The sequence below is a fragment of the Perognathus longimembris genome, chromosome 4, assembly GCF_023159225.1.
Source record: "Perognathus longimembris pacificus isolate PPM17 chromosome 4, ASM2315922v1, whole genome shotgun sequence".
Lineage (NCBI taxonomy): Eukaryota > Metazoa > Chordata > Mammalia > Rodentia > Heteromyidae > Perognathus > Perognathus longimembris.
The window spans coordinates 93,258,746-93,330,834 of record NC_063164.1 but is presented as its reverse complement, the minus strand read 5'-3'; the positions used below and the strand labels follow the sequence as shown (position 1 = coordinate 93,330,834).

General features: G+C 39.4%; 1 protein-coding gene and 1 pseudogene across 2 annotated transcripts; one reads left to right on the top strand and one right to left on the bottom strand.

Moving 5' to 3' along the window:
* Window positions 1–17,081: 17,081 nt before the first annotated feature.
* On the top strand, window positions 17,082–57,390 carry Plekhb2 (pleckstrin homology domain containing B2). 2 transcript variants are annotated; one of them, XM_048345684.1, is made up of 8 exons: window positions 17,082–17,185; window positions 25,838–25,882; window positions 30,515–30,667; window positions 31,768–31,870; window positions 35,409–35,448; window positions 36,690–36,779; window positions 41,818–41,923; window positions 55,578–57,390. In XM_048345684.1, exons 2-8 carry the CDS (start codon window positions 25,846–25,848, stop codon window positions 55,712–55,714), a joined length of 666 nt encoding a protein of 221 aa, XP_048201641.1. In that variant the 5' UTR covers window positions 17,082–17,185; window positions 25,838–25,845; the 3' UTR covers window positions 55,715–57,390. The 2 variants fall into 2 exon arrangements, with proteins under 2 accessions (XP_048201641.1, XP_048201640.1); XM_048345683.1 differs by having other exon boundaries at window positions 41,815–41,923.
* LOC125350080 lies at window positions 45,931–47,834 on the bottom strand (annotated as a pseudogene).
* Window positions 57,391–72,089: the final 14,699 nt, after the last annotated feature.

Sequence of the window (72,089 nt, the reverse complement as noted above, 5' to 3'; positions counted from 1 at the left end):
CTTGTATACTAACATATTGTGAGTCTTTTTAAACAGAGCTGATTTTATTATTAACCTCTTAGCTTTAAGGACATGTCCGGTGAAAAGATACTACTTTCTCAATCAGAAAGAAAAACCTCTGTGATCGCCTGGCCCTGAGCTCAATTCCCAGTACTAGCATAAAAATAATTAAAATAAATCAAGGCCTCTGAAGTACTACACTGTCACTAAATCACTCCAGCCTCCATCTTGTTTGTTGAGATAGAATCTCACTAACTTTTGGCTTGGGCTAGATTTGACTCTTGATTCTCGCATCTTTGCCTCTCTGGAAGGAGTTGTAATACTTTTGTGCCTCCTAAATGTGTCTGGAGTAAAGTCAGTGTATCTATAGTATCAGGAATGACATATTATTTCAGGATTTAATGCTGCTCCCAATACAATATTTTCTTTACTAGTATAAGAGACCAATGATGCAGTGTTTTGGTTAGGAAAGATAGGAAAAGTTGTAAGCACATAGCTGACACAAGCAAATCCAAAAGAGGGAATGATCCATAAAGACTGTCCAAAGCCTTATTTTCCTAACATGAAAGATGAAATTATTGGCCATAACAGAAAAAGAGCTACTGAAATGAGTAATTATTTAACTCTGTCACCAACAGATATGTAGTTGAGGAATGGCAGACTGTGACCTGTTATGGCTCTGATAGACTGTGAGGCCATTAGTAAGGTGATGGATGCCTTTTCCGTTTCCATAAGCCTGGGCAACAATTATGACCTATCCATTTTCGATTAGTCACTAAGAGAGCTAGTAAACATGTCTTTCCATGCCTTCACTTGTATCTGTCGGTATATCCTGGAAATGCTACAATAACACCAAGCCTCAAATCTCTACTCTCACACAGTCCAAGCGTATTTTCACTTAAACAGATTCAAAGAGGTGGGGATCCTTTAACATTTTATGTAAACAATAAGAAAACCAGGTATGTAAAAATAAAAAGAATCAATAGATATGATTCTGAATATATACTTGTGTTGGGGTCTGGACGACCCCTTTCTCCCCCCACGGGGAGAATGGTAACCACAAACTCTATGAAAGAGCACTCAGCCTGGCCCTCCGCCAGTGGAAGGCCAAAGGCGTGCTCACATGGGCAAGTGCTAAGTTGAGGAAAGGTTGCTGAAGCCTCCCCTCCCCCCAGTCCCCTCACATGTTACCAAGGGCGGAGGCGAAAAGGAAGGCATCAGGGACACGCTGCGGTGGTGGGAAGCGTCTCAAAGACTTTAATATGGAAAGGCACTTATATAGAAGTAATGGCGGGAAAGAAAAGGGGGCTGGCCAAAGGGCCAGTCATAGGCTAGGGATCACGTTCATCAAGTGACATCACGAAACTTCCCTTTGTGGGCGGGACAACCCCATCATGGTGGCACGCACGTGTTCACCTCCCAAGGGGTGGAGGCCAGAAGGTGGGAGGGACTTCCATTGTCCCAAAGCTGGCGGAAGGGCAGCCTTCCCAAGGCCATAATAATCCCCAACATACTTGGAAGATATGGAAGAGATGATCTATTTTGTATAGGATAATTTACAAGAAAAGTAAATAAATAGAACATTTCATATTTTTGGTGCCAATAATAGGGCTTGAACTCAAGACCTGAGTACTTATCCCTTAGCCTATTTTCATTTGCTCAAGGCTAACACTCTACCACTTGAGCCACAGATCCACTTGTACAATTCAACCTTGTCTGTGTTTTTAAAAATGCAAGTGAAAACTTTAAGGCAGCATTTTCACCAATCTCTAACAAGCACCTAAAAAATTGACAGGGCCCACTCTTAGTGAGGATAGAAGAAAATTAACACGGGGTTCCTAGATTGGAGACAGGACCATCTGATGAAAGTATCAAGATAAATGCACACAAAATGACGCAAAAGTTATCTTTCTGAAAGTTTGTATCTGCGTATATTTTTAGATATATAAATAAAATAAATTCAAGCTGATTCATTACAACATTGTTTATTATAGTAAAATACTGGAAAGCACCCATTATTAGGGAAATGAATGAATAAACTTCAGGTCCTCTTTACAATGAAAAACTGTTATTACTCAAAATAAGTAAATACATACATAAGTAAAAACAAGGAGCCTTTCTATGTACCTCAATGGTAATATCTTCAAGGTAGACCATACAATGGGGGAAATAACAAAGGATAAGGTGGCATTAAAGAACTTTGTGTAAATTGAGCACTGGTGTCTTACACTTGTAATCCTAGGTACTAAGGAGGTTGAGATCTGAAGATTAAGGTTAGAAGCCAATTTGGGCAGGCAAATCTGAGAAACTCTTATCTCCAACTACCCAGAGCCTCAATGGATAGAGCACCAGCCTTAAGCAAGAGCAGGAGGCCTGATTTCAGGCTTCAGTACCAGCAAGAAGGAAAAATATTGTGACACTGTATAAAAGGTAACATTTGTAAATATGATGTTTATTTGTCCTTAAAGAGTGTTATGATATATACAGAAGTACTGAAAACTATCCCCAAACTAGCAACAATGTTTCCCACTGGGGAGTTTGAAATGGAATTGAGCATGGGTAATTCCAAAAGAGGGATGAGAAAGATGATGTTTGAATGTGTTTACATTTTTAAACCCTATGAAACTATAATCTATTCTAAAATTAAATTCAAAATAAACTCTTACATTTCTGGGCAGGACCTGAAAGCACTGTGGAACTGCATTCTGTTGTGGTTTGTTTAATTTTGAGATTGAGGGCCTAAGTTCAGATAAGTTAATGAAACTTCCACAGCCTCCTACTTCATAAAAGGAGGTGAACTGCGGGGGACACAGTTTGGAAACACTGATAACAGCATGCAGAGATGTTATCTCTCAGTTCTCCTAACAACCACAGTGCAGGTATTCAAAGCTCTTTTTGCTCCCTCACCCACTTCCTGACAGCTGAAATGCCTTGTTGTTCCTGGAACTCAAAGTGAGGAGGTCTATGTGGAGCAAGTGGGGTCATACCAGCTACCAGAATTGAAAATTAGGCAAGCTATGGCCTCCATTACACAAAAGAGACACTGCTACAGGCAGAACAGCCCAGAGTGGACAACAGACTCTCTCACACAAGACTTCACCTTGATCTGGGCAGTGCTAAGGATCAGACTGAGTGCCTTGAGTACAGGGAGCATGATTGGCTACTGAACCATACTTTTGCAATTCATTGGTGAGAAATTGTACAGAACAGGACTCCTATGTTGTCCTGCCTGAGCACTGAAAATATTTCACCTGAAAGATTATGAGTAATTGAATTTTCTAAAGTGTAATTGGGCATCACATGTATAAATTTCAATGTAGACACAGAAGTAGCATTAAAAAAAACCAAGACAATGTCTCACCCAAAGTCAGAAATTCCACAATAAAAGACTTTAGTAATCATAAATAGGATAAAATTTTAAACAGTCAACTCAAAAGAACAATGAAAATGACCAAAAATTAAAGAAGACATGTATAAACACCTTAATGAATTCAAAGAGGACATAAATAAAAGAGCTAAATTAACTCACAAACATTTCAAATAGCTGAATAAACTCAAGGAGAATTTATATCAACAGATGAAGGATATGAAACAGGGATTCAATAATAATAAAAAAAATCCTGAAAAAAAATCAAATAGAAACATGGGAAGTGAAAGAAGCTTAGTACCCAAATAAAAAATTCAGACTAAACATTTTACTAAGAGAATAGAAGAAGTTGAAACAAGAGTATCAAGGATGGAAGACAACAGAGAGGAATTAGGTATAACATTAAGGACATCTGCAATATCATCAAAAGGCCAAATCTATGAATCATACATAGAAGAAGAAAAGATGTAATCTAAAGGACCAGAAAATATATTAAACAAAACAGTAGCAGAAAATTTCCCCAATCTTGAAGAAGAAAGGATCATTCAGGTACAGGAGGCTTTCAGAACATGTAGCAGGCAAGATCAGAAAAGAAATACCCCTAGAAAGACAATACTGAAAACACTAAATATATGGAATCAAGAAAATACTGAAACCTTCAATAGAGAAGAGAAAAGATAAGTAAAAAGTTATACAAAAGAACAATTTCCTAAACCATTAGGATAACAGCAGACTTTCTTATATGGATTCTAAAAGCAAAGAGAGCATGGAATGCTATTCTATAAGGCCAGAGTCAACTGTTACTCTAGAATAATATATCCAGTAAAGCTATCCTTTATAATTGAAAGAGAAATAAAAACCATCCACAGTCAACCAAAGCTAAAGCAGTTCATGAGCCTGAAACAGGCATTGCAGAAGATGCTCAATGGAATCATAAGATAGAGGAGGAAGATGGATATCTCACAAGATGGAAAGCATTTAATACTTTAAAGAAAACCCAACAAAATGGCAGCAATTACTACATGCTTTTTAATATTAGCACTCATTGTTAATGGTCTCATTAGAAAGGTGAGTTCGATTAAAATAACTGTCTATAAGAAACCAATCTTACTCTAAACACAGTCATTGCCTTCGTGTGAAAGGGTAAAATAAGCTCTTCCAAGCAAATGTATCCCTAAAGCAGGCAGAAATGACTATCCTCATATCTGATAAAGTACATTTCAAACAAAAATCAATCAGAAGATATAAAGAAAGGCATTTCTATTGTAAAATGGGAACAAATCTATCAAAAGGAAATCATAATCATTAACATGTATGGGCCAAAGTTTGGCACATGCAACTACATTAAACAAATGCTACTAAATTCAAAAGTTTAGAAAGACTGTAATATACATACAATATATAATAGTGCAGTGATATAACAGAATAAAATGTTAGTGAGAGATTTCAATCACTCTTCCTGATACATCATCCAGACCAAAAATCAATACACAAACCTTAGAATTAATTGACACCATAGATCAAATGGACTTAACAAACAGAATATTTTACCCAGAAGTTGTAAAATACACAGCCTTCTTAGCAGCCTGAAGGACTTTCTGTAAAAGTGATCATATTTAATGACACAAAGCAAATCTTAGCAAATAAAAGAAAATTGAAATAATGCCCTGTGTTCTATCAGCTCATCATGACAAAAACTTAAAACTCAACAGCAAAAGAAAAACAGAATATTCAAATATGTGGAGACTGAACAATACTTTGTTGAATGACAAGTGAGTCACTGAAGGAATAAGGAAGGAAATTACAAAGTTTCTAAAATGTAATGAAAACTAAAATACAAAATAAGGAGTTTTGGGGATACAGAATAGGCAATATTACAATAAAAGTTTATAGCTAAAAGTGCTTACATTAAAAAAAGAAGATCTTAAATTAACACTTTGATGATGTTCTTTAAGCTCTTAGAAAAGCAGGAACAAGCTTAATTCCAAATTAGCAGTTGAAAGAAAGAAAAAGACAGAAATCAATGAAACTGAGACCAAAACAACTATACAAAGAATCAATTAAAGTGGATTTTTGTTGTTGTTTGGTTGTTTTGCTTTTGTGCTGATTCTTTTTTTAAAATTTATTTACGAATTAAATTTTTTTGACAAGGTGTTGTACAAACGGGGTACAGTTACATAATAGGGCAGTGTGTACATTTCCTGTAATATCTTACACCCTGTTTTTCTTTCCCTTCCCTAGATCAGGTAGACATATATACAATACACAGTGTACCAAAAACATATACAGTAGTCATGTGGCATTTGCCAAAGGAAATTCACCTAGGACTTTAAATAGAACGTCAACAATAGAGTTTGCTTATCCTTGTCTTATATAATCATACTTTGTGCTGATTCTTGTGTAGGGTGTGTGTGTGTGTGTGTGTGTGTGTGTGTGTGTGTGTGTGTGTGTGTGTGTGCTGATCCTGGAACCTGAACTCAGGGCATGGGCACTGTTCTGAGCTTTTTTTTTTTTGAGCTTTTTTTTTGTTTCTCGAGACTAGATTCTACAACTTGAGGCACAGCTCTAATTCTAGCTTTTTGATGGTTAATTGAAGATAAGAGTCTCATGGACTTTCCTGCCTGGGCTGGCTTTGATCTACAATCCTCAGATCTCAGCCATTTAGGATTATAGGCATGAGCCACCGGTGCTTAGCAGATTGTTGTTGAAAAGATAAGTATTATCAATAAGCATTTAGCCATTCAAACTAAAATAAGGAGAGAAAATTCCCAAATTAAGAAAAGATATACAAAAAAGATGCTATCATAACCAATATCAATAAAATCTGGAGGAACCTGAGGGAATACTTTCACAAACCGTATCTTCAAATAAAGTGAAAAATCTATAAGATATGGATCAAGTCTAGGTGCTATTGACCTACTCAAATTAAACCAAGAAGATTTAGACCATTTAAATAGATCTATAACAAGTGATAAGATTTAAAGAGTAATAGTTTCTTAACAAGGGAAAGCCCAGGACCTCATGAAGTCTCTGCCAAATTCTCCTTGACTTCTAAAGAATGAGCGCTAACACACCTCAGACTTTTCCATGAAATAGAAAGGGAAAGAACATAACTAGCTTTATTCTTTGAAGCCAGCATAAGACTCATTCTAAAACCAGAAAAGGACACAGCTATAAAAGAGAATTCTAGACCATTTTCATCAATGAACCTAGAAATCGTTGAATGTAAACTTGTTCAGACAATTTGGAAAGAACTTTAGAGATTCCTCAAAAAAAAAAAAAACAACAACTAACTATAGAACTATCCTTTAATGCAGCAAGTAATGATACAATAAAGCCACCTGCACAATCATGTTTATCTTTGTACTGTTCACACTGCCAAGGAATGTTCATTGCCACACTATTCATAATAGCCAAGATATGGAAACGACCCAGATGCCCCACAATAGATGAGTGGATCCATATGGGTGCCTATATACAATGAAATTTTACACAGCCATTAGGAAGAGTAAAATAATGTCATTTTCCAGGAGATGGATGGAACTAGGACAAGTCATATTAAGTGAAGTAAGCCAAAATCAGAGACAAAATGGCAACGTTCTTCCTGATATGCAGAAGTTAGATCTAAAATGCACTGGAATATGACCAATTACACAGAATTTGAGATACTCACAATACAGTGAGACCAAATGAGGAGTCTTAGGAGAAAAATCACAAACATGTAATACCCAAGTGCCACTTCTGATGTATATAAAATGAGGTACACACTGAAATGAACTCCAAAGATATTGAAACAAAGAACCTTTTTCTTAAATCGTTTTTTTCTTTTTCTGATGACTCTTATTCTTTTTTTTTCCTTTTTCCAGTCTTGAACTCAGGGCCTGAGCACTGCCCCTGAGCTTCTTTTGCTCAAGGCTAGTATTCAAGTTACAGTGCCACTTTCGGCTTTTTCTGTTTGTATGGTACTAAGGAATCAAACCCAGGGTTTCATGCATGTTTGGAAAGCACTCTACCACTAATCTACATTCCCATCCAGACTCTGCATTCTTTACCTTATATAAAATATATTCATGTGCACATTTGTGAGAAGGTGAGGGGAGGGCACATAATTAGAGGAAAAAGGGTGGAAAAATATAGCAGTGGAGTAGACTGGACATCAATGCAAGAGAATTATACAACTCATGGGTGGAGATGCGGAAGGTAGGGAATGGGAGAGAATGAGGAAACAGATGATAGGATATGAAAGGAAATTACTTACTTCTTGACATATGTAAAGGTAACCCTTGAATATCATCTCCAAAACAACAATAAAGCAAATTAGAAAAAAACCCTAAATATTATAAACACTTTGGGCAATGTAACATGATATAAGCTCAAAATCAAACTAGGTCCTGGCAGCTAAGCAAAATGAGCAATGCTAAAGGCATCACAATAGCAGACTTCTAATTAAAGTGTGGAGCTGTAGTAATAAAACAAGCATAGTATACACACACACACACACACACACACACACACACACACACACACCCCGACACAAAGATCAATAGAAGAGCTAAGATAAATCCACACAAATACAGCCATCTGGTTTTTGACAAAGGAGACCAAAATGTAAGCTGGAGAAAAGCTTCCTTTGCAAGTGGTGCTGGGAAAACTGGTTATCTACATGTAAGAGACAAACTAGAGACATAGCTCTCATCATATTCAAAAATAAATTCAAAGTGTATTACACATCTTCATGGATGACCTGAAACCATGACGCTACTATTAAAAAATAGGAAAGCACTCAAACATATTTACATAAGCAATTGTTTTCTGTATAGGACTTCATTTGATTAGGTGATAAGAGCAAGAACTGATTAATGAATTGGAATTTAAAGGTTTCTATATGCCAAAAGGAAACAATTACCACAACCAAAAGACAACCCAGAGAATGAAAGAAAAGCTTTGCCAACTATTCACTGGATAATGGATTAATATCCAGAGTGTACAAAGTTCAAAAAATTAAACTGCAGAAATAACATTCAATTAGCAAATAGTCAAATGAAATAAGAGAACAATAAATTCTAATGGTTACAGACACATGAAGAAATGTTGAACATGGTTAGTCATAAAATTAGTACCAGTCAAAAACAATACTGAGATCTCATTTCACAGGCAGACTGGCAATTATTTAAAAAGTAAATAATAACACATGCTGGTGGAGATGCATAAGAAAAAGAAACCCTCATACACTGTTGGTCAGAATGTAAATGAGTACAATCATTTTGGAAATCAGCATAGGGGTTTCTGAAAAAACAGACCTACCTTATGACCCTGTTATACAACTCCTGGGCATATAACTAAAATAGTTCAAATAAGGTGTGAGGTATTTTTACACCCATGTTTACTGAAACACTGTTTACAGTAGCTAAGCCAAGGAAGCAGCCTAAGATACTTAACAATTGGTGAAAGGAAAACACAATGTTATATATGTTATTCAGCCATTACCAAGAATAAAACAGTGCCATTTGCTGAAAAACGTATGGAACTGAAGATCATCATATTGAACAAGATAAGTCAAGGTCAAAAAGCCAATATTGCATTTCTTTACTCATATGTTGAATTTAGATCTAAAGTGCTGCTGCTGCTGCTGCTGCTGCTACCAATGACGAGTGTAAAAGTGAGACTGTCTGGAGTATTATCAGCCTTAGTAGAGAAGGAGAAAAGAGTGAGTACTGGAAGATGAAAAGGATTGATATATGTTACATGCATATATATGGAGACATTATAATGAAACTCACCCCAAATATAAACTCTTATGTATTAAATGGGAATTCAAAATAATCACTTTCAGTGCTGACAGCTCACACCTATAATCCTAGCTACCACAGGAAGGTGAGTAAAGTCCATGAGACTCTTATCTCCAATGAAGCACCAAAAAAAGGTGGAGAAGAGCATGGCTCAAGTGGTAGAGAACTAATAAGCCCTTGGACTGGCACTGAAAAAACAAAAAACAAACAAACAAAACACACACACACACTTTCAGAAAAGTCTGTTTGTTTCTTGAGTCTTACCACCTTGTAAATTGTACAAAAGATAAAGGAAATGATACATCCATGCAAAGATTTGCACAGAAGCAATTTTATTTTACTTCATGAAAAATAGCCCTGAACAGGAAGGTATCTATGCATTTACCATCAAGACACAGATAAACAAGTTCAGGGATATATTCAGTCTGTTTGGGAAAGCCCAAGGACAAATTTCCAGTGACTTGGTAAGCCATTTGTCAAGCATAGCCACTATTATAAATTATACTCTATAAACTTAATATTAAAAACAAAATGCAACAACTGGATGCATCACAAACGATTGTTGGGTTTTTTTGGTTGTGATTTTTTGTTGTTGTGCATTTGAAAACATTCAGAATGATGCAACCAAAAGGGAAAAAACAAAAATCATACAACCTTCAAAAAAAAGATGTATTGAAAATTCATCCTTTCTTAATTATTTTTAACATCACCAGTACCTTTAGAGCTGTCTACAGATATATATATATGTGTATGCATATATACATATACATATATATATATTTGCAACTACCTATGGCCATGTTGTTGTATAGTTCTATGATGCCCTTACCTTCCTTAGCGCTGTGACCTTGAAAACCTAACATGAACTTTAGCAGAACTCTCCACAGAACTACTGATGTGATACTAATCAAGGCTTCACTTATTGTTGATTTTCTAGGCTTAACATTGTTAAGCCTAGAAATGAATAGCTGCTAGAGTTATTGATCCAGCAGTTGGTGCTATGAATAAAATATTAATAATGCAGACTAAACTTAAAAGTGGATAATGTCTCCGGGGCTTGCTGATGACAACCTGACTTTGAATGGAGTGGCATGGATTGCAGGAATGGGGAAATAAGATGATTGGTGAGGAGCTCCTGGAGTCACAGTGTGATATGATTCTTCTTTGGCTTGGTTAATTGTCCTACCACAGACAGATAAGGTGTTTCTCAGCTAAGGCCTCTCAGAAGAAATCAGTTATTCTTACTGAGCTAGTCTCATGACAACACATGTGTGAAATCAGTTATTCTTACTGAGCTAGTCTCATGACAACACATGTGTACTTCCGTCTGAAGAATTTAAAGGGCTATGCCAGTTTTTGTAAGGATTTAGTACTCCATTTCTCACCTGCCTTGGAGGGAAAACAAATCCGCTAATTCATGCTCTCTGTATTTTGGTATTAGAGATAAAAATGTGACATGCTAGTAACAACAAAAAGGTGAGTGGTATGAGTACCTATAACTTTGTGAATAGCACAAAATATGTCTCCTTTTCTCTGTATATATGTGTGTATAATTTTCTTATTATTTTTACTTTTGCCAGTCCTGGGGCTAGTGCTCAGGCTCTGGGCAATGTTCCTGTGCTTCTTTTGCTTAAGGCTAGCACTCTACCTCTTGAGCCACAGCACCATTTCCTTTTTTTCTGAGTAGTTTATTGGAGAAAGAGTCTTAAAAACTTTCCTACTCAGGCTGACTTAAAATCAAGGTCCTCATATCTCAGCCTCCTGAGTAACTAGGATTACAGGCATGAGAGACTGGTGCCCAGCTTTCTTTTTTATATATTTTGAAATAATAATTAATGAGTTTTAACATGATATTGTCACATATGCACACAATGTAGTTTGGTCTCCCTTATAAACCTCTCGTTCCTACTCCTCCTTCAATTAATCCCTCTACATGTCTTTTTAAAATCTAGATTATACATATGAGAAAAAATGCAACATTTGTCTTTCAAGATCTGGTTTGCTTTGCTTACCATGATGATATTCAGTTTCATTTATTTTGTTGCAAATGACATCATTTCATTCTTTTTTTTTTAATGGCTGAATAAAACTCCAATATGTGCCTGCACCACATTTTCTTCATCCATTCATCTATTGTCAAGTACCTAGACTGATTCATTCTGTTGTGTTAGAGAATTCTGATACAATTGCATTTTCAGTTAAATTATTATTTTTTTATGAATGTAGGTGATAGTAAAAATATTTGAGAATACTACTCAATGTGTTTTCCTAGAAAGGAATTGCAGTCATGAGGCATACGTATCTTAAAGCTCCTTAGAATGAGATAGGAATCTAACAGTACAAATGGCTTGAGGCCTGGTTTGAGTGCCAGCACTGAAAAAAAAAAAATTGTATCAGGTAGCACAAAATTACTGTTTCAGGTGTTTATATTAAGCTATTCCATCCCAAGGAGCACATGACACTGACACATATTTGTCATATTCAATATGAATTTTTAATGTCAATCAAGTGAGTTTGAAATCATATCTCATAGTTGCTTTATTTCCATTCTTACCTACAGTATTGTCAAAATTTTCTCTGAAAGGATTGTATCCATTTATAAAAGGTACAAAGCAGTGACTGCTAGTGAAAATGTCACTAAAATCCTTAATAATTTGATAATTCAAAATCTGTGTCTAAATGGGGGACGGGCTGGGAATGTGGCCTAGAGCTAGAGTACTTGACTAGCATGCCCTAGTTTCGATTCCTCAGCACCACACACACAGAAAAAGCCAGAAGTGGTGCTATGGCTCAAGTGATAGACCTCTAGCCTTTAGGGGAGGAACACAAAGGTGTTGCAACTTACAACCTGGAAAAGCACAACATGATATAGGAGCTAAAGAGTTGAGAATACAGACAGAGAGAGAGAGAGAGAGAGAGAGAGAGAGAGAGAGAGAGAGAGAGAGAGAGAGAGAGAGAGATTAAAGTAAGTGGGGATCAGGGGGTTGAGGGTCACTGGCTTTTGAACCCTGACTTCCCACAAGCAAGCGTATTTATTTGGCTTAATACAGGAAAGGTTGCCATAGGTACCTCTAGAAAACAAGGCATCTATACTGTTATTATAATCATAGAGATAATAAAACAGTTTATGCAAATAAACTCCCTTATTGTTTTGGAGGCAAAGATTGCAACCCAGGATAATTCAAACATGTATTTTACTTTATCTGTCTTTTCCTTAAGGTCCAGCTTTCAGCCCTTCCTGAACTGTCTAAGGAAGCAGCCTTCCAGTGCTTAACCATCTCCAGGGCCATCTGTTTTAAGCCTTTTCACTCTTCTGAGTACTGATGAGGCCGCATTCAAACCTCTTTACCCCCTCCAGCCTCACAGGTTGGCCTTAGAGTTTCTTACACAAAGGTGTAACTTCTCTTAACGTTTAAAAACACTAGTTATGGGGCTGGGAATGTGGCTAGTGGTAAAGTGCCTGCCCAGCAAGCATGAAGCTCTGGGTTTGATTCCTCAGTACCACATACACAGAAAAAGCTAGAAGTGGTGCTGTGGCTCAAGTGATAGAGCTCTAGCCTTTAGGGAAAAAAGAACAGGGGCAATGCCCAGGCCTTCAGTTCAAGCCCCAGTACTGGCAAGACAACAACAACAAAATATTTATTTTCTAAATGAATTCCAGGAAATGGAAACAGGTTTTATGGTGGTATTGTTGTTGTTGGTGGTGTTTGTTTTTGCTATGGGTTTTTCTTTTTTGGGAGGTGGGATGGGGGGGCAGGAGAGATGCAGAAAGGGAGGGAGAAAGGGTGAACAAATGCAACTATGTTATTCAGTATATACTATGTAGAAAATGAACTATATAACTTGTGGGCAGGGATGGGAGGGGAAAACTGGGGGAAAGCAAAAGAACTAGTGACACTGTCCAAAAAAAAAGAAATGTACTAATTACCTGACTTATAAAATGGTAATTTTTCTATATAGCACCTTAATAACAACAATAAACTATATATTAAAATATATTTACTAGTTCAAACGTATCTATATTTCACTTGTGTTAATAAATTATAGTCTTGACTCATTTCATGATATGATGGTTGTATTTGAATTTCTTTTCTGTGAATGATTTGTTCATTTACCTCTTGCCAATTTTTCTCTATTGGAGTCTTAGTGTTTTCCTAGTCAATCTCTTTGATTTTGTTGTATGAAATGGGAGCTTAATAGGATAATACCACTGCCCTCTGCCCACCATCTTGTTGGAGGCAGAGTTGTTGTTAAGATTCTTTAAATTAGCATATATTTGCTCAATTGTCTCTTTCTCTCCTCCTACCTTCCTTCTTTTTCATTTCCTCTCCTCCCCCTCCTCTTCCTCCATCCCTCCCCTCTCTCACTCCCCCTCTCTCTTCATTGCTGGTTCTGGGGCTTGAACTTTGGGCTAGCCTTGTGCTTTTTCTCAAGGCTAATGCTCTACCACTTAGAGTTCTTTGCCTCCGCTATTATTTATGGTTATTTGGAAATAAAAGTTTCATAGCTTTTCCTTTCCTGGGATGGCTTAAATGGTGAACCTCAGATCTCAGGTTCCTGAGTAGCTATGATTACAGGCATGATCCATAAGTGCCCGGCTGTTCAGGGACTGTTTTTCTTTATGGTGGCATTTTCATGTATTCATACAATATATTCTATCACCACCCCTCTTTCCTCCCTTATCACTCTTCCTTATCCTGTGCTTTTTAAAGACCATTTCAATTGGTTTCATTGCTCTGATTTCATACACGTACTTAAAGTACTATACTTTGGCCATCACTGGCCAAAGAGCTTCACATTTACTAGGTGGGTGCTCTGCCTCCTGCTCCTGTCACACATCTGGCCCTCTGGCTATTTTTGTTAGGGTCTCAGTTTTTGCTTGGGTATGTTCCTGGACCATGATCTTTCTATTTTCACTTTGTGCTATGCTGAGATGACGAGTGCACCTCACCTTGATTAGCTGTTGTTGAAGTGAGGTCTTATGGATGTTTTGCCTGGGCTGCTCTGGAACAGCATTCCTCCTCACTTTAGCTTCCTGTGTAGCTGGGATTACAGACATGAACCATCATGCTTGGCTATAGAAAAGCTATTTTTTTTTAAGAACAAGTTCAAGAAAAATGCTGGTGGTTCATGTCTGTCATTGAATTCATAATAACTCTGCAAAACAAGTCAGTTGCATTATCAATTGGTTTCAGGTGGTCAAATGTGATAGGAAGCAACTAAGTTCAGAAGTTTTGGATTTGAAATGGGAGACCAAGAACACACTTATATCCCTTTAGATTCAGTGAAATAGATGATAGATATTCAACTAAAAAGAAGCACAATAAACAAAAGGAGAACAGGTGGCACACTTGGAGTTAATTGCAAAGCTTCTGCTTCCTATATCACTGCTGTGCTCCATCGGCTTCATGTGGCTTTTGATGTTGCTTGTTTACTTTATTTGGTTGGTTTGTGATTTCATATATTGGAGGCAAGTACACTGCCACTGAGCTCCATCTCAAGCCCCAGCTTCATGTTTACAGAGTAAAAACCCATCTCTCTCCTGAAAAGGAACAGATTCAGCTTTCTGAAGAAAGCCAGGGTTCTGTCAGTCCATTTTCTGTTAGTATGAAAGAGCATTTAAGACTGGGAAATTAATAAAGGAAAGAAATTTACTTTAGCTCACAGTTCTGGAGGCTGAGAAAACCCAATGTACAGTATCGAGGGGACCTTGTGCTGCTTCAGTTCATGGTGGAAAGTGGGAGGCCCAGCAGAGTTGTTTCTGAAGACAGAACACAGGGAAGTCCTGCTGTCTAACAACTCCCTGTTGTGGTGACTAATCCCATCTCAGGCAGGTGAACGCACTAGTCTCCTTCACCTGTCCCCAACACTTGTCATTGAGAATCACAAACTTACATTGGGTATAACATTTCAACATGTGTTTGGGTGGTGACAAATGACATCCAAACCATGGTAACTTCTCAGTGAATTTGATGGCAAGATTAAGTCAAATTTAGATTCAAAGTGGTAGTTCCAGAGTTCCTTTGAGGACCAGTGAAGAGGCCCCCACAGCTTGCTAGTCCTGGGCTGGACTCTATCTGGGCCTAACCTGTGCTCTGTATCTCCAGGACTACATGTCCATCTGGGATGGACTTGGGGTGCTACTGCAGACTGCAAGGCAACTGAAGTACTAGGTAGACAAATAAATTCCTGGAGAAATTCTAGGAAAAAGAAGAATTGAATAAAGCAGAGAACATGGGCAGCTTTGAGTCATTTAGGAAAACTACAGAAAGCTAGAAATAGGAGTGTCCAACACTTCCTATTATTTGTAGGAAACTCATTTCAAATTGTATGGGCTGTGGCATTTTCCTTCAAGTCCTGTTTGGAGTTTTGTAACCACAAGCATCTCCCTCCCTAACTCTCTTCCCACAATAAAAGCTGTTTTAATCATTGGAAACAAACAAGGGAATAGAGCAAATTAGTAGGTAATTTGGTCCACAGAGGCAGGGGAGAGTGTGGGTGTGACATTCCAATGAAGCCTTTCAATCCCTCTGTCTCAGGCTCAGACCCAAAGTCATACATCCAGTGTAGATAGATGTGGGGCTGGAAAGATGTCCTCACCTGCAGTCAGCCTAGCTTCCTCCTATAAGTCAATTTAAACAGAAAGTCAACCTGATTAACCTGGAAATTTTCTGAGGGGCACTTCTTACTACAGCTTCCACAATACCTACATTAAACCAAACTAGATGCTAATATCACTTTTTCCTGTTATTTAAGCAATACATATTTACTGAAGAAAATTTGCAACTGCAGAGAAGTAGGAAGAAATAAGACAGCCATAGTTTCATCACTCAAAAAAATTAGTGTATTTTTGATACTTTAAATCCAAACCTTGAAACACTACTAAAAATAGCACTGCCAGCATTCTGTGCTACATTGAGAGTTGTAACCAGAACATGTCAAGAAGCAGTTTTCTTTGAGGGTGGCAGAACCAGAAAGAATTCCAAATGGTGCCAATCTGTAAACTCTTGCTTAAGTAAACTGCCCTATCTTGCAAAAGCTCAGTTGCTGGTACATATGACTCCTTACCCAGCATTTCTCTCATCAGACAGGAGCTAGGTTAAGATCAGGATCTTTACATGCAGAGTGTAGAGTTTGGAAGATCAACAACAGGATTTCTGCAACTTTTCTTGTTTTTGTTTAGATTTTTTTTTCCCAGAAAAGCAAGTAAATCTTAAGTGTTTAGCCTTGATAAACATTTGCTTAATTTCAAATATACACCATTCAAATTAACAAAAGAAGCGGGGTTGCCAGAGACTTCTTCAAGTCCCATTCTAGACCGCATTCCTGTTCTATTCTAGAGATGTTTAGCAGTAAGGAAATTCACATTTCCCATTCCTTTTCATCACTTTCATCTTACAAAAAGAACTACAAGTAATGTTTTTTCTCTTTTGCAGTGCTGAGGATGCATATCAGGGCCTCACACATGCTAAGACTGTTATATGACTTACCTACACCCGCAGCCCCCGTAATAAGGTTAATCTTAGAAAAAACATTTATTGACACTATATATCCATCACATAATTTCTCCTTACATTACTATATTGCATAACAGTAGTACATTTGTCCAAACTATTAACTAAAATTGGCATTCATAATTTTTGTTTATTCCGTTCCAGGATCCCATTCAGGGGTCCACACTGCATGTGACCGCTTCAGTCATTTAAGGAGCAGAAGAAAGAGCACCGCTGGGCCGAGGTGTCGCCCCGCGCTCCCAGCCCTAGCCCCTGCGCGCCCAGTTCCGCCCCCCCCCCCCCCCCGCTCTCCCAAACTCCACCCCTGAGCTCCTAGGCCCCGCCCTCGCAGTCCCAGATCCCCCTCCCAGATCCCGTCCCCGCTCTCCCAGGCCCCGCCCCCAGTCTGCAAGACTCCGCCGCCGCGGCCAACCAAGACAAGACCCGGCGCGCATGCGCCTGTCAGTTGTCCTGCCTTGGCTGCTCCTGCGTCCTCGGTCTCCTCAGCTTCCGCCTGGCAGCCTGAGCGTTCGCAGGTGACCGTTCCCTCCGGGCGGGGACGATCCTGGTCCTCTCACCCCAGCCTCCTGCTTCCCCCTTCCTGACCCTTCCAGAACCTCCTCTAGAGTCACCCTCAGCCCGCGCCCCTCGGGAAGGAACCCAACCCGGAGTCCACCGTCCCACGCCCCTTGGAGGGACTGCCACCTCCCGCCCGCTGCCGGGCCCTTGGCCCCCATCCCCGGGGCCCCACTTTGCGGCCCCGCGACCTCGACCTCTCCTCGCCACCCTCCCCCATGCGAATCCTCCCCTCCCCTCAGCCCTCAGCCCTGGCCCTCGGGAGTGGCGGGCGCCCTCACGAGCTTTCCTTCCCCTCTCAGGCTGGAAGCCCGGGCTCCCCTCTCCGGGGAGGCCTGTGCCTAGAACCTCAGGGAGGACCGCTTCTCTCCGACCTCCTCGCCCTTCTACCCCACCCCGGATCTTGCCCTTCCTAATCCTTGCCCCTCCCTAGCCACCTAGCCCCTTCCTTTGCCGGGCTCTCCACCGGCCCCGCCTCACGTTCCACTCTTCCCGGCGAGTCCGGTCCTCAGCCTCCCCTCCCGGGCTGCTAAGCCCCGCGCGCCCCTCGGGAGCCTCTGCGGCTCGGCCCGGGGGCCTGCGGCACCGAACGCGGCCGCACCCTGGGCCTCCCACCTGGGCCCCTGTGGCCGCCTGGGCCCCCGTGGGCCTCTCTGCCTGCCAGGGGATCTGGGAGCGCCTTGCCCCCGGGTACCCCTTTGCTGAGTGCTAGGGGCTGGGCCTTCTGCCCCTCCTCCGGCGCTGTGCTTCTCCCGGGAGCCCCCCATCTCGCCCGAGTTCACAGGCTTTTGGTCTTAGACCTTCTTTAGTGTGGCCGGTGCCTGGTTCTACAGTATAGATTTTTTTTTTTTTTTACATTTGATTCTGTTATGCAACTAGATTGAGAGCTCTGAGTTCATGGATTTTTATTTTTTATAAGCATGAGTTTTATTTTGGGGGGAGGGGTTTAAATCTATGTAGAGTAGGTCACAGTAGGCTTCTTGGTAGAGTAAATTTACAAATGGAGTTTCATTGTGGGCAAAGGAATGAGGTGGATTATCAAATATGTACAGAACATGGCTACAATGCCACTGATTCCTGGCTCTAAAGAATCCCTCTTCCTCCTCCCCTACTTCCTCCTTATTTTGAAGACTCTCGCATTTGAGCAGGAAACAGATCAGCCAATGCTAGATTGAGGGCTCTTCCTTGTCTCTTCTGGCCCTAGAGGGGACCAGTGTTGATGCGGAAGTGATTTGTTGGAAGTCACCTGGGGAGCCAGGGCTGGGGCCTGTCTTGACTGACAATATTAGTATTGACTGTACGATAATTAGTAATCCAAAGATGTATGTATAGGCACATGGGTGCCTGTGCCGTGGGCACTTGCTTATAGGCCAGCATGTGGGTGAGACCACTGCTGCTGTCGGTTCTGTGAGGACCAGGAAGTATTCCCTGATCTAGGAATTTCCTGATCCTGGGCGGGTCTGCTGGAAATGGGAACTACAGGTCTCTGATTTTGGGATATACCTGGGATTTCTCATTACCATTTTTCCCCTTTTCCTTAAGGAAGCAACTGCTTATAGCTAAAGTGAGTGCTAGCTAGAAGAACAGGCCTATCAGTTATGTTTGGTGGAGGTACCCTGAATTACAGCTCTTGAAACAAGATAGTAAGTAGTGCAGTTACAGAGGTTATTTACTTTGGAAGGCCCTGCTGTATGGCTCTTTTTTGACACACCTGGTTTAACCCTCACAATAACCACATGAGGTAATTGGTTGTATCTTTATCATTCAGGTAAGAAAATTGGCTTAGGGAGATTTAGTACCTTGCTCAAGGTGATGCCAGGGAGGAAAGGCAGAGTAGCTTCAGGTCCAGATCTGTCACCTTCCAAAGGCACGGTTTTCTTTTCAGTTAAGTTGCTTCTTTTGTACTCAGTGCATTACAACTGAGTTGAATTCATATTTAATCAGAATTGTTGAGTGTGGTTTAGATTTCAAGGCTTCTATAGATTTTCTTGTCTTAGAAGTAATGTGGCTGTTTTGCAACTAATTTCTTTATTTTATCCTCTAGAGATCCACAGCAGACTTACTTAGATATATCTGGATGAATTTTAGTTTGTGCATTAAATCCTATTCCAGAATATAAAATGAAATGTTGGAGTTAGTAGCTTGCATTCTTTCTGCCCCCCCCCACTTTTTGCTTAACTTCTAAACTGTTTGAAGTTTGATCCTCAAGGCATTTTAACTTGCTAAGTCTTCTGCTCCTTTTGAGAAACAGCCTAATGTCTCTGTTTCTTCTACAATGTTGTAGACAAAGTTAAATGTATAGAACAAATAAAATGAATGGCAAGAAATGTAAGTGAATATAGTAATAATATTCATTATACATATGTGAGAATAGTATCAGGTAATTGAGGGGATAGGTGAGGTTGAGACATTGGAGAGAATAATGGAAAGGATGACAATGGTTAAGATTCATTGTATTCAAAATGACAATTGAATTGGAACCCATTCATCGAACTATTTAAAGCTAAATAAGTACATAAATAAGGAGTAAATTAACAGTGGTGGTTGTGGTAGTAGTTGTCGAAGAAGTTATCATGGGTAGAGTGTTAGTGTTGTACTCAGTCTATCAAGCATCTTATCAGGTAAATTATGGTAGTGTGTGTGTGTGTGTGTGTGTGTGTGTGTGTGTGTGTGTGTATGTTGTGCGCATGCCTGCCAGTCCTGAGGCTTGAACTCAGGGCCTTGGCACTGTGCCTGAACTTTTTTGCTCAAGGCTATCATACCCCTTGAGCCACAGTTTATTTTCAGCTTTTTGGTGTTCAATTGGAGATAAGAGTTTCATGGACTTTCCTGCCCAGGCTGACTTTGAACCACGATCTTCAGATATCAGCTTCCTGAGTAGCTAGGATTACTGGTAGCCACTGGCACCCAGCTTGTAGTATTCCCATTTTACAGATCAAAACATTAAAGCTTGGAGAAGTACCTTGCTTAAGGGCACATATCTGAGTTGGGATTTAAACACAGAACAAATACATTTTCTTTTCTTTTTTCATCCCAGACCTTGAACTCAGGATCTGGACACTGTCCTTGAGTTCTTTTGCTCAAGGCTAGTGCTCTGGCACTTTGAGCCACAGGTTACTTCCAGTTTTCTGGTGGTTAATTGGAGATAACAGTCTCACAATCCTGCCTAGGTTGGCTTTGAGCCTGAATCCTTAGATCTCAGCCTCCTGAGTAGCTAGGATTACAGGCATGAGGCACCAGCACCCAGCAAACATAGGCTCTAATGCCTGTATTAATGACCATTAAGTTTTATTAATTTTTATCTTGTGTATTCATGGTAATGGAGATGCAGTCTAGAGTCCTGCAGAGGAAAGTACTCCATCCCTGAGCCACATTCCCAACCTTGTTAACATCTTAGTTGTAGTTATTATTGAACTGAGGGTTCTCTGAATGTTTCCATTTTAGAACACACTTATTTTTTTGGATATGACATGTATTAGTTCTCTTATAATAGGAATTTATTTATTTCTTTTTTATCTGATTCCTGTGAGTTGTTTTCTTTAGTCTATCTGCTAGGCTTTTCTCAAATGATGGATGATGTTTGCTCTTTGTTCCTATTTAAGAGCAAGGTACTAAAAAAGACTGATAGAAGGTCTTCTGTTTAGAGTTTATTACCTGAGTGAAGACTTGATTTTAATTGTGGAACCCCCAACTATCAGTATCAGTGAGCTTTTCCTCTTGGGTTATGACCTGAGTTTTGGGATAGTTTCTAGGAGATAAGTTAAGGAAAGGTACAGGGCATTTAAGATTTTCATACCCTGTATTCCTCTTCTGTGTGTGACAACTCATGCCCATTCTGAGCTGTGCTTGATGCCCTAAGCCCAGAGTCTTTCTAGAGGGAGATCTTCACAGTCATAAAGATTGCTACCTAGATGACTATGGGGCCTAATAATTCTTAATGACTCTGAGTATATTCTTCCAGTATTTCTCCCACCTTCAGAATTATCATCTACTTCCATTCTCTGAATTTTCTCCTATTTTGTATACAGCTAGAGTTGGATTGCTGAGTTTTTGCTTTTATAATCATATGGAAAACCTAAGAAAGCTGTTGCTTCCTGTCTAGTTGCCTTAGAATTAATTACTATTAGCTTCTTATCTGTCTCTGTGCCATTCTCTTCTGTTATTGTGGACTGATGTCTTCTTTTCATTTTTCATCCTGTTTCTGTTTCAGAAGGGAGCAGAGTTAGCTGCAATGTGTCTTTTTTTGTGCTTATCCTGGGGCTTGAACTCAGGGCCTGGGCATTGTCCCTGTTCTTTTGTGCTCAAGGCTAACATTTTACCACTTGAGCTAATGTTCCACTTCTGGCTTTTTTGGTCATTAATTGGAGATAAGAGTCGCACAGGCTTTCCTGTCCAGGCTGGCTTTGAACAGCAATTCTCAGATCTTAGTCTCTTCAGTAGTTAGGAAATGGCAGAACAGTCACCATGGGTGATGTTCATATCACTGCCATATGCATTACCTTTATTTGCATTTGTTATTATTATTTAATTGCATTTTTATGTCTTTCCCTTGGAAAATAACTCCTGTGTAAACTATGGTGTTGAGCCACAAGAACCAGGAATCCTCTAGAAGTACATAGGAAATACAAATGGAAAGATAGACTTTTAAAGTCTTCCTCTTTTGCTTTTCTCCTACCTTAGGTAACCTTAAGGCAGGTCAGATTAATAGGATCTAGGACTCTGAGGAAGCAGCATGTGATTCTTCAGAAGGCTGAGGACAAGCAGAATGATGCATAGTGTCTTCTCCTGGACCTTAGGTCCTCAGAGTGTTCAAGATCTGTTGGAAGAGTATGAGAGGCCACGCTTTCGACAGAACCATTTAGTGGTCCAGTAGCAGTAAGGTAGCTCAGTTAAGAAACAAGTGGCTGTTTATGTGAGGACCTGCTTCCCTTGACATGTCTTAACCTAGTTGGCCTGGTGTGTAGGTGGTATGAGTTGTGTCACATGAGGCTTAGGGATTGGGAACCAGAGGCCAGGGTAGGTTGCAGCTGACAGTAGAGGTTGCATTACTCTGTGTGGTAGTGAAACCAATGTGGAGACCAACCCTAGAGGCCAGGAGATACCAAGGACATGTTCTTCAAGGTACTCAACTGTCTGCGACCTTGTTAACTGTTAGAGGGCATGGTTCCCAGGTTTCAGAGTCCTAAGAAGATAATCTATGGCTAACAGTACTGTCTGCCTTGGGTGAAGATTCCACAAGTTCTACTAAATACAGTAAAAGCCTCCCATTATTATGGAATATTTGTAGCCTCTTGGCTTCATCCCATTTTCCTTGAGACCAGGCAGTAGGTGCCTGCCCAACAAGTTCAAGTAAACAAACTCAGTTGCATTTCTTAGCATGTGAACTCATGGTTCATTTCCCCATGTCTATTTTCCTCACCTCAAGTTTAGGTTGGTTTCAAGTCTCCCTTGTTTAAATTTCTACAACCTTGAGGCTTTAGCTTAGATATCTATTCTTTTGGTTTTAGAAATCCTAACATCTAAGACATACAATCTGACACATATTTCTTATTATTAACAAAATAAACATGAATTATTTGTGAGAGGATACCATACAAAATCATGTGTTTCAGCTTAAAAAAAAAACAGTCACAGGGGAAAGTGAAGGAAGGGGCAACCTTGTCTAAGAAGAATTATACTCATGACCTGACTTAGGGAATTGTAACTCCTCTGTGTAACTCCTTAACAGCAACAATAAAGTTGTATACACATACACACACACACACAAAATCACACTTCCCAATTGTGTGAGATAAAACTCACATTAAAAAGAATGTCATTTTCACCAACATATTTTATAGTGGTATAATTTGATTTCTTTATGTTCAGGTTACTTGTCCACCTCCCTTGTTTTGAGACCTAGTCTCACTAGGTAACCTAAGCTGGTCTTGAACTCAATCTTCCTGCCTCCTCTCCCTGAGTGAATGTCGGTATGTACCATTATGTCTAGCTCTCTTGTTAATTCTAATGAACTATAAATTTTAATTGAAATTTGATGCCATTTATATAGCTAGTTGGCTTTTTAAAAAGCATTTCTAAAAGCATTTTTCTTTTAAAGACACAAGGTCTCACTACATTACTCAGACCGTTAGGCTGACTCTGAACTGGATTTAAGCAATCCTCTTGCCTCAGTCTCCTGAGGAGCATGGGCCACAGGTACATGCCCCCACCCTTGCTTTTTAATAGTAAAATGTCTCGAGTGTCTTGAGGTGTTCAGCCTCTAAATTTTAGTCAGCTCATTTGCGAGGAGTGCTGATTCCTTTTAGAGAAGACTAGTGTTAGAGATAAAAATCTGGGCACTAAGAGAATATGAGATTGTCCCCTGTAACAAGTAAAGGTGGACAGGATGATACCGGGTAGGGAGTTAAATAATTCAACCTAAGAATTTCCTTTGTTGGGAAGTTTGGGTTAATTCCACTTTCTGTCTAATAGTCTTTAATAGTGTTAATGGTATTACATAGGCATATCCAATATGTTCATAAGGTTCTTTATATGTAGACAAGTTCCTATTTTTCTCCATTTTAAATCTTAACTGGCCTGGAACTAATTCCCAAATCTGCTGTTTCTTCTTGTTGATATTCTTTATGCCCAGTACCTGCAAAGAAATTGTGCCCTTATCCCAAGGAAACACCTGTACTTGGCATGACCCATACATTAGTGGATTATAATCAGAGGCAATAGGAAATATAAAGATTTGTTTTTTACCTACAGTCATCTTTTCTAATACCAGGGTCTGAACTTAGGCACTTCTCTTGCTGGGCTTGCTTGCTAATGGCTGGCAGGCACTCTATCACTTGAGCTGTGCCTTTAGCCCTGTGTTTTCATGGTTATTTTGCAGATGGAGTCTTACGGACTTTTTTGCTTGGACTGGCTTTGAATTATGATTTTTCCAAATCTCAGCCTTATGTGTAGGTATGATTACAGGCATGAGCCACCAGCACTTGGCTTCTAAAGCTGTTTTTTAAAACTTATCTTCCTGGATGTTTCTATTGATGGTAATTTGATAGACATGTGCAACTGGTGGGCACAGTGAATAAGCAAAGCTATCCAGTATTCTACCAACCTGACATTTGCACTGTTAAGAATGGCAACAATACAGCCAAGTTGGTGTTAAACATTTGAAATTTAAATAGAGAGCCGCTGAAATTCAAGCAACTCCTTTCTTTTGTTCCACATTCATTCATTCACTCATTCATTCATTCATTCATTCATTCATTCATTTATTTATTTTTGATTGGTCATGGGGCTTGAACTCAGGGCCTGGGCACTCTCCTTGTTCCACATTTTTATATACCTATTTTAGAGCCAGGAACTAGAAAGGTAATATCAGAGTTGTGTGGCAACATTTCAGTCAGATTTTCTCTTTGTATTGTCACTATGTGGTTCCTAGTCTTCTTCAAGTAGTTTTGCTATGTAGCTGTTGCTAGACAGATTCTTTTTTTATATGATATGGATGTAGGGAGTGGAGTGGAAACACCCATAATTTGTTATGCTTTGCACTTTGGGATAATGATTTTTACCCTTCCAGTTTTGTGTTTGGAGGTAATAACATTGTAGAAATGTAATATTGTCTGCCACATATAGCCTGGTTTTTAAATTCTTGTCTTACCTGTTTCTTCCATTAGAGTGTAAGCTACATGGAAGCAGGCAGTTGAACTGTTGCATCTCAGTGTGTGGGACAATACTGGGCACATTAGCTACACTGAGAATATTTATTAAATGAGCACCCAATGACTATTTCTCTACCTCAAATCCTGTTGGAAGAATGGTTATTTCAGTGTTAATGCAGGGAACCAAATTCAACCCAGCTTAAAGGATAAACATACAATTTTGCTTAGCAGAAAGCTCTGGATTAGAGTGGGCTTTGTGTTTACTTGAGTTGGTGGCTCACCTGAGTGAGATTTGCTGTCTTTAGGATTAGCCACCTGCTTTCTGGTCCCTGTTGGTCAGAAGGTGACAGCCAGCAGCACTGAGCTGCTGCTCTGTAATTACTAAGACAAAGTGGATGCTGGCTTTCTAGATTCAGTTTGTCTGTATGTCTGAGGAGCAAGATTGTAGAATAGATACCCTGTGTTGACAAAAATTGTAAAGAAGATTAGGCCCTTCAGAGTACAAGGTTGGAGATGCTGGGGCTTGGGTGTAGAAGGACTAAGGCTTATGGAGCATTTTTTTTTTTTTACTTTTATAGAGTTAAGTTTATCAGCTTTATTCCCTTGATATTTCTGCTTTTCTGCTATGATTGTATCATGTCAGCCTGCTGGGTATGCCAGATGTAAAGCTTGGAGCTGGACTCTATACTCCCAAGACACCGGGCAAGTTATGAGAACCCATAAATTCTTATCAGAACTAAATCTTGGTATCCCTGGGACTGTTTCTGGTCAGCTTGATAAAGCAAAGTGGGTGGTGTGGCTCAAGCTAGGAATGGGAGAAAGGATGAGGGTAGTGTAGATCCCTCTGAGGTCAGGTTATGAGTGGTCCTTTGCTCACACTGAAGGACGTGAGGATTGAAAATTGGGCCAGACGAGCCCCTCTTTTTCTGAATTTCATTCTGAACCTACCTGTTCCTTCTGTAGGTGAAGAGATGGCGTTTGTGAAGAGTGGATGGTTGCTGCGACAGAGTGAGTATACTTTCTGTGCCTTTTGCACATCTTTATTTCTGACGTGTATCACATCTTTAATTAGCTTATGTTAGTTATACAGAGGGGCATTTCACGGTTCCATTTGCACACACGTTTACAATATGTTCCAATCAGTCTCACCCTGTCTATCACTCTCCTTTCCTCTTTTCCCAGAACAATTTCACCAGGTTTCATTGTTCTATTTTCATAGTTGCAAGTGAAATGAATCACATTTAAAAATGGATCATTCATTGTTGCCTTGCATTTCCTCTTGTGAATTTTCAGAACTCTATAAAGGTGTACACCTGGAGCTCTTCCTTGCTTGCTCTTGATGGGAACCTTGCTGCTTTCCCTTCACTAACACCTTGCTTTATTATTAATGGCTGACCTGAGCTTCTGCTTGATTCTGACCACAGGTTACTGCTGATTGTCACTGGAGCTTGGTCTCTCCCTGGGGCAGTATATGTCTTATTGGGCATTGAGCAGTGACTTGGATTCTGGAGGAAAACTTGACAAAAGTCAGACTTTTATCTCCAGAGCAGCTCCATTGAAGAGAAGCTCATGTCTTGCAGGTTGAGGTCTGCTGCCCTAGACTTGTCTCTGTGGGCCTGTTCTTCATATACTGCTCATCTCTGAGGAAGTCATCTTGTACTTAAAGCAGGAGAGGCTGGCTCTGTTTATTAGAGGAAAAATAAGCAGATTATTTTTCTGTGTTAGAGGAAAACTAAGGAAAAAAGTGACCATTATGTTATTTATGAGGTTAGCAAACAACAGAGCCAAAACATGTCTTACTTACTATTTAGAGACTAAAGTCTCTAAAGTGTCTAAATAGACTAAAGTCTCTAAATAGAGACAACCTTTAAAACCTTGGTAATTTTAAATCTAGCAGGGAAGAGTCAACTACATACCTTGGATGTTTTAGAAAACCTATTGTTTTGTCTGGAGTTTTGTGAGGTGCTATTATTTCCGGTTGGAGAAATGGAGATTCAATGTAATTTGTCTAGGTCTGACTCTATCATTCACACTATTTTGACACAAATGTAGCCCTTCAGTTGGTTAGTTTCTACCTATACATTCTCAGACCTGGAGCTTTGCATCCTAACCATACCATACCATGTATTATAACCATCCCAGAGCACAGATGGAGTTGTTGTAATATTGACTTAAACAGAAAGTTTCCGTGTGAGAGAGCTTAAGGCTAGTCTTTGTGTAAGTTTCCTTGTCTTGGGTTTTATGAAGAAGTTGCTCAACGCCCCCCCCCCCCTCTTTTTTCTGGTCCTTTGGCTGTCTTTTGGTTGTCTCCTTTTCCCATCACACCTAACTGTAAGTGGTTGGTAGATGTGGTAACAGTTTTGTGCTCCTTCCCAGTGCCTAGCCTGATGATGTCACACAAACTAGCCTGAAGTTACCCAGTCATTTCCAGAGTCCTGGAAATAGACCATGGCTATTTCAGAGCTCTTTATTTAGAAGATGTATTTTATAGCCCCATCCCTAGATATGTGGATTGCTTTTCCTTTACTAAAAGCAGAAGAATCAATCTTGAGAACAAAAGTGAGGGGGCCTCTATTTCCTTTATTGGATTACATAGCAGTAGAGGTATACATTTAGGGCATGTAGCACTCCTGTCTCCTTTCCTACATAGACCTAGGGTCTAGCACGTGGCCTCTATCACACAACCTGATATGAGCATTCACAGTCAAGAATTTTGGTGATGGGGAATATCTGGGCAGAAACTCCTAAACTGGTGATTCTAACTTTTTGTGGCTCAGTTTGGTAGTTTCTAGGTATCTCATGCCCTGGCCATTATGTGGATGCTGGTGTTACAGTGAGAATGTCTAATGGTATCAGGAAGGCTGGATGTCACATAAAAGGACGTCCAGGGAGATTTATGCTCATTGGTCAAGAACAGAGTGAGATGTATAGGGACAAAAGGAATTCTGGGAGCTAAGAGTTGCCCTACAGTCTACTGCAGGAAGTTCCTTTTCAGCAGGCAAGGAAACTACAGCTTTATGAAGTATCCTGGTCCAAGATGACAAAATAGAAGGCTATAGGAATAGGTAGGGGATGTGCCAGGTAATAAGTGTTCTTTGCCTTGGGACCAGCCTCCCCCAGGCCCACTTACCCACGTTATGATTCCATCTGTATCTGTTATGTATGTGCCTGTGTGCTCGTACTGGGCCTGGGCTCTGTGTCTTAGTTTTTTTGCTCAAAGCTGGTATTCTGCCACTTGAGCCACAGTTCCACTTCTGGCTTTTTGGTGGTTAATTGGAACTAAGAGTCTTGTGGACTTCCCTGCCCAGGCTTCCAGCCATGATCCTTCTAGCCTCCCAAGTAGCTAGGATCACAGGTATGAGCTACAGGATCTTATCTCTGAGCTTCCTGAGGGGGCAGTGTTGGGTATGTGAAACCTCTTTAAGAACAGAACAGAAACATTTTTTCAAGAGAGCGAGTGAGCTATTATATTCATTTGCATAAAGAGACTCTCTAATCCAGCTTATTTTTGGTGGGGGGTTGGTATATGGGTTTTAAATCAGGGCCTCATGCTTGCTGGGCAGGCACTCTCCCACTTGAGCCTGAAAACTTTTAAAAAACCTAACTGTTCTTCCAGTGCTGGAGGAATTATAATACCAAACTTCAAGCTGTATTATGAAGCTATAGTAATAAAAACAGCTTGGTATTGGCACAGGAACAGGCCTGAAGACCAATGGAACAGAACTGAAGACCCAGAAATGAACCCACAGAACTATGCCTACTTAATCTTTGATAAAGGAGCTAAAAAATAGTCTGGAAGAAAGATAGCCTCTTTAACAAATGGTGCTGGCAAAACTGGTTCAACACCTGCAACAAACTAAAACTAGATCCTTATATATCACCCTGTACCAAAATCAATTCCAAATGGATCAAAGACCTCGAAATTAAAACAGATATCCTAAAAACACTAATCGAAGGAGTAGGAGTAACACTTGGGCTCCTTGGCACAGGACGGAACTTCTTTAACAAAGACCCAGAAATGCTAATCAAAGAAAGGATGGACAAATGGGACTGCATCAAACTGCAGAGCTTCTGCAGGGCAAAGGACATAGCTCACAAGATAAACAGAAAGCCCACAGATTGGGAAAAGATCTTTACCGGCCATACAATGGACAAAGGCCTCATATCTAAAATATATGCAGAACTAAAAAGATTAAATTCCTCTAAAACAAAACTGGAAAGAACCAATATAGCCCCCTCATCAAGTGGGCTAAAGACTTAAAAAGAGACTTCTCTGATAAGGAAATGAGAATGGCCAAGAGACATATGAAAAAGTGTTCTACATCACTGGCCATAAAAGAAATGCAAATCAAAACAACATTGAGATTCCACCTCACCCCAGTAAGATTGTCCTTTATCAAGAAAACTAACAATAACAAATGTGGGAGGGGATGTGGCCAAAAGGGAACCCTACTTCATTGTTGGTGGGAATGTAAACTGGTTCAACCACTCTGGCAAGCAGTATGGAGATTCCTCAGAAGGCTAAACATAGAGCTCCCCTATGACCCAGCAGCCCCACTTTGGGGCATCAACCCAAAAGACCACAAACAAGAACACACTAAAGCCACTAGCACAACAATGTTCATCGCAGCACAATTTGCCATTGCTAAAATATGGAACCAACTCAGATGCCTGCCCCTCAGTAGACGAATGGATCAGGAAAATGTGGTACATATACACAATGGAATTTTATGCCTCTATCAGAAAGAATGACATTGCCCCATTCGTAAGGAAATGGAAAGACTTGGAAAAAATTATACTAAGTAAAGCGAGCCAGACTCAAAGAAACATGAACTCTATGGTCTCCCTCATAGGGAATAATTAGCACAGGTTTAGACTAGTCACAGCAGAGGATCACGAGAGCCTAATAGCTATTCCCCAATAAATGCTTAATGCTAAGTGAAATGAACTCCATGTTATGGAAACGTGTGTTATATCAGTGTTGTAATCACTTTCAACATGTCATGTGAAACTGTAGCTTCTATTGCTGATGATCCTTTTGTATCCCTTTCCTGTGGTTGTACCCGCACTATCACTGTACTTATCTAAGTACATTGGAAGCTGTTTATACTGGTATTAGAACTAGGAAAGTGGAAGGGAATACCAAAATCAAGAGACAAAGGATAAAAAAAAAAACAACTATAAAAGCAATACTTGCACAACTGTTTGGTGTTAGCCAACTGAACAACTCATTGGGGGAGAGGGAGAGGAGGAGGGGGGAGGGGGGAATGAGGGAGGAGGTAACAGTACAAGAAGTGTACCCAATGCCTAATGTATGAAACTGTAACCTCTCTGTACATCACTTTGACAATAAATAAGAAAAAAAAATCACCTAACTCTTCTTGTTTTTTTTTTTTGTGGGGGGGGGACTTGCCCTTTGGCTGGGAGCCTTCTCTGCATCTGCAGAATATGCTGCCAGCAGCCTTGTTACAGCAACATACATAGGCCACATTGTCTGTTTCCACTAACCTCTTGATAAATGGCTTTGCCAAACTGTGCAGGTGTGCTTTGGGCTAGAGGAGAGTTCTCTTTGTTTCTGCTGTAAGTTAAGAATACTGTCTTTGTTCTTTTTTTTCAAAGCCATTCTTCTTTTATTTTCAGGTACAATTTTGAAACGCTGGAAGAAGAATTGGTTTGACCTGTGGTCAGATGGCCACCTAATCTATTATGATGACCAGACTCGGCAGAGTATTGAGGATAAAGTCCATATGCCGGTGGACTGCATCAATCTTCGCATAGGACATGAGTGTCGAGGTAAGCTTCTTGGCCTTGTTCTATTATGTTACCTGCCATTTTGCAATCTTTTTGTGTGTGTTCGTATATATGTGTATGTATGCATATGTGTGTGTGTGTGTCTGTGTATGTGTGACACGTGCCAGTAGTAGAGCTTGAACTGAGGGCCTGAGTATTGTCCCTTAGCTTTTTCACTCAGGGCTGGCACACTGCCATTTGAGCCACAGCTTAACTTCCAGCTTCTTGGTGGTTAATTGGAGATAAGAGGCTCCCCTGCCTTTCTGCCCGAACTGTGATCCTCGTATATGAGTCTCCTGAGTAACTAGGACTGTAGACATGAGCCACTGACACCTAACCCCTTTCTCATTCTTAATGGGAACTAGGTTTCTTTTTGTATATGGATATGTTTCTTTTTTGTATATGGATTTGCTAATAGACTAAAGAGTCTCCAACTGAGATGGGTGGTTGCACTGGGATCCCACGCATTTAGACAGTGAGCCATAGAGTTCATTCAGATAGACTTTCTCATCTGAGTTAGGCCCTTTTAGTTCATATCCCATCACTTGCTGGAGAGGGAAGCAGGTATCTAGGAATTTTGGTTTTGTGACAGAAACTGGCACATGTCAGCTTTTTTTTTTTTTTTTTTTTTTGCCAGTACAGACTGGGGCTTGAACTCAAAGCCTGAGCCCTGCCCCTTAGCTTCTTTCAAGACTTGTACCCGACCACTTGAACCACAGCTCTACTTCTGGCTTTTGGTGATTAATTGGAGATGAGTCTCATGGACTTTCTTGCCTGGGCTGGCTTCTCAGCCTCCTGAGTAGCCAGGATCATAGGGCTTCTGGGTGCTTGTTAGCTTCTGTGATGTCATGGTCACCAGGAATGACTTCTTATATTCTCTTGAAAAGATTAGTTTTTGTGGATGTCTTCTAACTACTACTCCTGCCAGGCAGCCTAGCTGTTTCCTTTTCACACTCTTGGTCACGCTGCATGATATTTCTTGGATGTAACGTGAGATTTGTTGTCCAGCTTTTTGCTTATCTGAGTTGTTAGGTCTTAGAATGTGTAAGGAGAAATCTTAAACCAACTGTGTAAGTATTTCTTCTCTTCTTTTTTTCCCCCAGACATTCAACCTCCAGATGGGAAGCCAAAAGACTGTCTGCTGCAGATTGTCTGCCGAGATGGGAAAACTGTTAGTCTCTGTGCTGAAAGCACAGATGACTGTTTGTAAGTTTTTGTTCTTTTTTTTTTTGTCTGTATCCAGGACTTAAACTCTATATTAACACTTTTGCTCATTGGCTGGCACTCTACCACCTTAGCCACTGTTCTACCCACTAGTTTGATTTTTTTTTTTTTTTTTTTTTTTGCCAGTCCTGGGGCTTAGACTCAGGGCCTGAACACTGTCCCTGGCTTCTTTTTGCTCAAGGCTAGCACTCTGCCTCTTGAGCCACAGCACCCCTTCTGGGCATTTTCTGTATATGTGGTGCTGCGGAATTGAACCCAGGGCCTCATGTATACGAGGCAAGCACTCTTGCCACTAGGCCATATCCCCAGCCCCACTAGTTTTGATTTTTATGTGTTTCATTTACAAGGTAGCTACTGCTTAATTTTTAGTTGTCAGGAAGAGAAAAGAATGGGACTGGAATTCTCCTCAGGCAAGAGAATATAGGACTCAGCAGTGTGTGAGAGAAACGCAACAAGGACCCTTTTCCTGGTTCTGTTTTCTGCCAATCCAGGCCTGCCAGCTAGAATGCTGGGCCATGAAGGTGGCGGAAGGTAGTAGCAGTCACTTAGTGCTTTCTTTTCATTATCAGAGTCAGACCTAGGTATCTACGTAGGCATAGATGCATGATTTCTTGCATCTTTTAAATATGAGTACATTTTTAAGAAGTATAGCATCTTATTACTCAGCTTTGGTAGTGATTACTCTTTTGTCATTGCAGAAGGGATCATGATGAACTAAAGTACAAAATAAAATGGTCCTTAACATTAGGTTAGATACTTGAACACACTGGCTGAATGAGATTTAGGAGGAGAATGAGTTTTATCAGTTGGCTGTGTACCATTACAATGTTAACCCTGCACCTGGTGAGAATTTGCTAGCAGAGATTACTGAAATTATTTGCACATAAATTACATTGTCTTTCTTTTCTTTTCTTCTCTCTCTCTCTCTCTTTTTTTTTTTTTTTGCCAGTCCTGGGGCTTAGGACTCAGGGCCTGGGCACTGTCCCTGGTTTCTTTTTGCTCAAGACTAGCACTCTACCTCTTGAGCCACAGCACCACTTCTGACTTTCTGTTTATGTGGTGCTAAGGAATTGAACCGAGGACTTCTTGCATGCTAGGCAAGTACTCTACTGCTAAGCCACATTCCCAGCCCATAAATGACATTTTTATAGAAGCCCACAGACCATTTTTGTCAGTTGCTGTCATTGATTCATATGCATGCTTATCCTTGAAGTAAATGTTTATTCTATGCCAAACTCTTATTTTTTTATACTCTTTGATTTGCATCAGCTAATCGTAAATGGCATATTCTGGTAGAGATAATGGCTTTCCAAAGAAGGATGAAGAAATGACCATGTATCAGGCTAATTTTGTCTTTTCATAAGCTGAAACTATCATTACTTCTTAGTAAATTAAATAAACATATACGGAACACTTACTTTGTACTAGGGCTGACCTAAGAGCCTTATAGATATTTTAATCATCACCATGATGGATATTGTTATATCACAGTGGATATTGTTATTCCTGGTGTATAAATTAAGAAATAGAAGACTTAGCCTCTGTATTCATTGTTTTAACAAATTAATTAACACAAGTTTAGTGGCCTCAAAGCATCTACACTAGCTAGGCTTTGGTGGCTCATATTTGTAATCCTAGCTATTCATGAGGCCTCCTTGCTAATTGGGAATCAAGGTTCAAAGTCAGACAAAAAGGTTCAAGACCATTTCAACCAAATAAAAGAACTGGTTGTGGTGGCACGTGTCTTATCATCCAGCTATGTGAGAAGTATAAATAGGAATATGTCTTCCATGCTGGCCTGTGCATAAAAACATGATGGTGGGACTCGGGACTCTGTCTCAAAAATAAAGCAACAAGGTTGTGAACTATAGATCAAGAGATAGGATGCCTGGCTAGCAAGTCCAACGCCCTCAGCTCAAATCCTGTACCACAAAATAGGGAATGAGAGAGAGGAAGAGAGTGAGTGAGAGAGAAATGATGCCAGAGCGGTTTCCCAGCTGCTATGTTTAAAATGACACTTCCCTCCTCTACTCCCATGTCCTTCATTGTGGGATGGAAGCTGCATGAAGGTAAGGATGTATGCCCTTTGTGGCTATAGCCTTGGCCATCATTGTGTTGGGGTATCATTTACATTGGAAGCTAATGTTTTCCCTTGTTAACAACCCATCTGAACAGTGAATCATTGGCCTGGAGGAAATTTCAGTGAAAATAGGGGGGGGAAAAAACTTTTGGGAAAAGAGCAAAGCTATGTTAGACTAAAAGGATTTAGAAAGATTATTGATATCCAGAAAGTACAGAACCCAAAGAAGATATTTAGAGATATTTAGAAATTCAGTGCAAGAAAGATCTTCTGGAATAATGGAATTGAATTTGTATACCAAAGGCTGGACTGTCCTGCCTGTCACAACCAAATGATACACATAAGAAGGTATGTAGATGATCCATGGGGTACCCTTAGCAACTTGAGCCAAGGTTGTACACCAAATGTCAAATTTCTTGGGGAATTTCACAACTGAAATATATTTATTAGAAAACCAGAACATTTGAAAATATCTCAAGGAGATAGTAGGATGAGAACAAAACATAAATGGAAATGATAGGAATGAGAGAAGAGGGTTAGACTTAGTAAGAAAAATGAGGGGCAAGGGAAGATGAGACAAGCACCCAACAACCTAGAAAGCTCTTGTGAAATTTAAGATTTAAGTATCTCATTCTTGTGACCATGAAGGGGAAGGTTAGTCAGGACTTTTACACACTTTTTACAGGGCCTTTGTCAGTACACACAGATATGGTGTTTCTGTCCTAGCAGTTCACTCAAATTCATCTTGTAGAAAACATTTACTGAATGAGTGCCAAGGGTAATAAGGTTAATAAAAGCATTCTTTTATGTGTGTGTATGCCACGACCAATACTAGGGCTTGAACTGAGGGCCTTTTCACCTGTGTGGTTCCCCTCCCCGCTTCTGCTCTCAATTCTGGTACTCTACCACTTGAGACACAGCTCTACTTTTATCTTGCTCGTTAATTAGAGATAAGAGTCTCATCGACTTTTCTGTCTAGGTGGCTTTGAACCATGGTCCTCAGATCTCAGCCTCTTGAGTAGCTAGGATTATAGGCATGAGTCACAGGCACCTAGATAAACATTCTTTTTAATTGCAATAAATTGCTGGCTATCTAAACTTACTTATATCATCGAACTCTATGAAAAATGAAGTAGACATAGGTGACTTGAATTGACAAGACAAATTGCAGTATGTTTCATATTTACTTAAGAAATAAAGCAAATGTATTAGTTTATATTATGTTTAAAATGTTATTTGTCTACAATAGATATTTTTTTAAAAGTGTGTGTGTGTGTATGTGTTGTATTCCTTGTGTTTAATTTGAGTGAGTTGAGTGGCTCTTGGGTTGAAGACCTGTTCTTTAAGCAAGCCTTTTCAGGAATTCTGATGTTAACCTGAATTTGGGAATCACTAAAATGTTAGATAGCCTCAAATAAAGCATCCATTTATTTTCTCCAGGGCCTGGAAATTTACACTGCTGGATTCCAGAACAAACACTGTAAGTTGCTAATGGCTGTCACCGGTGCTTGCTTTTATGACTTGAGTCCTCTACAGAACCAGACTAGGATCAAGAAATGGGAATGCAGGGTTTTGCCCTCCTTGCCATGAGTGGGCAGAGCTGGGAAGGACACCTTAGGTGATAGTGGCCATCTGGGTTGTGCCATGGCCCAAACATGGCACACCCTCTTCACACAGGCACGCCAGTTCCATGTTGTCTAGAAATGTTTGTATTTTGCAGTTTTGCTTTGTGCTGTGCTGAAGCTCAAAAGGAACTTAATGTATCTATTTTGTGCATAAGATTTCAGCCTTGTGAAATCAGGACGTTTGGGGCTTTTTTCTCCACTCTGGTTCTGTTTCAGATCTTGGAAGGTTTTGGAGGCAATAAGCCCACTTGTAGAGCATGGTAATGGTCCCTTTGTCTACTAGACAATCGATCAAGTAGACCTCTGGTCAATACTTTCATTCTTCAAGATTGGCTTTTAGTTTTTCCTTTGTCTTTGGAGGAAGAAAGGAAATGCGATGAAGCTTACTGAAGATTTTGTACATGTAGGGAAAAAGTGTAAAAAGGTGTACTATACAAATGCCAGTGTTATCTACTCTGGTTAGCCTAATATATTCTTTCTTGAATTCTTACTCAGCAGCTCCAGTTACCTCCTACAGCAGAATGTTTTTTTTAGGAGAAATTAGTCTTAGCAATTTCTAGTTAGGGGCAAAATTCCAGTGATTCTTTGTGTGGATTTTTAGAAAAGAGTGATTTGTTTTTTTCTTTTCTGCTGGGGAATAATTTAATAATTTTTTTTTACATAAAAATAGACTAAAAATGGGATTAGGTAAATTGAGGAGATGTGTAGGGTCGAGAGAGGGAGAAAATGATGGGAGAGATGACATGGATCAAGGTGCATGTTGAATTGAAATTCCTTTGTACAAATACTTAGAGATAATAAAAAGACTGTATAGAACATGTCTTTGATCGTGAACAGAGAATTGAGAGTGGATGCTGTCTTTTGAAAGCCTTTGGGTGGCAGAGGAGCCTTGAGGATTCCCTGGGCAGTGAGGGCTGCTATTGCTGCAGGGCTACAGGGGTAGTTGCCTAACTCCTGGACTAAGAGAACGTTCTCATGGTTCTGTCCACCCGTCTCTCCACCATCAGTAGGAGGTTTTCCTACTTCTCGTAGTGTTGGTCCTTTCACTTGCTAAATGAAAGTGCTTCCTGCCCTTACCTAGCCTCTTCCCATGCAGGTTTATGTTGGCTCAGCGGTCCTGTCTGATGAGACTGCGGTGGCTTCCTCGCCCCCTCCATACATGGCCTACGCTGCCCCGACTGCTGAGGTAGGACCCTTGCCTGAGCACGGGCACATTAAGATGAGGAGAGCTCTAATCTCTATTGTCCTGTGTCTTTGTGTTTAGATTTTAATCTGAGACAGATCAGAGAAGTTAGAAATGTACTTTCAACTTTTGCTTTCTAAAAGATTGTTCCTTATCAAATTCTGCTTTTGCAAAATAAAACAGCTGTTGTATATTTGTATTTATGTTTACAGTTTTTTAAGATAAGCCTCAAAGATGAATCACATTAATAACAGTTGCTTTGAATAATGAGGTTTTGGTTGATTTATAGTTGATATGTATTTAATTGAATTCTCTTTATTATAAAAATATGATTTTTTTTGAGGGTGAAAAAGATACAGTGGGTATACATCTAAGGTTGCAGAAAGTCAGTACAGATTTGGATACTAAACCATTTTCTCTGGTCATTGCATATTAGATGGCATCAAAACTAGGGATTTTAAATTGGCATAGCACTGTGTGGAATCCTGTGTTACTAGGTAGATTGGAGTAACCACCAACTTATTCATGACAGATTCTTCACAGAACCTTCCTCCTGCAACTCCTTTCCCCATAGCTGTGCCAATATCTTCATTTTAATGATGCGGAAAGGCTGGTGTTTGTCACTTGTGCCTTTGAGGTTTGTCCTTGAGTGTGGATGTACTGCTATCCTTCCACTGGCGCTGTCCTGCTGAGCCATACCTTAATCCTTGCCTGCAGCGATTATTTTTGATAGGCCTCATTTTCTGGCTAGGCATATGCTTCTATTATGATCTACTTACATTAGGCTGCCTATCACAGCTGAGATGACGAGTGTGTGATGGTATGCCCAGCTTCTTCTGTTAAGATAGTCTAGTGGACTTTTCTGTCTAGACTGATCTTGAACCCATGATCCTCCAGATCTCAGCCTCCCAAGTAGTTAAGATTATGAGTGCAGGCCACCAGCACCTAACTTGTCTTTTCTATTTTATTGCTGTCTAGTGTTCCATGGTTCAAATGTCCTACATTTTGTATTAAGCAACATTTTCCAGAGGGCTATTTTGGTTGTTTTCAACATTTGGCTATTACCAGTAAAACCTACAGTGAACACTTGTGTGTACAGGTTTTACAGATGAAAGGTGTTATTTCTTAGGAATAAATACCCAAATGTGAAATTGCTGAGTTCTATATATAATAAGTATAAGTTTACTTTAAATTTTTTTTTCCCAGTCCTGGGGCTTGAACTGAGGGCCTGAGCACTGTCCCTGGATGCTCACTGGGCTTAGTGTTGTCACTATTTCTGTTTTTTTTTTTTTGTGGTAGTATCTCTTTGTGGTCTTAATTTGCATTTCCTCAATAGCTATTGATGTTGAATATCTTTTTATGTGTTTATTTACCATTATATTTCCTCTTTAGTGGAAATATCTCTTCATTTCTTTTCTCATTTTTATAATTCCATTTTAAAAAATGGTGACTTTTGAGAATTCTTGTGTGTGTGTGTGTGTGTGTGTGTGTGTGTGTGTGTGTGTGTGTTCTGATATGGCTTGAACTCAGGACCTCACACTCTTACTCAGCTTTTTTTGCTCAAGTTGGTGCTCTAACACTTTAGCCATGCCTCTACTTCCAGACTTTTGCTGGTTAATTGGAAGTAAGAGCTTCTCCAATTTGTCTGCCTGTGCTGACTTCCACTTTGAAGCCTCAGCCCTCAGCTTCCTGGGGATTATAGGCATAAGCCACTGGCTCCCAGTTTCAGAATATTTATATGTTGGAGATAGGAATTCTTTGTCAAATATATGGCTTGAAGCTTGTCTTTTCTGTTTCTTTGTTTTTCCCCCTGCAGTGTAGGGGATTGGAAACCAGAACTTTTGAATGCTGGGCAAGTGCTCTGCCATTGAGCCCTCCCCCTCCCCCAGTCCTGTTGCTTGTCTTTGTGCTCTTAATGAGGCCTTTCACAGAGTTTTAAATGTTTCCAGTCATCATTTTTCTTTTTCTGGATCATTCTTTTGTTGTCATGTGTGACACTTCCCCTAGCCCACTTTCCTAAGATTCTTTCCTGTGTTAGTATCTTACCATTTTAAAGTCTTAGATTTTACACTTAAGTTTATGATCCTTTTTGAGTTAATTTTTAAAATAATCTATATGTCTATTTCTGATTTATTTTTTCTGTCCCTTTGATCAATGTGTTTTCTTCCTCTAATACACACAGTCTTCCTGTGTATTGTAGTTATATATAGTAAAAAGTCCTGAAGTTGGATAAACTGATTTCCCACTACTTCCATTTCTTCCTTCTTCCTTTTCAGAATTACTTTAGCTCTCTTGATTCTATCACTTTTTATGTAAGTTAGAATTAATGTATTTGTGTTTAGTATAAAATCCTGCATGGCTTTTTGACAGAACTTGCTGTAAAAATTTGTTTCCTGTCTATTTGGAGAGAAATGAACATCTTCACTAGATTGAGTTTCCCAGCGCATGATGTAGACTGCTTCGCTCTTTATATTTTCTGTAATGTCTTTCTTCAGTATTTTGTAGTTTTCAGTGTAACAGTTCACGATATGTTAGATTTACAAGTATTTAATCTTTTTGGAGTGATTATATGTGATACTGTATTTTAACTTTACTATTCTTTATTGCTATATATGGAGTATAGTTGATTTTTGTACACTGATTATGTAGCCTGTGGACTTACGAAACTCATGTATTAATTCCTTTTTTGTAGATTCCTTGGGAAGACTGCAGAGACAGTCATGTCATGTACAAATAGGGATGCTTTTATGTCTTCTAGTCTGTATGCCTTCCATTTCCTTTCCTTGCCTTATTGCCTAGAACTTGCAGTATGGTTTTAAATGGCAATGGTCAGGCAGAAAGTACTTGCTTTGTTCTTGCATTTAGGGGAATGTATACCATGGTGAGCATGCTTATGTTCATTACTACTCTCCCTCTCCCTTTTGTTCTAAATTACTTTATCAAGTTAAGGTAGTTTCTTTTTCTAGTTCCCAGAGGCTTTGTTTGTAAAAATCATGAATGGATGTTAGACTCAAGAGTCAATTGAAATGATCATGTAATTTCTTTTTTTTTTTAAACCTGTTTATATGGTAGATCACGTTGATTGATTTTCAAATACTGACCCAACTTTTCATTTTCTGGAATATACTATTTGATTAGAGTTTTATGTTTGCTAGGCAAGCACTCTACCACTTAAGCCAGGCTCCCAGTCCTTTTTCCTTTAGTTATTTTTCAGGTAGAATCTTAAGTTTTTTTCCCCCCCAGGGATGGCCTCAGACCACAGTTCTCCTCTCTATGCCTCCTGAATAGTTGGAGTTACAGGTGCCCCACCACATTTGTTTGCTGGTTATCCTCTGACTGTGATCTCCTCTGCCTCCCTAGTAGCTGGTACTGCAGGCATGAGCCACTAAGCCTGACCCCACAGTATTTTCTTACTGTGTGATCTGCAGGGCATATAGTGCTTATAGTCTCTGTTCCATTCATTGCTGATAATAGTAATTTTTATAACCCTGCTTCTGCAGAGGTCTGTTACTTTTTTTTAAAAAACTTTAATTCACTATATTTACCCAGCATTCTTTTTTTCTTTATGGTCAAAGTGAAGTACAGAGGGGTTACAGTTTCATATGTAAGGCAGTGAATACATTTCTTATCCAACTTGTTACCTCCTCCCTCATTCCCTTCCCCCCTCTGCCTCCCCCCTCCCCTTTTCCCTCTTCCCCCAATGAGTTGTACAGTTGTTTGTACCAAATGGTTTTGTAAGTATTGCTTTTGGAATGGTTTGTCTTTTTATCCTTAGTCTCTCGATTCTGGTATTCCCTTTCCCTTCCCTAGGTGGGGACTTCTTTTATGCTTACTTCATTTGATAGTTTACCTTTTTGAAATATATAGGACTTTGTGTTTTAAATGTGAGAAGTTTTTAAGCCATTTTTTGTAATATTTTTTCAGCCAACCCTTTCCTCCTCCCCTTTGGAACTCAGATTACAGGAATGTGAAGTTTTGTTGTTCATCACCCATGTCCCTAAACCTGTTCTTTTTTTCCTTAGTCTATCTTCTCTGTGATAATTAGCAGTATATGTTCTTTGGCTTCATGGCACTGAATCTTCCCAGCTCTACTCTGTTGGACCTATTAATTGAATTATGTGTATTAGTTATATTATTTTTGTTCTAAAATTTTCATTTGATAATTTATATCTTAATATAGAAGAATCTATTTATGTTTTGGTATCTTTCTTGATTTTGTTATATTGGGGAAAATTTATATTTTTTCATGAAATTGCTTGTGAGTTCATCAAGGCTTGTTGAACTATATTTTTAAAATTTCTTTTTTAAAAAATTGTTTCTTTTTATTGTTAAAGTGAAGTACAGAATGGTTACAGCTCCATATGTAAGGCAGTGAGTACATTTCTTGTTCTTGTTAAAGTATTTTTCTGTAGCTGCCTTAAAATTTTTTTCCAGTTGGAACTTAAGGCCTTGCATATGATAGGGAAGTGCTCTGCCACTAAGCTCCATCCCACCCCCTTAATTCTAACATCTTTGTTACCTCAGTTGTCATGCAGTTTAAGAAATTTCTGTTTTTTTTGTGTGTGTGTGGGGGGGGGTCTTGGGGCTTGAACTCTGGGCATGGACACTGTCCCTGAGCACTTCAGCTCTACCATTTTGAGCCACAGCGCCACTTCTGGTTTTCTGGTGGTTAGGTGGAGATAGAAGTCTCATAAACTTTCCTGCCCTGGCTGGCTTCAAACTATGATAATCAGATCTCAGCCTCCTGAGTAGCTAGGATTACAGACATGAGCCACTGGTCCCCACCCTCTTCCTGGTTCTTAATATGACAAATGGTTTTACAACAAATGGACATTTTAAGTATAATAAAAATGTGAATCATGTTTAAATCATATCCTGGGTGGAGGTGGAATTCCTGGCGCTTCTCTGTGCCCAGCCATTACCAAGTGCTGGATCTACTTCATTGCCTGAAGGCTTGCTGACTGCCACTTGGAGATTCTGTTTTGAGGTGTTACAAGACTTTCAGGAATGTATTTCTAACAGGCCTTTTTCTTTCTAGCAGATGTATGGCTACGGTCCCTACAGTGGTGCCTACTCCACAGGAACTCAAGTTGTCTATGCTGCAAATGGGCAGGCCTATGCTGTGCCCTACCAGTACCCATATGCAGGTAACTTCTGTCGGCCTTCTACTGCTCTTCTCTCCATTATGTTAAGATTAAGTCAATTTAAGTCAAAGCTAGAATAGTCTTGAATTTTAGAACTTCATTACTATGTATGGGCTAATTCTCATGAATATAATTTGTACTTACTGGGATTAGCTTATTTTAATAAGCAGCCAAAGAAAGAGACCCATTGTAAAGGATGAGAGGCAACCTCCACTTTACCCTGGTGGTACCCTTGTACAGTTGTCACTACTGACTTGCCAGAGCCAGCCGGCAGCGAAAAGGGACTCCTGAATGAGGGGGGTGAGGATTAAAGAAAAGGAAAAATACAAGACAAGAGAAAAAAGACAAGAGGCGAAGTATGGGGTTCGGGAGGTCTGCAATTTAAGATTGTAACTCAAGACTGCAGCCGGGTTTATTATTTTTTTTAATTTAATTTATTAATTGAACACAAATTTTTTTGACAAGGTGTTGTGCAAAAAGGGTACAGTTACATTGTCGGGCAGTGTGTACATTTCTTGTGATATCTTAAGCCCTGTTTTTCTTTCCCTTCTCTAGGTCAGGTCGACATATATACAATATACAATGTATCAGGAACATATGCAGTAGCCACGTGGCCAAGCCCAAGAAAATTCGCCTAGGGCTTTAAATGTAATGTCAATATTAGACAATATGTCGACAGTAGTCTTATATGAACGTACATACATAGCTTTTGAGCTATTGTATTCCACTGAGAGGTCAATTTTGACCTTTATATGTTGAGTAGTTGTTTGGTTTTAGTTACATACTGTTGGGTCGCTGCCCCAATTCTGTGGGAAATACCATTTGACAAGCAGCTTTTGGTTTCACAGACCTGGTCTCTACTGTCTCTCCGTCTCCCTTTCTTAACAGTCATATATCAGGGAGATCATGCCCCTTTGTTCTCTGTGTTCTAGGCTTGTCTTGCTCAACATTATTTGTTCAAGTTCTGACCATTTCCCTGTGAATAACAATATTTCACCATTCCTAATCGCTATGTAGTATTCCATTGTGTACAGGTACCATATTTTTTGGATCCATTCATCTGTGGAGGGGCATCTGGGTTGTTTCCATATTTTGGCTATTGTGAATTGTGCCACGATAAACATGGAAGTACAAATGTCTTTTTGATATCTTGGGACTTGCTGTTTAGGATAGATGCCTAGGAGTGGTATGGCTGGGTCAAAGGGTAGGTCTATATTGAGCTTTTTGAGAAACCTCCATACTGTTCTCCAAAGTGGTTGTACTAATTTGCACTCCCACCAACAATGGAGTAGGGTTCCTCTTTCCTCCCACCCCCTCCAGCATTTGTTGTTGCCTGAGTTCAGAGTATAGGCCATTCTAACTGGAGTGAGGTGGTATCTCGGGGTTGTTTTTATTTGCATTTCCTTTACTACCAGGGATGTTGAACATTTCCTCATATGTTTCTTTGCCATTTTTATTTCTTCTCTTGTGAAGTCTCTCTTTAGCTCATTTGCCCATTTCCTAATTGGTTTATTGGGCTTGGAGGGGCTTAGTTTTTTGAGTTCTCTGTAGATGACAGATATTAGGCCTTTGCCTGTTGCTGTGCTGGTAAAGATCCTTTCCCATATGGTTGGCTGTCTTTCTATTTTGGTGGCTATGACCTTAGTTGTGCAGAAACTTTTTAATTTGTAGTAGTCCCATTTGTCGAGTCTCTCCCCTATTTGTTGTGCCCCTGGGACTATATTCAGGAAATTCCTTCCTGTGCCTATAAGTTCTAGTGTCTTTCCTACTCTGTCCTTCAGTAGTTTCAAAGATTCGGGTCTGATATTGAGGTCCTTGATCTATTTTGAGTTGATCTTGGTGCATGGTGATAGGCTTGGGTCTACTTTGAGTTTTCTGCATATGGCTGCCCAGTTCTCCCAGCACCAGTAGTTGAAGAGGCTATGTTTATTCCATTGTATGTCTTTAGCTCCTTTGTCGAATATCAGCTGACTGTAAGAGTGTGGTTTTATTTCTGGATCTTCAATTCTAATCCATTGGTCTTCCGATCTGTTTTTATACCAATACCAGGCTGTTTTTATTATGATGGCCCTGTAGTAGAGCTTGAAGTCTGGTATTGTGATACCTCCTGCACTGCTTTTTTTTGCCTAGAATTGCTTTGGCTATTCTAGGTCTTTTGCTGTTCCATATGAATTTATGGATTGCTTTCTCTATTTCAGTGAAGAATGTGACTGGGATTTTGATAGGGATTGCATTGAATTTGTATAACAATTTGGGCAATATGGCCATTTTCACTATATTGATTCTGCCTACCCATGAGCATGGGAGGTCTTTCCATCTCCTTGTGTCTTCTTTGATTTCCCTTATTAGATTTTTATAGTTTTCATTAAATAGGTCCGTCACGTCCTTGGTTAAGTTGATCCCTAGGTACTTTATTCTTTTTTTGGCTACTGTAAATGGAATTGTTTCCACAATTTCCTTTTCTGTTTGTACATTGCTGGTGTACAGAAAAGCTGCTGACTTTTGTGGATTGATTTTGTATCCTGCTACTTTGCCAAAATGGTTTATTAGGTGTAGGAGTTTGGAGACTGAGTTTTTTGGGTCCTTCAGATAAAAGATCATATCATCTGCGAATAGGGATAATTCGATTTCTTCCTTGCCAATGTGGATCCCTTTGATGTCCTCCTCTTGCCTTATTGCTATGGCTAGAGATTCCAGCACTATGTTTAAAAGAAGTGGGGAGAGTGGGCATCCTTGTCTTGTTCCTGAGTTTAGGGGGAATGATTTAAGTTTCTCTCCATTTAATATGATGTTAGCAGTTTGTCTGTTGTATATGGCTTTTATTGTTTTGAGGAATGTTCCATCTATTCCTGTTCTCTCCAGAGCTTTTAATAAGTATGGATGTTGTATTTTGTCAAAGGCTTTTTGGGCATCGACTGAGATAACAATGTGATTCTTGATTTTAGTTCTGTTTATGTGGTGAATTATGTTGATTGATTTACGGATGTTGAACCATCCTTTTGACTGTGGGATGAAGCCTACTTGGTCATGATGTATAATTTTCTTGATCAGTTTCTGGATCCTGTTAGCTAATATTTTATTGAGGAGCTTTGCATCTGTGTTCATTAGTGATATTGGTCTGTGGTTCTCTTTTTTTTGTTGGGTCTTTGCCTGGTTTGGGGATGAGTATGATATTAGCTTCATAGCATGAGTTTGGGATTTCTCCCTCTGTTTCTATTTCACGGAAGAGTTTGAGGAGTATTGGTATTAGCTCCTCACTAAAGGTTTTATAGAATTTGTTGGTGAATCCATCTGGGCCTGGGCTTTTCTTTGTTGGGAGGTTCTTGATTACCTCCTGTTTCTCACTGTAAGTTATTGGTTTATTTAGTTGATTTATTTCTTCTTGGTTCAGTTTGGGCAGTTTATACTTCGGGCAATTTATACTTCGTGCAGTTTATACTTCTCTAAGAATTGATCCATTTCTTTAAAATTATTGTTTTTTATTGAATAGAGGTTCTGGAAATAGCACCTTATGATTGTTTGAATATCGTGTGTACTTGTTGTAATTTTTCCGATGGAGTCCCTGATTTTACGTATATGAGTCTCTTCTCTTGTTTTTTTTGTAAGTCTTGTGAGGGGTCTGTCAATTTTATTTATTTTCTCAAAGAACCAGCTTTTAGTCTTATTTATTTGTTGAATGGTCTTTCTATTTTTAATCAGATTTATCTCTTCTTTTATCTTTGTGATCTCTCTCCTCCTAGTCATTTTAGATTCGATCATTTCTTGTTTCTCCAGTTGTTTTAGTCTCATCATGAGGTTATTCACCTACTCTGCTTCCATTCTTTTTTTTTTTTTTAGCATCCAAGTTTTCCTCTTGTTTATTTATATTGGAACAAATGCTTTAAATAAACGATTTGTCCTCTTCATTGAAGAGAGCTGGTCTGTTTCATCTTTAATGAGCTAGTTTTTGGGAAGATTAGCCATGTACTGTACTAATGCCTACTGCATAAAATCCAAGAATTTGCTGTGAACAGTTCGAGAAAGCAGTCAGTAAGAACCTAGTATCAATGGAAATAGATGTTACTTTAAGCCATCCATGAAAGAGAGACCCACAGTGTACCCAGTGTTAATAAGCCCAAATCTCTTTTTGCGCTTTCCTTTTTTGCTATGCAAGTTCCACCACTATGAAAGAGAAATTGATCCAAAGTTCCAAGTTTTTTGTATCTCTAGTCAATTTTCACGTTAGTATAGATTTTTCGGACAAAGGCACTTGTTCCCATGTAACCAATTGCTCCACACATTATCCCTAAGGCCTAAATATGGCCATATATTCAAAGTAAAATGATGTCTGAAATAAGCCATATATCTTTGTTTTGAAAAAATAGTAGTAAAAGAAATACATGTAAACATCGATTGCAGTTGATGCAGCAGAGAGAAAACTTGTCCATTGCCACCTATAGTCCTCTGCATTTAGCAGGAAGTATGTGCAGACGATGGTCACACAGACAGTCCGAATGCACAGGATGACCAGCACCAGCATCATGAAGCCATAGACATAGTAGATCTTATACGCCCAGAAAGAGGTGAAGATGAAATACATTTCAATAAAGATTGAGCCAAAAGGTAAAATTCCTCCCAGGCAAACAATTATTGCAGGCTTCATAAGCCATTTTTTGTCTGGTATAGGACGAGGTACTTCATTGACTCGACAAGGGAAGTTAGGCTAGCCTGACAGATTTCGGCCAAGAATTGTACCAACAAGATTTAAAGGAAGAATAACAAAAAAGCAAATGCAACAAACAGCCACCATTGTTCCAAAAGGAATGGCTCTTGAGGCATGGTAATAAATGGTATAAAGTTGATGAAGAAGGAAGTGCCACACACCATAGCTGGGATCAGAAATGCCCTAATAAACATCTGCTTTATCCATCTCCTTCCTCCTTGTCTAGCATACAGACTTCCTCCAAAATAACCATTCACTGGAGATGTTGCACATAGACAAATATGGCTGTACTGAGCATTGACCCCCTTTCTGAATATAAATCTTCTATCATTGCAACAATAATAACAATGAGAGGTACTGCAAATATCTGACACCCAGAACCAATGAGAGAGGAAAATATCAGTTGGTGACTTGACGGTCTAAATACATCTCCATGAACCTGCTTCCATCCGTATTAATCTCCTAGGTCTCTATCCATGTCATCCATCTCTTCTTCTTTACTGTACTGGGCATAATCTTTTCTTAAAGTTCTCATTAAAATCATTGAAACTAAGCCCACCAAGAAGATCACCATCGTGAAGGAGTTAAAAACCAATGGATCCTATGGTGAAAAAAAGATGGATCAAGATACTTGTCAAATCGATCTTCAAATTTTACATCTGACTTTTTCCATTTTACTGAATATGACATCCGTATTTTTGTATTTGGAACCAGTTTCACCTTCCCTTCACTAGTTAGATTAACATCAACAATTCGATTTCCATTAAAACCAATTTCAAGTTTTTTGTAGGTCCAAAGATAATAATCTTCTCCATTCTCATCTGCTTCACCAACAATACCCCATATTGGTAAGTCATCTATGTACATCTGGTATCAGTAGTGATTTTTGATAGCATAAACAAATGCATCTCTCTTTTCTTTATCTAAGTCAATTTCACAGTAAGTGGCTGGCATCACATCATTTTTAAATTTAATATCCAGACCACTAAATTCCAATTCAACTCCTTGAAGTGCTTCTCCCAGAGTTTCATGGTAATGGCTGATACTTTTTTTTGACCCAACACAGAATGGAAGTGAAAAGTACTTATATGTTTCTTGGCGATTATGGTAGGGCCCAACAGTATTCATCCATAAGACAACTTCCTCTTTATCTTGATACTTCTCAGCCGCCGCTGTCACTGTTACCGCTCGCCCCGAGCCTCCTGCTTCCATTCTTTTAATGTGAGTGCTGAGGGCGATGATCTTGCCCCTCAGTACTGCCTTAGCTGTGTCCCATAGGTTTCTTTGTGATGTATTTTCATTGTCATTGTGGCTTATGAATTCGTTGATTTCTTCTTTAATTTGGTCTGTGGCCCAAGTGTTGGATAACAGTGTGGGGTTTAGCCTCCAAGAATGTGTATAGCCTCTGTGGTAACCGTTGTTATTGAGGGTTACCTTTAATCCACTGTGGTCAGATTTAATACATGGGATGACGTCAATACTTTTGTATTTGCTGAGGTTCTTTGTGTGGGCTATGACATGGTCTATTTTGACATGGGCTATTTTGGAGTATGATCCATGGGCTGCTGAGAAGAAGGTGTATTGGGTCTCTGTAGGGTGGAAGATTCTGTATAGATCTGTCAGATCCATTTGGGATATGGTGTTACTTAGGTCCTCAGCTCCCTTGCTGATCCTCTGGGTGTTGGATCTGTCTCTTGGAAAGAGTGGGGTATTAAAATCTCCCACTATAATTGTGTTTGCGTGCATCTTGCTCTGTAGTTCTGCGAGAATTTGCTTGATATATGTAGGGCCTCTTTTGTTTGGTGAATATACATTTATCACCGTGATGTCTTGATTCTGGATTTTTCCTTGTGTTACAATGTAGTGGCCTTCTTTGTGTTTTTGAGTTGATTTTAATGAAAAGTCCAGCTTGTCTGAGATCAGGATGGCTACACCTGCCGTTTTGGTAGGTGCGTTTGCTTGGAAGATCTTGCTCCATCCTTTCATTTGGAGCCTGTTTTTGTCCCTTGCTGTAAGGTGGGTCTCTTGTAGACAACAGATGCCAACTTTTAGTTTGCAGATCCATTCTGTCAGTCTGCTTCTCTTAATCGAAGAGTTTATACCGTTTATATTCAGAGATCAAGGATAAGAGTGTTTTTTCTCCTTCCATTTTCTTGTTGGGCTGTTTTTTCCTATTTTTTTTTTCTTGTCTTTAGTGAGCTGCTCTTTCTGTTGGGCTCTGGCTATTGTAGTTTCTTTCTGTTTCTGTCTGTGTGTCCTGTACTATTTCTGTTGGGTGGGATTCCTTCTTAGAATATGCTGTAGGGCTTGTTTTTTATTCACATACTACTTTCGATCTTCTTGCTATGGAAAGATCTGGTTTTCCCTTTGAATATGAACTCCAACTTCGCTGGATATTTAATCCTAGGTTGTGTATTGTTGGCCTGTAGAACTTGGATGGTGTTCTTCCACTGACTTCGCGCTTGGTAGGTTTGTGTGGAGAGGTCTGCTTTTATTCGGATCCTCTTCCCATTGTAGTAAATTTCTCTCTTCGCTTTGGCTGCATTCAGAATTTGCTCTTTATTCTTGAGATCTGAAGTCTTGAATATTATGTGCCTTAGGGGTGGCTTTTCTGGGGTCTGGCCTGCCAGGTGTCCTATAGGCTTCGGTTACCTGGATGGGGTCCCTTGTGAGATTGGGGAAGTTTTCTGTAATAATTTTATTGAAAATATGATGCAGCTCTCTGCTCTGGTATTCGGCTCCTTCTTCTATTCCAATTATGTGCAGATTATATCTCTTGTCTTTGTCCACTAGTTCCTGGATTAGTCTGGCCTGAAGCTTCACCGTTTCTTGGAGTGTGGTAATTTTCTGGTTCTTGTCGGCTGCTTCATCGTCCAAGAGAGAGATTCTGGATTCCATATGGTCAATTTTTGGTGCTGTGGATTCAATTGCGGAGTTTATGGATGTCAGAGAGCTATTTATGGTTGTCAGATCAGCTCTGATCGTGGAAATTTCTTCCTTTAAAGAGTTGTATTTTAAATCTATTTTTTCATGCATTTCACTTCTCAGGATGTTAAGGTCTTCTTTAACGGAGGTTTGCATTGTATCCATTTTTGCATCCATTTCTTTCTTAGCTTCTTGGATGTCCTTCAAGACTTCCACTCTAAACTCCTGGAATTGTTTTCTGATTTTGTTTCTGACAATTTCCATCATTTCTGTTAAGATGGCCTTGTTTGCTTTTTTATTCTCCATCTCCTCTTCAGTTGTGTTGCTTTTTGGAGCTGGCAAGTTTGCTTGCCCTTTGACGAACTGTTATATTTCTTTGTGATTTGCGCATCTGGAGATCTGTGGGTAGCTTCCCTGGTTTGGCTTTGTGCTGGTTTCCGCTGGTCCGTCAGTGGGAGTCTTGTGTCCTGGTGTCCTGGCTTTGGGTTTGGGTTTGGGTTTGAGAATTAGTTCCTGAAATATTGGTTATACAAGGATGATCATGTCTACTTTATGGGGTGCAGTTCTCCCGTGGATTCTACAATTTAGGAAGAGTTGTTGCAGCAAGGTATCATGAAGGACGATGTAGAATTAGCATGTACAGGGAACCCAGTAGGCAATGAAGTCATTTGTATATTATATACTTGACTGTTATCAGGAATCCAAATTCTATGATTTATGGATCGCATTACAGTGCAGCCTGGAATATAACTGTTGGAATCAGTTGTAAAGCATAAAGGGGTTCCAATGCTAGAAGCTGCAAAGTCTCCCATTTTAACGTGTTGGACAAAAGGATCTGGAGCTGTATCGTATGCTGATCTGTTGATATGGACGAACACCTCAGCTCCTTCCCAAGTCGCAGGGTGCACAATCAGTGGATCTGGCATGTAAGCGCTTGTACCATTCTGATGAGTTTCCACAATCTAAACACAACGCTCAGGTAGCCAGTGGGCATCATTTTCATCCTGTGAAAAAACACAGACATGTCAATATTGGATCGGGCCCGTGCCAAGCACCTGTTAAAGGATCTTTCCACTTAACTTGGGCAAAAGCTCTTTGCTCTCTCTTTTCCCAGAACCGCTGTGCTGTGTAAAGGCCATTACAGTCCAAATTTAAAAAAATTTAGTATGAATAAAGCATGAGAGAGAATATTAACAGGAGAGAAGGGGTATAATTCCCCCCCTTTTAATTTAGAAATTTGGTGTTTTAACAAACCGTTGGCCCGTTCAACAATTCCTTGACCTTGAGGATTATAGGGAATTCCTGTAGAGTGAACAATTTGGTAAGATTTGCAAAAAGTTTGAAAAGCTCGTCCAACATATCCTGGACCATTATCAATTTTAATATGTTTAGGAAGTCCCATAGTAGCAAAGCAGCGTAAGGCATGGGAGATACAATGTTTGCTAGCTTCCCCGCTAAGAGGAGTAGCCATAATAAAATTGGAGTAAGTGTCTATGGTAACATGGAAAAGCGGAGGCATCCAAAAGAGGGGCTGTGGGTAACATCCATTTGACAAACATGGTTGGCCACTAAGCCTCGAGGGTTAATGCCATTGGAGGGCACAGGTAGGAAGGTAGTACAGTTGGGACAAGTTTTTACAATTTGATGAGCTGCCTCATGTGTGATATGAAATTGTTGACGTAAGGCACGACTGTTTTGATGGTGGGCAGTATGTGATTGCTTTGCTAAGTCAATTTGAGTGAGAAAAATTTGAGTAGCCTCCTCCTTAATAGCGTTGCCCTCACTTAGTGGTAAGAATAGGCAAAGTGAAGTAATTTGTTGGAGGGACAATGATATGGAATCATGCCCATGAAATTGTCCCAAGCAATGGCCCAGGAGTTACAATGACTATAAAGCCATTCTTGCTGTTGTAAAGTATAGGGGATGTAAGTAACCCGTGGATCTTCATCGAAGATACTTACAAGATTCCACACGGCACCTATGGATTAAGGTGGCTACCAATTCATAATAGGGTGTTAACACTTTTGAAGGAGTAGCAGGCAAGGAAAGCCATAATAGGTGTCTCTTCTGCCAGAGGACCGCTGTTGGAGAATGAGGTGTAGTTAAAATATATGCTTCCCAAGGGGCTGAGTAATCAATATAATTTACATGTTGGGAAGAAATGGCAGAATTTACTATGCTTAAGGCTTTGGCTGCTTCAGTTGTCATTTCTCTGGGAGATATAGGGTCAGGGTCCCCCTTTAACAGATCAAATAAGGGTTTTAATTCAGCTCTGGATAATTTAAGATAAGGGCAAAGCCAATTAATATCTCCCAGAATTTTTTTGAAAATCATGCAAAGTACGCAAATGAGAAGTCTTAATCTGCAATTTCTGACTAGTAAATTAATTAGGACCTCAAATATGAACTTTACCTTACTGGAAGGTGAGAGAGAAAACAAATGAATAACAATAAAAGTTTCAGCTTCAGTGGATCTGAAGTGGCTGTGTCCATCCCAAATTAGCAGGCCACCAGGAGAGGTGGGTTGCATCTGGGTCACACCTCCTGCTGGTTGCCTGTAAATTTCTACACAGACTGGTTAAAGGCAATTTTAAACAGATTTTCCATGTGCCATTAAATCAAATCATATTAAGGCTTGGGCCTTTAACCATCTTTCTAGTCACAAAATCCACACAGATTGAAGGCCAACCAAGTCTGCTCTCTGTAGCAGCCAGGACAGTTTGTGAGTCATGGAGGGAGAAGACAACAATGCTACCCCAATGCAACCCTGTGGTCGGCAAACACAACTCTGATGCTTTTAATCTTGGAATAAGTCTTGGTTCAACTCTGTCATGATAGGCCTGCTATAAACCCAACTCTAATCTTGGGGCAGGCAGAGCCAGGGTAGTAGCCTTTGACAGCCTGGGCCTGTCAAAATCCTCACAGGACTCCTAGGTTGCCTGAGCAAACCAGGCAGTTTGGGAGCCGACTGTGGAGGCAGCTTCCTGTAGCCACAGACTGCCACAGTCCACTCAGCTTGCACACATGTCAACTTGCATCCTATAAGGCAAAATGTTAATTTTGGGCCAGGAAAATTTAGGTTAATAGTTACATTTGTGCAGTTGTTCCAAAATGACTCTGGTCCCTTGATCTTAAAGAGTTTATGAGAGAATAGGGAAAAAAAGAAAGAGAAAAAAATGGAGAAGGAAAATCTTAAGTCTATATCAAAGAATTGTCAGGATTAGATGTACACTTGACTAGAACCTTTTGGAGTTTTTCTTAGACACATTTGCTTACACCCAAACATTATCAGTTGGGTTTAAAACCTGTTTTTTTTGTTTTGTTTTTTAAGTTTTACCAACAGATAGACATAGACAGACGGACATACAGACATACAGACAATGTGCACAAGTTTTGGGGTGCGCTTAGAATTGTTCTTTAATTGGCCATGTAAGTTTTCTGGAATTCCAGTGGTAAATGATATTATTTTGCCTATATTCTAGAACCATGTGGTTAGATAGTAAACAAAAAAGCCTTTTCAGCAAACCAAAATTTTCACAGATTATCCAAGAAGCCACATTTTGAGAAACCAGTTCAGCTCCCATGGGGAGCTTATGAACTGAACACAGACAGCAAGCTCACAGCAAGACATCTTCATCTTCCAGCATTTGAATTGCAAGGCACTTTTGAAATGCAAGGCCACAGGACTCCAAGTCCCTGCCCAGCCTCCAGGAATTTGGCATGCCTGTCACCTGGGGGATGGGCAGGCTTCCACTCCAACCAATCCTATTGGAGACCATGTGCTCAATGTTAGAGAAAACTTACAATTTAGCCAAACAAGCAGGATTTAACTGAGTCTCCAAACTTAACATCAATAACAAGAATAGAAAACTTTTCTTTGAGTCTTTCAAAGCAGATGTTGAACAAATATTGGTACCTTTGGAGGCTAGCACCAGCCCATCCTATTTCACAGGCAGGCAGGCAGAGTTTGAGAGAGGCAGAAAAAGAGACAGAGAGAACTTCATCTGCTCATAGAAGTTAGGTAAGTCCTGCAAAATATTCCAAATATGTAAGATTGGGCTCAAACTTGAGCAGCTTTCCTGAAGCAATTTAGACTGTCCCCCACTTGATGAGCGACCAGCGGAGCTGAACTAGAGATCAGTTGACTCCAAACACCCACAATTGCTGATCTCCTTGACCTAGCCCAGTGGCTTTATGGAAAATCCAAGCTCCAGGCTAATGGTCACTCACCCTGGTTGGGGTTCCAAATCTGTCATTGTCGTGGTGGATGGAAGTTGAGCGCTCGGTCAGGAGAAGTTACGTCGGAGGTGTTAGCATTTCCCTAGCCTCAGGTCCCTCCCTTCTGCGAGCAGCCTGCACCTAGGAGAGCTGTAAGTCTGCCAGAACTGTCGATGGGGGCTCACCAGTACCCTTTGCTCATTCAATTACTGGGGTAGGCTCTTACCTAATACCAAGGGTGGATACACAGGGTGAAAGGACATGGCTGCTGCTTCTCTGTGGAGGAGAGCAGAAGTGTTCTGGAAGCAGCTGTCATGGCAGTTTCACTTACCCTTTGTTTTTATTATCATGGGGAATGAGGGCCCTTGCTTACTGCACAGGGACGGACTGGTGTAGGCACTGTGGCCAGTCAGCAGATAGAGGAAAGTAAAGGGCTCAGTGTGGTTGTGGCCACCCCACAGTGTTGGTGTGCTGGCAAGCAGAGGCGGGAGACCCTGTTGTACTTAGGCAGTTCTTGTCCTCCTATCTTCCAGCCTCACTGCCTGTAGTTGTCCATAGAGACCCTTCTACCTGTGTGCAGAACTGGTTAACAGCATTTGGTTTAGTGCAGTTTGGACCAGAGCTTGGTCAGTCACTTGGTCTGGATTGTACTGAACATGGGATGTACTGTAAGTGTCCTGCTTACTAAATTGACCCATGTTAGTGGACTTGATCCAGCTGTGTTTTGATGTGAATTGAGATTGTTGCTTTTTGTATCCTCCTTTGGTTTAGTGGCTTCTATTTCTGTCTTGTAGAGAGTGGATTCATATAATGTTGCACTACAGTTTCTGGATAGGTGTAAACCCAAACAGACTTCTAACTGTGTGGTTTTAGCTGTCTTCCTTCATCTTTGATTGCTTCTCCATTCCAAAGTTCATAATTTGTAAAAGTAACCTGCTTTTAGTCTTGTCGAAATATTTAATTTCGTTGTTATGGAAACAATATCTGATTGCTTCTCACTGACATCTGACCATTTCCATTGCTAACATAAATTTTTTTTCTTAGAAATTTCATCACATAAAGATATTATTGAAAAGGGAAGAGCTGGGGACATAGATGAAGTTCCAGAGTGCTTGCTAAGGTTCTATTCCCCAGTACTGCTAAATAAATAAATAAATAGAAGAGGTTTACAAGAATAGTTAATTCACTTTTAAATGGGCTATTTCTGGACAAGATTTATTTTACTAAGTAATTATCCAGAGAGGTCACGATTCCATAAGGTCAGTTATGAGTACAATGCACCTTGGTCAATGTCACCCCTTCCGTTGTTCTCCACCCTTAAAATCCCCCTCCCATCCATACATACAAATGGAGGGAGGAAGAGTGAGCAATGACAGTCCCTATATTCATTGTGTGAAAACGGAGCTACCTAACTTAGATTAGCATTCTTGGTTCTCTGCTTGTCTGCAGACCCTGGGTCTGTGGTCCTAGTGATTGTTGCCTGTAGGCTCCCCCTGGAAATTTGAGGCAAGATTCCAGCTTCATCAGGGCTCTGCTTCTTGTAGTTTGGTCCTGGTGAGCTGAGGCTGATTATTTTCTCTTGGTGCAGCTTTAGGTGGGAGGCCATGTGCTGATCTGGTACAGCAGGGCTGGTGCAGGAGTTAATTCACCTTACCTCCTGCCACCATGTCTGCAGAAAACAGCAGGTGGGGTTCTGAGCAACAGAAAAGGAGGCGGTGAGATGCTGTGTATGTAGTTATGGGAAGAGTCTTTTCCAGTGAGTTTTGGAATTCACCAACTGTCCTTCAAAGCTCTGTTTCTTTTTTCTTCTTAGGTGTTTATGGACAGCAGCCTGCCAACCAAGTCATCATTCGTGAGCGGTATCGAGACAGTGACAGTGACCTGGCACTAGGCATGCTGGCTGGAGCTGCTACAGGCATGGCTTTAGGCTCTCTGTTTTGGGTCTTCTAGAGTCTTCAAGATCTAGAATGCAAAGCTTCTGAGACCCCTCTGTGCAATAATATGATTTGCAGGGCATTTCTGTTTGTGACAAGTGTTTTTAATGTTTTCATAGTTCATTTGGAAGTAGTGATCTGATCATTGCAACTAATCCTCATAAGTACCAGTGGTTGAAACTATTTAGTTAACACTTGGGTTATTTAAGGGTGCCGGTTCATTCCAAGTCTTCCTGTGGAGCTCTTGGAATACCTTATTTGAATATATCCATCTTGAAAGGCACTTTCTTTTCACAATGTTTAAAGGGATAATTTATTTTCATATTATGCCAAGAATATAGAGATGACTGAGTAAGTGGTTGTGCCAGGAAACATGACAACTTCATACAGTCTAGCTTCTTAGGGTCTAATGACAAACTTTGAAGACTTCAGCCTGGAACTGGCTGCTTGTTCCCTTAGGAGTGGTGGGCTGGTGTTCTGCCTGGTGGCTTTCCTAAGGCGGTGGTGTGAAACCGCCTGTGGGACACTGTGGCCCCAGCGAAGCTGACAGCTCAGGGTGATTAGTCCAAGAGAACTATTGATTATATTATTTCTGCTTGCTAGTTTTTCATTAGTTGTACTTGGAAAGTGTTCCACATTGGTAATAAGTTTGAGTCTCAGAATTTTTGGCTTTACCTTTAAAATTCAAAGAAGGCAGAGCAGTAAGAAGTATATGAAGGTAGATTTGCATTACTTAGATGTATTTTTGGTGTCTGTTTTGGGTATATTTACAGCCAGCTAAGCCTACTTACAGCCTATTTTTCTACTTGCTGATAAAGTACTATAAAGAGAATGGGAGGAAAGTTAGTATTGTATTTCTAGGCTTTCAGTGATCAGGCTGTGTGAGGATGCTTATTTCCATCCCCTTGCAGGGCTACCTTGTGAGGCTGGGGTGCTGTAGCCATCCTCCCAGCACTGGCATGGACGTGGCTGAGGGACATGTGGGTAGGGGTGATAAGTTGGATCTAGTTGAGGTACTGGCTTAGGCTCCTTCCTTGGCCAGTACTCTAGCTTTGTTGTTCCTGCTCCACATAGTCAGTTTTGTGCCCCCAAATATGTGAAGCATGGAGAATCCACAGCCCTGCCTTTCTAACAAACACATATTTCCCACTATTATGAAATAATATTTCAAACATTTATGTTTGTTATTTTGTGTTAAAAGTTTCTATTTTGTGTTTCATGTCCTGCCCGTGCTAGTGTATTTTCACAGTGGCAGGTCAGTACTGTAGCCCCTACTCTGTCCTCTGTTTGGTTCTATTTTCCCCACAGTACACTCCAGAAATACACCCCTGTTACACGGCCCAGCCAGTGACAGTGCTTTCACTGCATGTCTCTGCTGGCTCCATCTCTTGATATGTTCGTATTTGTCTAGCTTGCCCTGTGAAGCCAGCTGCTAAGGAGATGTAGCAGTTCCCACAGTCTGTTTTCTACCCATTCCTAGAGGAATTGTTATCTACAGGGTGCTTGGCAGCTGGAGGGAAGTATACTGATTGCTTAGTCATCTCTGGGAAAATGTGATGCATGAGAAAGTTACTTCAACCAACATAATGTTGATTTTACATTCTATATCTGAAGAATGGCTTTTGCTTTGATTGTAATCATTATTAGAGCTGTGGCTTTACTTACAAAATATTAAAATCCAGTTTTACTGTACGTTTTAGTATTAACTTTGAATTCCTGGAGCCAGAGAATTGAGTTGTAGCCCCTGAAGTGCTTTGAAGTGAATCTCTCTCTCTCTCTCTCTCTCTCTCTCTCTCTCTCTCTTTAATCTCTGTCCTGGGTGGTGTCAGCCACATTAGGTAGCTGTAGTTGAGCTTGGAAGTTCCCTGTTTCTACTGACTTGATTCTGGAGTGAGATGCGTAGTGGGTATGAGGTGGTTCAAGTGTGTGACTCCCTGAGCCCCAGATTCTGTAGATGCCCCCTTTCACAGCTTTGTCCACAGGATGCACTGCATCATGTGGTATGTGGGTTGGAAAGAATTATTGTTGAAGCATTTAGTACTTCCATGTATACCTCGAATAATCATTCAGGCCTGGAAGAAGTTGGCTGGCAATATTAACCATTGTTGACTTGATTGTTCTTTTAGTTTTGTTCTTATAATTTGAGTTAACTTCTGGGCTTTAGATATAAAAGACAAGAGGAAGGACTGTGGTTAATGTCTCAGAATCATTTGTGAAGAATGTAGACAGAGCTTTTCTATTTTAGACCATCCATGCACATAGGTGGCTGTCAGGATCAAAAGAAATTGTACAGTTCAGACAGAATGATCAGATTAATTTTCTCTGTCAGCTTTGATTCTGTGTAATCTGACCCCCCAGTTTATGTAGATCAAGGCATAGAATGCAGTTCAGTTTTTTTCCCCACACCTGATTTTTTTTTTTTTGCGTGTGAGTGATTCTGTCCCTAGTATTCAATTGTCTGCATAACCTGTTTTCCCTGTATGTGCAAAATTGTATGTTTCTAAGTGAAAATAGTCAAACATTAAATGATCATTAACCCATAAAGTATGCATCTTTTGACTTGGTTAGTGTGTGTGTGTGTGTGTGTGTGTGTGTTGTAGTTTTGGGGCTCAAACTTGGGGCCTGGACACTGTCCTTGAACATTTTTGGTCAAGGCTAGCACTCTACCACTTGAGCCACAGCACTACTTCCAGCTTTTTCTGGGGTTAATTGGAGATAAGAGTCTCATGGACTTTCCTTCCCAGCCCAGCCCTCAGATCTCAGCCTCTGAATAGTTAGGATTACAGCTGTGAGCCACCAGTGACCAGTACTTTTGTTGTAGTTTTTTCAATTATTTTGCTGGGTGCTGGTTGCTCACGGCTATAATCCTAGCTCTTCAGGAGGCTGAGAATTTAGGATCAAGGTTCATAGCTAACCTGGGGAAGAAAAGTCCATGAAACTCTTATTTCCAATTAACTACCAAAAAACTGGAAGTAGACCTTGTGGCTCAGATAGTATAGAGATAGCCTTGAGTGAAAAAGTTAAGGGAAACACTCAGGCATGGGTTCAAACCCCAGTACCTGAACAAAACTTAAGAAATAATATACATGTGTGTATATGTGCATATATATACACACAAATGTGTATATAACAGTGTCTCATTCCTGTAATCTTAGATATCAAGTAGGAGGAGATCAGAAGATCACTGTTCAAAGTCATCAGGGCAAAAATGTCTGCAGGACTCTTATCTCCAAAATAGCCAGTAAAAAGCTGGTGACAGTTGTGGCATAAGTGGTAGAGTGTTTTCCTAGCAAAGTGTGAGTCCCTGGGTTCAAACATGAAGATGCCAAAATCTATTATAGCAGAATATATTATATAAATATACATAAATACACATATAATACATATGCTATAAATACATAAACATTTGTTTGTATACATATGCATATATCTGTATCCATCTATCTAATTTTTTTTAAGTGGCCATGGTGGTACATTCCTATAACCCAAGCCCTTAGAAGGGTGAGGCATGAGGAGTATTGATTCGAGGGCAGCCTGAACTATCTAAGAGAGACCTTGTCTTAAAAACAAATATTTTGTGGTAATCAGGAATTTCTGCTGTCATGGTCAATAAAACTGCCATTTATTCAGAACCTACTAAGGGCTAGGGAATTTACTTTCATAACAGAAAAAAATGAATTGTACTTTTTCAATCATAACCAAGCTTTATTGTACTATATTCCAGACATTTTAGAACATCACTGTAACTAGAAACTTGTATGCAAGGTGATTTTTATGTAATAGAGAATGGCTTTGTACCAATAAGTAAATGTATATATGTATATGGATGTATATATATTGATTTCACACATATAAAAGTCATTCTCTGCAAATACTTTGTTTACACACCCATTATCTTTGTATGCCACTGAATTCCAGGACATGTCCTTAAGGATTTACATGTATATTTCCAGAGAGATTATCTGGAAGCAACACATGACAAATTTTTATGGGGAAAAAAGTAAACAGAGCAATTCTTAAGATACTTAATATGTTGTAGTGCTGTGTATAAAGAATAAACATTTCTTAACTATTACAGTGAACCAAATATACAATCTTACAGATATGTATAGTTACAGAGAAAGCAATTCCATAATTTTAGATATAATGAACAATTCAATATTGCTCGTTGCTTGGCCTTCCCAAATAATGTGTTTGCCCATGGCTTGACACTAGATGGAGAGGTGACCAGTGAGGAGAGAAAACTGGAGCCCATGCTGAATCTGTGCTACTTTCAAAGCAGTAGTCTGAGTCTCATATGATCAAAGTATATTATATGCATCTATGAACATATCACAGTGAAATCCCTTTGTACACTTAGTATTTGCTAATAAAAATTTGCAATCTGTGTGGATTTATAAGGAAGGGGTTCTGTCAGAACCAAGGTTTCTTGGGGTTTTCTGGGGCTTCTGCATCCTGCTGGAAGAAAGAGACAGCAAAGACAAAGCCATCTCCCAATGTGGGCTCTGCTTTTACTCCAGGGCTGTCTTCCAAGCTCTCTAGGAAGCACCTCTGGCCTCTGCTGCTCACAAACACAGCAGGCCATTGTGAATGACAGATGATGGGCTGGATTTGTCACATTCAAGTCCATGGAAGTAAGGTAATGTTGACCTGCATAGTATTTACTGATGAGCAAAGCTGGTGGTAAAAATTATATGTGCATGATGGTTCTCAGGTCCTCTGATTAGATGATCTACAGAAAAGTCCTAAGTAATTAAGATTATCAAGTGGTACTCCAACCGTAGAAATAAACGTTACCAACAGTAGAGTATCAATAAACTACAGAAAGGTTTGATTAAGTTTAATTTACACTTTTCAAAGCTGGCTAATGGATTATCAGTTAAACATTATTGTTTGGAGAATGATTTATGTTAAATGTACCTACTATGGTTAATAATTTAAAAATAAATTCCAGAAGCCAGGTGCTGGTGGCTCATACTTATAAACCCCAGCATCTCAGGAGGCTGAGATATAAGGACTGCAGTTCAAAACCAGCCTTGGAAGTAAAGTTTATGACACTCATATCCAAGCAACTAGCAAAAAGCTGGAAGTGGAGATGTGGTTCAACTGGTAGTGCACCATTTTTGAGCAAAAAGCTAAGGGACAGCACCCAAGCCTTGAACTCAAGTTCTAGTACTGGCACCAAAAACAATAGACAAACGGATGATAAATAAATACATTTTAGTGTGTATGATGATCACATTTATAGCTACTTTTCATGCCAGGTACATTTTTTATAATTTTCTACTATAACATCACAGAATAAATGGACATGTTTTCTTTGTGTCTTTTATTTTTTGGTTCTGTGGAATGAACCCAGGATGTTGCAAGTGCTCTGCAACTGAGCTACATCCTAGCCCTGAATGGACATTTTAAATGCTAAGGGAGACATAATTTTAAATCAGAGATCCATGTGTACATTGAAATTCTGTATACTTTAATACAGTAGAAAATAAAGCTATAAAATGATCTTTAGATATTTTTTCTGAAAAAGTAGAATTACAGTTTCATAATGCTTCACTCAAGTTTGGTTCACAGACACAATATGAGAACAATTTACTATTTACCCATCTTCTAACTGAGAAGATGATTGTCTTTATCAAAGGTACTTTTTTTTAAAAAAATGTTTTTGACGTTACAAATGGGTAACTTTCAAAGAAAGGGTGAAACTAGGAGCAATTCAGCCCAGGAGCTGTGGTGGGACTCAGAATCCACAAGAGAGTGCAGCCCACACATCTTTGCCAGGAGTGTGCAACATGGGGAGAAGGAAACACGCAAGCACACAGGTGTGTATGTGTATGTGTGTTTATGTCTTTGTGAGCTTGCACATGTGGATGGCTATGAGCAAACATGGGTCTTATAGTTTTGTTGTTAAAACATGTTTTTCCTTAGCCAGCTAGTTTAGACCTAGGAAAAGGCATTCACCTTTTCCAACAGGGAAGGCCATTTTAGTCATTTGTTCTGTAATATATGAGCTTCATTAATTTCAGCCAATATTTATTGAGCCATTGTATTGTTTGTGACTGATTATTCACACTTCTCCTTCCTATGAGGTTAAAAATTCTCATCTGGTTCTGAGCGTGATGGCCTTGACTTCATGAAGGCGAAACCTAACATGAAACCGGAAATGGAAACCAAAACCAAATGAAAACCCTTACTCAAACTCGAAAATGAACACGAACCTGGAACCAAAAACAAAACTGAAAACAGTCAAACCAACATTGAAATCAAATATGAAATTAAACCCCAAACCAAACCTGAACCCTAACCTGCTGATGAAACGAACCCCAAGCCTGAATACAAGCCAGAACAGAAACCCAAACCCAAGCCCAAACCAGATGCTGAACCCAAGTCTGAACCAAACCCCAAACCCAAGCCTGAACTGGAACCCCAAACCAAAACTGAAACAGAAACCAAACCCCAAATCCAAATTGAAACCAAGCCCAAACCCTTACTCAAACTCAAACAGGATCCCACAGCCGGAACTGTAATCCAAAAAAAATCTAAACTAAAACCAAACCTGAACCCTTCCCTGGACACAAACATGACCCCAAGACAGACCACAAGCCCCAACCTGAGCCCGAACCCTAACGCAAACATAAAACCAAAACCAAAATCTAAATGGAAAGGAAAATTGAAACAGAAAACTAACCAAACTCTTACTCAAACTCAAAGAGGAAGCCAAATCTGAAATTGAAATCGGAAGAAGAATTGAAACTAAAATTAAGCCTGAACCCTTACCTGAACCCAAACCTGAACAGAAGTGTGAACACAAGCCTGAACCTGAATCCGAACCGAATCCTTACCTCAGCCTGAGCCCTAAAATGAACCCCAGCCCCAAACCTGGCTGGAACCTAAATAAAACCGAAAGTGAAACTGAACCTAAACTGACACCAAAACTACAAACCAACCATGAAACAGGAAATGGAAACCAAAATCGAAACAGGAACCAAACTCGAAATTGGAAATGAAAACCACAATCGAAAACAAAACCAAAAACAAAACGGGAAATGGAAACTAAAACTGAAACCAAAATTGAAACCGGAAACAAACTCAAAAATCAGAAATGGAAACCAAAATTAGAACTGACACCAAAACTAAAATAAAAAAAGGAACCAAACTCGGGACCAGAAATGGAAACTTGAAACCACAATGGAAACCAAAATCGAAAGCGAAACCAAACTCCAAATCGGAAATGGAAACCAAAATTGAAACTGAAACCAAAATAAAATTGAAACCGGAAATGGAAACTGTAATCCAAAACGAAACCAAACTCGAAACCAAAATTGAAACCAAAATCAAACCCAAATACAAAACCAGAAGTGGAAACCAAAACCAAAACATGAAAAAAAAAAAAAAATGAAACTGGAAATGGAAGACGAAATTGAAACCAAAACCTAAATTGAAGCCAAAACCAAACATGAAACTGGAATGGAAACCAAAATCAAAACCAAAACCAAATGCAAAACCTTACTCAAACTCGAACACATACACAAACTACCATCATTGAAACCAAAACCAAAATAAAATTGAAATTGGAAATGGAAACTGAAATCGATAACGGAACCAAACTTGAAACCAAAACCAAATTCGAAACCAAAACCAAACTCGAAACCAGAAATGGAAAGAGAACCAAAACCAATATCAAACCTAAACATAAAACCGGAAATGGAAACCAAAACCAATACGGAAACAAAACAGGAAACTGGAAATGGAAGCCAAATCAAAAAAGAAACTTAAATTGAAGCCTAAACCAAACACGAAACTGGAAATGCAAACCAAAATCGAAACCGAAACCAAGTGCAAAACCTTACTCAAACTCGAAAACAAACCCAGAACCAAAAATGAAACTGAAAACAAAACCAAACCAACATTGAAACCGAATAAGAAATTAAAACTCAAACCAAAACCGAGGCCTATCCTGCACAGGACACAGACCCAAAGCCTGAATCAAGCCAGAACCCAAACCTGAACACATGCCAAACCCAAACCTGCACCCAAGTCTGAACCAAACCCCAATCCCAGGCCCAAACCTGAACCCAACCCAGAACTGAAACAGAAACCAAACCCCAAATTGAAACTGAAACCAACCCAAACCCTTACTCAAACTCTTAACAGGAACCAGCAGCCCAAACTGGAACACAAAAAGAAAAACAAAATCAAAACCTAAACCAAACCCGAACCCTTACCTGAATGAACGCAAACGTGAACCCAAGCCGGACCACAAGTCCCAACATGAACCCAAGCCCCAACCTGAGCCCAAACCCAAACCCGAACATGAAACCAAAACCCAAACCCAAAGGGAAAGAAAAATGGAAATGGAAAACTGAACAAACCCTTTTTTATTTTAAATTTTATTTTGAGTGATGTACATAAGTCAGTCAAGTAATGAGTACATTTCTTTTGAAGAGTGCCATCTTCTTCCTCATTATCTCCCAGTTTTTCCCCTTGCGACTCCCTCTCCCCCAAGTTAAATAGTTCATTTCCAACATAGTGTCACTGCTAGACGGTTTCACCCTTTGTCCCACTATGTTGGAAGTGAACTATTTCCATTGTCTTAGTGTCTAGTATCACTGCTAAATGGGTTCACCCTTTGTCCCACCATATCTGTGTTTCCCTTCCCTTCCACAAATCAGATAAACTAAGACAATGGATATAGAAATCAACAACAGTGACGAAAGGAAATAAACCAAAGGGGAAAAAAAAAAGAAGAAAAAAGAAAGAACTGCAAACAATTAGACTGTGCCTATAAATCTACAATTAAACCCAATGGAGAGTAACAGACCAGGTGTCAATATCTTGTCCTAAATTCACCATGTGAATTTCAGACTCAAGACTGGAGCATCAGTTCTTACCTAAATCTATCCTGCAGGCAGCATTTCAGACTTCAGACTTACTAACCTCCACAATTTCATCAATCAGTTCTTTAAAACAGATAAATAGATTAGATAAATAGAAAGATAGACAAATCCTATTAATTATGATTCTGGGAAATCCTTAATACAGATTTCGGTGTCATGACAAGGTTTTCTTTCATTTAATTAGATTTAGATTTAAGAGCACTTTTAACCTTTCTTCTAGTAATGGATTTCTGATCGCTTATAATATATGAGATATAAACATCACCAGTGCCTACTGGTAATTAATCCTTATGAAAGACAAATTCTGAATGGTCATGGATTTGATTCTTAGAACCTTTCTGTATAATGAGATTGATTGATTGCTTCTCATTGTTCTGGGCAACATGAGGTGGGAACAAAGGATGAAGTCAGGGATTCTAATTACTAGTTCTAGCAGTGCACAAATGGCATGCAAGTTTATGTGTCTGCCTTGAAAAAGACCCGTACTTCTTGCACCTGCAGAGTTGAGATTACTGAACAACACACCTGGCTTCTCATACTGCGACTGATTGAGTCAGAAGACCTATTCAATCCTCAACTTCCCTAAGTGACTGTTCTTAAAGTATACACATTGACTTGGGAGAAACAGGAGGTAGAAAATTGGGTAAGAAGTTTTTGAGAAAATCCCAATAAAATTGGAGACAGTGAGTCAATGTATTTTGATGAGTCTTCTTTTCTAGTGTATCATCACTCAGTCCACATCTGTGGTGATTCTGGCTTTGCCTGAGAAGTCTGTAGTGGTCTCACTGAAGCAGTTGCCTTATATGACATTGCTGAATCTCCTGGAACCCACCTGACCTCGCCTGTCTTTGCTTCCAGGCCTATAATTAAGTTCAAGTGCAAGCAGCTCCCTATAGGAGCAGTACAAAAGATGTGATCCATGAGGAAAATGCCACAATCCCAAATAACTACATTTTTTCTAAACTATTTTTTACCAACGTTACAGAGAATACATATAAGGATAGCTATTCAGGATGTAGAGAAAAGGATAATATAAATGTAAAGTTCCATTGACCCAAATAGACATACCTGTGCCTACAAAACTGAAATTCTACAAAGCTGAAGCACATGCTGTGCTTTCAGGGTTATAATGGCTGTAAACATTTGTGTAATTAGTTTACTAAACCAAAGACAAAAAGGTCTCCTACACCAAATGAAGTCAAAATGGCTGGTTTACTGTAGTATCTGACAGAGGCAAAGATGCAAAAGCTTAGGGAGACTGGAATATTAAAATGAAATTTTCTTTCAAGACCTGCTCAACCACCATGGGACTGCAGCATCTTGTACCATGACTGAAAAAGCAATGAACAAGAGAGAGTTCAAGTATTTTTCCTTCCTTCCTTCCTTCCTTCCTTCCTTCCTTCCTTCCTTCCTTCCTTCCTTCCTTCCTTCCTTCCTTCCTTCCTTCCTCCCTCCCTCCCTCCCTCCCTCCCTCCCTCCCTCCCTCCCTCCCTCCCTCCTTCCTTCCTTCCTTCCTTCCTTCCTTCCTTCCTTCCTTCCTTCCTTCCTTCCTCCCTCCCTCCCTCCCTCCTTCCCTCCCTCCCTCCCTCCCTTCCTTCTTTCTTTTCTTTCTTCCTTCTTTCTCTCCCCTCTTTTCTTTATTTCTCTCTCTTCTTTTGTTTCTTCCTTCCTTTCCTCCTTCATTTTTTTCTTTCCTTATTTTGGTTTCAAAGTTTTGAATTGTTATTATAAAGGTCATATATATATATATAGTGGGGTGGGGTTACAACTACCTAAACCTGGTGAAGAGTATGTTTCTTTTCGGAAAGTGTCAGTCCTTCCCTCTCTGTCTCCAAGTTTTTCCCTCCCACCCCAATGCACAAGTTGTATAGTTCATTTTCAACTACTGTCTAGTGAGTACCACTGCTGCATTTGTTCACCCTTTGTCCTTTTTGTGGCTCACCTTGTACTCCCAAAGATATGTAAGCAAACAGAACAAAAAGAAAGAATTCATGTTTTCATTTCCTGGAATTCATTTCAATAAATATTATTTTTTATGATCAGATACACATAGACATTGTGCCCTTCTGTTCCTCTCCTAAGAATATCCTTCTTTGGTCTCACTGCATGTGAATGCCTAGAGATCTGTATAATTTATTATGTTCTGGTATTTTAATCCAATTTCTGCATATGAGAAAAATCACACACCATTTGTCTAAGTTTGGCTTAATTCACTTAACATGATTTGTTCTAGGTCCTTCCATTTCCTTGCAAATGATATTTTATTCTTTCTAATGGCTGTGTAAAAAAAATCCTTGTGTATAGGTACCAAAGGTTTTGGATCCACACATCTATGGTAGGGTTGTGGGCTGTTCCCACAACTTGGCTATACTGAATAGTGCAGCAATGGACATGGATGTACAAGTGTCCTTATGGTACCCTGGCTTGTGATGTACTGGGTACATGCAAGTTCTAGTATTCTTGAAGAGCTCAGTGGATGCTCTTATCTACAGGGTAGGTATTATACTAAGAATTATTGCCAGTGAGCTGGGAAACCAAAATGCAATGGGAATAGATGGGTCCGAAGACACCAAGGGCTAAATAGTCAGTCTGAATGGTTCAAAGGTGGTGAGTCCCACCACCTCACTGCCTAACTAACCCATTTGGCCTATATGGAAAACAAAGGAACACTAGAGAATTACAATAGATAGCCATAGATTAATCCAGTGGTCACTCCAATTGCAGTTACTGTACTAAACGTGGTTTCAATGTTCTGTGCCTACTGTCAGCTACTGATCTTACAAATGCTGTTTCCCTCATAGTTTTCTTTCAAGTAGTAGGGCCAGAAATAGATTGTCATGTCATGTACCTCACTGTCCTGCCTAAGGAGCAACATGTCATTACTGAGTTTTCAGGGAACCTAATCACCTATCCCTTCAACAATATGTCACATCGGTCTATAATATTGATGATATTGTGGGGATTAGACTTTGTGAAAAATAAGTAACAACTACTTTAAAGTAATCTATATGAAGTAGGAACTTAATAATTATTCTGCAGAACTGGGAGTTATAACTTCCTCCTGGCCACACTGGACTCCTCCTGAGTCTGAATCAATAGGCAAAAAATTGAAGATATGAGGAGAAGACAGGAAGAAGGCAGAGGTGCAGCTGCGGACTGAGCTGTCTCCAAGAAACCAGAGTTTTAGCAAACCAGTGAGAAGTCCACATCTAGAGAGTCACACCAAGTGAGCCATAATTGTACAGACAGAAAAAATACAGGACACCTGCTTAAGTACCATGTGAAACTATGCCATTTTCTTTTGTCTTTCCTCTCCAGGGTTTTACCCCTGATGTCACTGTTACTGATTTTGGTACCCTGGGTATTGTATATATGTTTATTGGAACTAGGGAAGGGAAATGGGACACCAAAGGGTGTCAAAGACAAAGGGTAAAAGGTGAGCCAATGCAAAAACAAACGGGATATATACTGCACCATGGAAGAACTTGTCCATGAATGTCAGTGATTATGAGGTAACCAGTAGCAGACATGAGGACTTCATCCATTGGTCCACTGAGGGGCATTTGGGATGACTCTATATTTTGGCTATGATGAATAGTGCAGCATGAAAATGATGGTACAAGTGGCCTTTCTGTATCCTAGTTTGTAATTTTTGAATAAATATCCAAGGGCTGAATTGCTGAGTCACAGGGTAATTATGTTGTGTGTGTGTGTGTGTGTGTGTGTGTGTGTGTGTGTGTGTGTGTGTGTGTGTTGTTTTTAAGGAACCTCCATACTTGTTTTCAGAGTAGCTGAACAAGTTTAAATTCCCACCAAGACTGTGCTAGGGTTATTTTTCACCTACATCACCTACATCATCTGTTATTTTTGTATTTTTGATGATGGCTATTCTATGATTAGATAGAATCTCAGTGTTGTTTTCATTTGTATTTTCTTTATGGCCAGAAATGTTGAGCATTTCTTCATTTGTTAGCCATTTTAAGCTCTTTTTCTGAAAAGTCTCTATTTCATTTGCCCATTTATTAATTGAGCTATTGATTTATTGAGGGTTTTTTGTTCTCTGTATATTCTAGATAGTAGGCCATTGCCTGATGTGTAGCTGGAGAAAAAGTCTTCTCCCATTCTCTAGACTGTCTTTTTAGCTTGGTAACTGTGTCCTTTGCTATTCTGTTACAGAAATTGTTACTTTGATACAATCTCATTTATCATTTCTTTCTTTGATTTACTTTGCTTCTGCTATATTGGAATCTGTTCTGTTTATTTTTTTCAGTTAAGAATATGAAGGCAATGTAGGCAGATGAAAAGTATTTTTAGCAAAAACAGGAAAGAGAATTCTGTGAAATTAAAGATGTCTCTGAGAACAGTTTCCTCAGTTCTTACAAAGAATTGACCATCATTAGTAACTTCTTGATATCTAGTAAGAAATAAGGTCTCTTGATCTTTCCCAAAACCCTTTTCAAGGAAAGGTTTTTAGATGTTTTGTTGTATATTATTTTAGGAAGGTTAAATGAACACACAGACTTCCCACCTTAGTCTTCAGACCTGCACCAAATCACCTAGCTAAAAAGTCCACTTTTAATAAGATTCTGAAATATTTACTTTCATTGACTATGCTTTGGATATTATAAGTATTATGCTAAAATTATATACAAGCAACATATACAAGAATTTTTTACCTATAGCTCATTGAATTTTTATAATTTTGCATTTTATATTTAGGCTCCTGGTTAATACTGAGTTAATTTTTAGATTAATGAAAATCGGAAGTTTATGTTTTTACATATGCTTGTTGTATCTAATATTTCCATTACCACTTATCAAGTCTATTTTCCCCATTTACTGTTCTTTCCAAAAATTAATTGACCATCTATGTTAGACTGTTTCTGAACTTACTGTTTTGTTTCAATGATTTCTCTATTCATTTGCCAATACTGCTTTTTAATGATTAGTACGGCTTTATATAAATCTTGAAGTCACATGATAGAATCTTCCAATTTTGCTTGCCCTACTAGTTTTGTATTAACTGTTTCAAATCTTTTGCTTTAAAATTGGTTATTAATATCTAAATTGACTTGTGAGAATCTTTATTGCAATTTTACTAAGTCTGGCTCAAGCTGGGAAGAAATGACATCATCACAATATTTAGTAGCTCAGTCCATGAACATGGTATTCTATTTCGATCTTGGGATTTATTTATTGAAGTGGTGTAAGTTATTTACATGCAAATACCCTATGAATTTTGTTGGGTTTAAGCCAAAGTATTTCATTTTGGGGTGCTATTGTAAATACTATTTTTAATTTCAAAATCCCACTGTTCCTTGCTAGTATGTAGCAATTGATTTTTGAATATTAGCCTATGTTCTCTAACCTTGCTGTAAAGAGCTGCTACTTTCAGCTGTTTCATTTTCAGTATTCATAGATGATCATTATCTGTGAACCAAGATCACTTCATTTTCCGTCTCTAATATGCATAGCTGATACTTTCTATATAACTGAAGTAGTAAGGACATTCAGAGTGGTGTTGAGTAAGGGTGGTAATAAATTATTTTGATTATTTTGATCCATTCATCTTACGAGGGGCATCTGAGTTGATTCCATACCTTTGCTATGGTAAACAATGCAGCAATGAACATCGTTGTGCTGGTAGCTTTTGTGTCCTACCAGAAAATTTGAAAACTAGCATAAGAAATGTTTATTTATTGGTGGAATTACATCACAAAAGGCCTTCAGTAGTTATTAATACATGGCAATGTAAGATTTAAGGTAATTTTTTACTGCATTGGGACAGATAAAAATTTCATTTGTTAAAGAAGTATGGACCACGTACATCAAAATTTGTTATGTTTTATTCTTAAGTAGATGTTCATAAAATCCCACAGATAAAGTACCTGCTTTTACTCTTTGATTAATTATGTTTGTACTAATCAATGACTTTCTGTCATCCTGATTTCTTGCTTCTTTGCTAGTGTTTGGCTAGTGCTTAAGACACCCCTTAGCTTGGACTTCTGATGAAGTTGGGCAGCCCCATTACCTGAAGAGCAAAATAAGATATGGACAGAGAACAAATGAGATTTTAAAAAAAATCATCATTGGTCTTTATGAACTTCATGCTGTGTCTTCTCAACAAGGTGTACTGTTTTCTGGAATATGGGGGCTGGGGATCTGGCTCAGCGGAAGAGCGCCCGCCTGGCAAGCGCGAGGCCCCGGGTTCGGTCCCCGGTTCCAGAAAAAAAATCATAAAACTATAAAAGACCAAAAAAAACAAGGCAACGGTGTTTTCTGGAATATGAAAATTATCTTTAATCAGAACTACATCTGTTACATCAAAAATATTTTTAAAAACTTGAATTCTAATGTTGATGAAAGGCAAAAATCTTCAGTGTTCTACAGTTTTAGTGATACTTATCTTTATGTGTGAATGTGCACATGTACATTATAGTTCCATACAGTTTATTACATGTGTAAAATCTGTGATTCACACACATAAGGGCCTTGTGTGTTCTCTTTTATAACCACAACTCCTCATTTCCAAAGCTATATAAATACAATCACACAATATTCAACTTAAGCAGTTAGCTTTTTATATGTAACAAAATTTCCTGGAGATTTACTTACATTTCTGGGTAAATCAATAACCTATTTTCTTCTATTGATCTTTTCATGTGTATCCCACAGTTGCTGCTGCTTCTTCTTCTTCTTCTTCTTCTTCTTCTTCTTCTTCTTCTTCTTCTTCTTCTTCTTCCCATTTCCCCATGAAAGGACTTTGATTCAGTTCTTGGCTATATGAGGAAAGCTGTTATGAGTATTCATGTTCGTGTTTTTGTGTGAAAATAAATTTTCACTTCTTTGGGAAACATGCCCAAGAAGGCAACTAACTGCAAATTATATGATACTACATATTCCATTGAAAATAAAAACTACCCAATGTTTCCCAGAGTAAGAAACAGTTCCACATTCTGGCCAACAACAAATGGACATCTGGGGTTTTATTTATTTTTTTTCTTTTATCACCAGGATTTTGGTTGTCTTTTTTTTCCCTTCCTAGTCAGCAATCATGCAAATAATCATTTCATGGGCTTATCAGCCATCTGTACAACATCTTCAAAGAAAATAATAATAATTATTTTTACCTATACTCTAATTTGATTATCCTTTTGGTTCTTTGAAAGACACATTTTATGTACTAGTCTATTTTATATAAGTACTTTGTAAGTATTTTCTCTCAGTTTTAACTTGATTCTCATGCTACTTACACATGTTTTTATATGCCAAATAATATTTGATGTGATCAACATACCAATTTTTTCTTTTATGGATTGTTCTTATGGTTTCAAGTCTGAGAATGCTTTGCTCAATCTGAGATTCCAAATAGCTCTTCTTCTTTTTTAGTGTTTGAAATTTTGTCACCCAGTAATTGCACATATTTTGGGGCTGTGATGTGGAATGTCAATACATGTACACAACATGTAATGGTCAGATCAGGATATTTGG

What these genes read in the sequence shown, in the direction of transcription:
- Plekhb2 (XM_048345683.1), top strand. Translation starts at nt 25,846, where the DNA reads ATGGCGTTTGTGAAGAGTGGATGGTTGCTGCGACAGA. An exon ending in GAAAGCACAGATGACTGTTT is followed by an intron (nt 31,871 to 35,408) that starts GTAAGTTTTTGT and finishes TATTTTCTCCAG; the next exon opens with GGCCTGGAAATTTACACTGC. An exon ending in ACGCTGCCCCGACTGCTGAG is followed by an intron (nt 36,780 to 41,814) that starts GTAGGACCCTTG and finishes TTTTCTTTCTAG; the next exon opens with CAGATGTATGGCTACGGTCC.